Genomic DNA, 69,257 nt, shown 5'->3' on the forward strand with positions numbered 1-69,257 from the left:
AGCCATTAGATTTCTTTTACTGAAGACAAAATAAGAGGGAATAAAAAGTACCCGCTATAGGAGGGGCCGAGGTGAGACACTAGGAATGGTTTCCTGGTTCTAACGGAGTTCCGTACAGAGACGATGCAGTCCTGCCGGCTCTGGCAGATTCTGTCCGGAAAGCTTTAAGCGTAGAAGAAACTCCCACTGGCCAAGAGGCACCAGGAGGGAAGGCCACAGCGCTGGAGACAGATCAGGACCATCAAGTTAAGGGAACTGAGGGGAGGAATGGGGCTCCATGGCAACTCAGAGCAGACCTTGAACTTCTCCCCTCAAAGGCCGGAGCGCAGGGTGGGAGACTCTGGTCCCGGACCGGGTTCGGAGGGTGGTTGGCTGCCCTCAGCCACAGCACCCAGCTCCCCAGGGCGAAGTGGGGGAACTCATCCCCAACCCCTCCCTCACGCCAAGGGGCTACAGGCGGCTGGGCGCTCATGGATACACAAAGCCACAAGCACATCCACAGAAACTCAAAGCACAGAGCCGGGAACGCCCCCGGCCGCCCACGCAGAGGGCTGCGGCCGCCGGCTCTGCCTGCACTCTGTCGACACGCACTCGCGGCCCCCGCGCGGGGCACCCGCCGCCGCTCGTCCCGGGCGCCCGGCTGCGTGCGCTCGCCCTCGGCACCGCCGTCTACGCGTGCCCCCGGCTCCCTGTAGCTCCGCGGGGAGGGGGAGGAGGGGCCGCGAGGAGCGAGAGCCGAGCCGGCAGGCCAAGGAAGGCGGGAGCGCAGGGAGGGGGGCCGGCCGAGGGAGGAGGAAAGAGCAGAGGAGGCGGCCCCGGCAGCGCGCGGCGGCGGCGGCGGCGGCGGCGGCGGCGCGGAGAGCTCGGACTGGGAGCCAGAGCTCGGCTGGACAGCGCGAGAGCAAGAGCCGCAGGAACTGCAGCTCCGCCAGCTTGGGCCGAGCCTAGACACACCGGCCTGGCTGCTCCGCGCCAGCCGCAGGTGGGAAGGGGCTGGGGTGGGCGGGCGAGGGGCTCCTGGCTCCGGGCTGAGGCTGAGCCGCGGGGCCGTCCCCTCCCTTCATTCCGCAGACAGAGGGTGAGCATGGAGCTGTCCCCCCGCAGCCCTTCCGAGATGCTGGAGTCGGATTGCCCGTCACCCCTGGAGCTGAAGTCAGCCCCCAGCAAGAAGATGTGGATTAAGCTTCGGTCTCTGTGAGTCCCAGGCCGGGAGTGGGGGGAAGGGATCTCAGGGAGCCTGGAAGTGGTGGTGGTGGCGGCGGGGTGGGGGGGAAGTAGCCGGAGCCCGGCCAGTGGATTGTCTCCTGCACACATGTTGGCAGGTGCGAGGAAATAAGCTGCCTTGACACGCAGGGTCAGGCCACATGTGCAAGGCGTGTGCGGAGCAAGCCGGCTGGTTGGAGCGGGTTTACAGGAGTTGCAAAGCTAACGCTGTGCCAGTGCCCGTGGACCCCCCAGGTGACACACGCAGCGCGGACAGGAGGCACATTATGCGCGGTGTGGCAGGGCTGCAGACGGGCAGCATTCAGGAGGTGCCGGGCTGACTCACACGTATCCGTGTGTAGGGGTGTGCAGATGTGAGACACACATGACATGTGTGTGCGCGAGTGTCCGTGGGACACACAGATGTGTGTAGAGTGATCGCACACAGCTGCAGATCTAGTGCGCGGGGATACTTGTGCCAACCTGTGGGTCATATGTATCCCTGTTGGGATTGGTGGTTTCTGCCTCCTGCATCTTTTAGGGGGTGGGGATGGGGAGGGCGCTCCATACCTGAGCTGCTCGACACTGGGGGCCGGGAAACCCCTTGTGCACAGTAATGTTGGGGGCTGTAGCTGGGATCTGGGAGAGTTGGGGTGGAGCCCCTACCTGGGAGCTGGGGTGGTGGTGAAGAAAGATTGATTGACAAGGGCAAGGCAACTGTCAAATCTTTTTGTTGCTGTAGCGTCTCCCAAGGATCTCCAAGCACATTTAGGCATCTTTTCTTGTTGTGGCAGGAGGAGGGCATGGGGGTGGGGGCTGGATAAATAGGAAAACCAGGGACTTGGGTGTCCCTACTCCAGTCCCAGGAGAGAGAAGCAACTTTTCTTTCTGTTCTTCAGAGATGGAAAGGAGTGGGTCAAAGACAAACCAGGCAGCACCTTTATCTCCCAGTCAGCCATCATTGGGTAACCTCCGCAGTCTGTTGATTCTTGATCAGAGAATGAGGGAAGGTTCCCCTGTCCAGGATATGACTCCCAGTAGTCCCAGGAAAGACACTGTAGATGTTCAATGATGCAATGCAGGAACCATAGTCCTGAAACCCAGTTCCTTCCCATTATCCTCAATAGTGAGCCCTGAAGCTTTCCATTTCTGGGGTCCAGTGGAGGAAGAGATGGTGGTAGGAGATGGATAGATGCTAGCGATTGTTTTGTTTTTTAAAATACTTCACCTGTGGTAATAAGATGACACCTTGATATTGGGTGGGTGGGTCTGATTTATACTTTAGCTGCTTAGCGAGGCCTTAGGGAGAACTGAGGCCCAATGGGCAACAAGGCTTGGCATCCAAATGTGCTTCTCAGTTCCTGTCCTTTGCTGTCTTTAGCCAATGCAATTTGCTGGGCTCTGTGAAGCGCAGCCTTGGAATGAGTTCTGGGATGAAGAAATGGAAAACCGGATTGAATTGATTTTTGTTGGGAGGAGCACCGAGTGATTCTTGATAGAAAATGATGCTCTGTTACTGGTAACTAAGCTGGGGTGGTGGTGGTGGTGGTAGGTAAGGAAGTGGTGGAAAGGCAAAGAAGGGGGCTCAGGGTTTATAAATGAGAGAATTCAAGGTGTCCCAGGACAGCTTCCCCCCATCATATATTTTCCTTGCCTCCATTCCCGGTAATGAGTGGGCCATGCAAGAGGGCAGGTTTTCCCTGTTTCAATGTCTCCCATACCTTTCTAACCAAAAGTCTTCCTTGGAAGCAAATCACTATTTCTTCCTTCAGTATGAGAAGTGCTCAATGGTGAGAGAAGAGGATCCCCAGAGGAGGCATTGCAACCCAGGGAAAGAAGGGAGTAGAGGCAGCTGCCCCTACACAGTGCATTAGCTGAGATGTCCTTAAGGAGATCATGGTGGACAAGGAGCACTAATCTTATTGATTAAATTATTCCGGTCTTCACTTACTTCAGCAGTCTGGTCCTTAAGAGTGTTAGCTGCATGTAATAACTTAACCAGAAAAGGCCCATTTCCATATTGTTAATCACCAGGAATAGATTCTCACTTTCTTAAAGCAGAGAAAGATTTTGATATCAAGGTAGATCCCCACTTGATGGCTTACTGGATTTGGCCCTGTTTGAATACTGGTGAGGCTCTAATGAGAATAGGGGGATAGACACGATTATCTCATGGCTGTGTACTGAATAGAAATGAAGATATATAAGGCCTCCACACAACACGTCCTAACCCCCCACCCCCACTCCTCCAACTATCCTTTTAATTTCTAATCTAGGACATCTAGATTGTCTTCAGGGAGGCTGGGTTTGGTGTTTTTGCCTCCAGTTAAAAAGCTCATACTAATATAATTTTGCAGGGCAATTTCTTCTTGGGAAGGGCATCCAGGAATTCTGTTTCCCACAGCAGGTCTCTGCCAAAGATTAATTCAGAATCTGGAGCATCTGAGCTGAAGAGTCTCCAGCTATGGGATTTCACCTCTACCTAGCATGAAAATTTTCCTAACTAAGCAGACTCAGAAGTGAAGGCATTCGAGTGGCTGGAATAGGGAGTCTGGAGATGATGAGCTGACTGGGGTGAGCATTTCTGGCCCTAAGATGAAGGATTTGACTGGACTGCTTGCCTTTCTCTGAGACCAGAGGACCTTGAGAAGCCTAGAGGAGGCTCAGGAGCAAAGGGTTTCCTGTGTCTTTTGTGAGTCAAGAAAATCTGTGAAGGGAGATTGGTTTGGCATCCTTAGCTCATTCATTCATTCATTCAGCAACTATTAATTGAGTGCCTCCTGAGGGTCAGGTGATGTGCTGGAGACCGGGGTATGGTTATGGGCAAAGTAGACACAGACACAGTTGATAATCTGGTTCACATATCTCAGGGGGAGTTGCGAGTGGGTGAGGCACCCAGTTCCTCATTTTGCTACCCCCATCCAAATGCTAAGACTTTACCACTTTGGTTTCTGCCTGATCCTTTCCTTTGGACCAGGAGGGTGGGGGGTATGCTCACAAGAAAAGCATAGAAACAAATTCTTTCTCTTTCTCCCAGGACTGTACAAACATCACTTTCTTCTCTCTGCCCCAGTTTCTCCTGGAATTTTACAGATAGAACTTCCTTTTCCTTTGGGATACTATAAACACAATCCCTTTCTCTTCTCCTTTCTTCACATGGGACTCAGGACTCCCAAGGTCTAGGCTCTATGTCCTAGGCTGTGGTTCAAGGTCATTACAGCTGAGCGGGAACAAGGAGCCAGCTGGGGATTCTTTTTGCTCTTCTTTTGCTCTTTTCATCTGAGTCTAGTGTGGTACCTGAAACATAATAGGCACTCAAGAAATATTGTTAAATAAAGCAATGGACAAATGAATTAATGAGTATCCGTGTATATGTCATGGAGCCCAGTTCTGTCTGATTCTGTGGTGCGTGTGCTCCTGTGCGTGGGCGGGGGAGGGGATGGGGGAAGGAAAGGAGGTGGTGGTGTTTTGAGAGGGTGATGTTTAAAAGGTACAGGGTTTGAGGACCTCAGGACAGAGCCTGGAACTGAAGGAGTTACAGAGAGGCTATGGAAACGTTATTTGGACGTGTGAATGAGATGTTTCAGGATGAAATCGTGAATGCCTGACGTGTATACATATGTGTCTGGGTGAAGGTTGGCAGGCGGGTGGGGGACAGCTCATGGAGTCAGAGCTCCAAAATGATGTCTCTTTGTTTTCATGTTTATAAATGGCACATGTGATAATGAATAGGTTCAGAAGCTTTGCACTTACTCGAATACCTGAGATTGCCTTATATATGAATGAGATGATGCATGTGTGTGAGTGTGTGTGTATGTAGGTAATGGGATATTATGTACCTGTGATCTTGTGTATGTGTTTATGACACACCAACATTTTTTTATAATCCTGGGGAGATCAAATGGGCAGGAGGAGGAAGCTGAGGGACTGGACTGGGTGCCTTACCGGTTGATTTAGTCCACCTTTTGTCTTCATTTTCTGTATGCCCCATGGGGTGACCTTCTGTGGTTCTCACTGGTTTTGAAAGCTGTACAGTGGTTCCCCTTTTTCTGCATATGGTCATGGAGCTGCTGTGAACATAGCAAGGTAAACTGTGGCCCCCTGGGTCTCTGGAGCAAAAGGAGCACCATTTCTCCCAGGCATTGGCAGGGATGAGTTTTTGTGCCTCCCTCCGTGGAGCAGCCCTTCCTCTTTCATTTCCAGCCATGGCCAAGGGGATCTCTCCTCCCTGGGTTTTAGATCCCCTCTCCCATCAATGCCTTCTGTCTTCACATTTCTTTTATCAGCTGTGTCTTGAATGGGGCATCTCTGGATGGGAGAGGGTAAAAAATGCTTGCGGTAAGGTGAAGGGAGCTGCAGAGAGAGGGGACATCAATTTAGACCAAAGGAAGAATTTCACAAAGCTCTGGTCAGAAGAGGGGATTAGGGTCGCCGGGTGGTGGGAGGGGAAGAACAGAGGGAATGGTGGGAGACTTGAGTTTGAGTTCATGTTCCCATGCTGCGAATTACTAACTGCATGATCTTGAAGTCACATTGTCTCTCTGAATCTCAGTTCCTCGTTTGATATTATGCATATGAAAGTGGTTTTGAAATGATATAGTCTGGAGTTCTTTCAGCATTGGAGAGCTTGCTGTATGAAGAGGCGGGGGAATGGGAATGAATGGGGGACCATTGGCTTGGATGGGGAGAATGATAAAGATTCAAGAGGCAGGAATATGAATTACTTAATAGGTTTAAGTCCTGGTGTCTGGGGCATGATTCAGAAGAGGCTTGTTGATGAATGGTTGTCTGGAGGGGGCGAGACAGGTGTCTGAGCTGAGAGACTAGAAGCTTGAGTGGGGCAGTCTTACAAAGGATGTGGGCCACTGAAGTCAAAAGAAAAGGGAAGGACTTTACTCCTATCATCTCTTTTCCCAGTGGTTAGAGCAACTGTAGTTCTAAGATGTGGAGGGTGTGGGGAGCTCCAGGACTGCCGTTGGTGAGTTCTGTAAGCGTTGGAGAAACTCTCTAGCATTTATCCTGCATTTCTAGGCCTTGGGGGTAATATGATCAGGTATGCCACATCTTATTTTAGGGAATCCCTAAAGTCCCTGAGAACCCAAATATCACTTTGTTTGCCCAGAAGCCCCAGGAGGCCAGTTAGAAAGACTGAGAGGAAATTTGACAGTGGAAAGTTGCATTTGTCCCTTTTGCCAGGAGGAGAGTGAGGTAGGCCGGGGATGCTCTGGTTCTGGAAGGCCAGATGAGAGACCCAGGAGGGGAGGGGCCTGGACTTCTCTAGACCCCTTTCCACCTGCCTTCTGTCTAGGGAGCTTCTGAAGGCACTGAAATGAGCGGGTGTTTCCCATCTTCCCCTCTTTTTTTGGCCACTTCCATCTGACTGCGATGGAGGAGCAGGGAACCTTTTCCTCTCTTAAAGGAATCACCAAGGATTCGTTTCCAACCTCTCTGCTCCCTCTGCTTTCCTCTCTTTGATTCCTCTCGAATCCTGTCTCTCTGTCCCTTTCCTCCTTTGTTCCCATCTCTCTTTGCTGGGCTGCATTTTGCTCTTCTCTCTTGTCCCACTTCCTCTATCCCTATTCCTTTCGACTGGGCTTCTCTGGCCTTCAGTGCCTCTACCCCTTTCTCACCTTGGCTGGGAGCCAGGAAATCCCTGGGGGCTCCCTCCTCCACCCCCAGGTGTTGGGGGTGGTGGCTGTGCAGGGTGAGCCTGCTGTGGGAGGACCCTTTGGGACCACCTTAGGAGTCCAGCCTCAACTGCTGCATTCTGCAAGGCCTTTCTTTTGCCTTCTCAGGGACCTCATCCTCCCAGCTCCCCTGGGGAGGAAGCCAGTAATTGCCTTCCGCTCTCAGGGGGCTGATTTTCTCAGGTACGGAAGTTGAATAGCTATTTTCCAGCTCTCTTCAGGACAGCAGCAAAGAGGGACAAAACCAGGGCAGCAGGTGGGGTGCAGGTGAGCCCCCCTCCCCAGGGTCTGGAAATTGTTAGATAATGAGATTGTGCCCTAAGGGAGGAAGGCTTAATGGTCCTCCAGAATTGGTAGAGCATCCTGGGGCTTTGGAGTGGGGTAAAGACGGGAACTGAGGGGGAAGGAGAGCTTCTGAGAAGGGAAAAGGAGGAAAACAAGTTGTTGTCCATTCAGTGCTGGGAAGTCCCTAATGCCAGTGCTCTCGCCTCTCTGTCTTGAATATCCTGCCCCCCTCCACCCCACCACCTTCCTGCAGCTGCTTCTCTCTCTCCTCAGCTCCGGCTGCATCCATGTGGATCAGGGAAGTAAACATCAGGTTAGGATTCTACTTCAGCATCCCAGACCTGGCAGGAGTCCACTGAGTGATCTGGGATGGGGTTGTGGTGGAGAAGCAGGCTTGGTAGGGAAAGGACAGGGGAGATCCAGGTATAGGCTCAGGGGCATGGGGCTGGGAGAAGAGCTAGAAAGAAGGTGCTCCAGGGGGTGCTGTTGGATACAGCCAGGTTCCTGGGTTAGTGGGTTCCACAGCTGCAAAGAGAAGTCAGATTTGCAAATAATTATTGTGGCTGCAGTAGCATGATTTGGCTGCCAGCTGGTGTTGGCACCATTTAGTTTTGGGAAGGGAGCTTGGCTTCCAGGGGGCTTTGTGGTTCTTTGGCAGGCAAGACCTGGGGGCTGGAGAAGCTTCTCTCCTTGCTATTCCTTGGCTTCCCTCCTCCCCTGTTTGTCTGCTCTTGCAGATCTAATGTGGCAACATCTCCCTGGCTCTTGATGCCCACCATGTTTGGGAACTTTCTGGGGCCTGGGCTAAGGGAGCACACATGCCAGCAGTGTTGCCAACTGTATCTTTTCTAAGCAGTAGCTTTAGAAATTCCAGACTTAGAGAAATACTATAAATCAGATTGCACCAGATTCACCCAAAAGACTTCTTTGTCCTGCTTCTCCTCCTCCTATCTGTTCTTTTTTGGAACGCCAAGAAAATTTGTTGTTGTTTTGATTGCAAGATGGAATAAGCAAGATGGAATAAAGATAGATATGCGGGAGAACTTCCTGGAAACTTCATGGAGGTTAGAATGTGACCTTCCTGTAATAAAGAAGAAAGCCCTCCTCCTCCTTTTAGCATCAGGTTAGGGATGTGTTGGGGAAACAGTGAGTGAGTCAGAAAGGATGAACTTGAATCAGGGTATTGAGACCCAGGCATCCTATTTCCCTAGTGCCTCCAAGCCCAGCACTGAATCTGAGAACCATAAAATGGAACAGAGGAGGAAAGTGTTGCCTAGAGGTGGTTGGTAAGGTTTGGGGACAAGGGTTGGGACCAGACCCCAGTCGCACTGGTCCACACTCTTGTGCTGCTGCCATCATCCTGCAGTCAGTCCCTTGCCAAGCCTCCAACTCTGTTTCCCATCCCAGGCCGCCTTCCACATCTGCTAGGCCCCCTGGACACAGGGCATCTGCTGGAACATCTGCTGGGATGTGATTTGGAGGGCTGGTGGGGTGGTCCATGTGGAGGTGGTTAATGAGCAGAATTAAACAGTGCTGGGGGGTTAGGGGAGAAGAGGGTTGTACAAGAGAACCAGAGAGAGAGAGTGTTCTTCTGGCCTGGGTCCTGGGAGCCTCCTCTCTCCTTAGCCTTCCTTGGATTTTCTTGCCCCCTGCCCCCACTCTGCCCCCAAGTTCCTCCTTCTCTTCAGGGCTGAAGTCTGAGAGTGAGGTGACACTGGTGCATGCTGGGCTAGGAGCTGGGATATCTGGGGTCTTTTTAGTCTGGGCTAAGGCTCAAGCTGTTGAGAGTACCCTCTTCCTCATCTGATCTGAGCTGTGCTGGGCTGTTGCTAGGAACACCTGTTAGAAACAGCTTCTGGTCAGGAGGCAGAGGGGGAGTTGTTTTCAGACACAGCATGGGTGGGAGCCAATCCCCTGTTCTAACAGTTTCCCTCCCCGTCCACCCCCCCCCCCCCCCCCCCCTGCCCCCCCCCCCCCCCCCCGCCCCGCCACCGCCTCTGCTGCTGTGCTTCCCAGACCCTCTGCAGCATCTTTCAAATCTCTCTTCTTTTCCTCCCTACCCGCTTCATACCTCCTGCCCCCTCCTCTCCCTCCACTCTCTTGATTTCTGTTCTTCCCACACTACCCACCACCCCCATCCTCCGCTACCCTCCCTCTGCTCAGCTCCTCAGTCCAGTGCCTAGAGATCTCTTAGGACCGCTGCTGTGTCCACCCGGGGCCTGCCGCCTCCCAGAATGGCACCCCAGCTCTGCCACCAAGGGGGCTATTTTTATCTCCAGAGCCACCCCCGCCACCGTGCCCAGCCAGCTGCCAGAACCCAGGCTGCTCTATAGCAATGGGAAGCCAGTGGAGTGAGGGTAGCGCAGGGCTAGGGTAAGGTGGGGAGCCGGTTATTCTTGGTTTCTGGAGCTCTATGCTGTGCACATTCCCCTTTCTCCTTCCACTGCCTCATGGCCCCTGTGGAATAAGGAGCCAGGGAGAAGCCCTGGACATCTGGAATGGTAGCGGCAGGGTGACTAGGGCTTTTCTGCACCAGAGGGCCTGGATACAAGGGTGGGCATAGGAGACTTTTTTCATGGAGGATTCTTTTTTTTTTTTTTTTTTTTAAATATTTTATTTATTTATTTGACACACAGAGAGAGATTGCAAGCAGGCAGAGAGGTAGGCAGAGAGAGGAGAGCCCAATGCGGGGTTTGATCCCAGGACCCTGGGATCATGACCTGAGCCGAAGGCAGAGGCTTTAACCCACTGATCCACCCAGGCTCCCCTCATGGAGGATTCTTAATGAGCATTTGTGGAGCAAACTAAATGAAAGGTTGGGAGAAGGACTATTCTGTTGCATTCATGCATCACTTTATGGTCCCTAAGGTGCTCCCATGTGATCTCATTTGATCCTTGTGTGAATTCTGTGAAGCACATACTACTTACCCATTTTATAGACAAGGAAATGACCTCAGGGTGTCCTGCCCAAGGTCATGCCTAGTGATAAATTCTAGGCAAAAGTCTCCTGATTTCTTTTTAGTTAAAGATTTTATTTATTTGACAGAGAGAGACTTAGGAAGAAGAGGGAACACAAGGAGGGGGAGTCGGGGAAGGAGAGGGAGGCTTCCTACCAAGCAGGGAGCCGGATGTGGGGCTTGATCCCAGGACCCTGGGCTCATGACCTGAGGCCAAAGGAAGACACTTAATGACTGAGCCACCCAGGCAACCTTAGAAAGTCTCTCGATTTTTATTCATATCCTCTTTCCACTGGATTTAGGTGATTTCTTTGGTTTTTTCAATTTCTGAGATTTTGGAGCCTTGAGATCAGCTGGTTAATCCCTTCCCTAACACCCCCTACCTCCACCCCCACTCCTACCTACTCCCCCATCCCCACGCCCTCTCTGCTCCAACCAGAGTCAGGGTTTCTTATCCTTTGTTCATCCCCTATCCCAACTCCTATTCTTCAGGAAGGTGGGGAATACTGGGAATCAACTTGGGAGGGAGGTGTTATGATTGTGCTCCTTGCTATTTTTAAACTAAATTTAAAGACTAGAGGATGATCCATGATGGACTCTGCTAGGGCCATCATCTGTTTGCCCTGTCCCCCATTCAGGGAAGTCTCCCCAGCTCAGATAGGGGTGTGGTGTGTGTGTATATGCATGGGTGAGTGGATATGTGTGAGATCCCCAGGAAGGGCTGGTGGCTGGCCAATATCCTTTCCTGTTAGGAACAGTTAATCATAATACTAGACTGGGATGAGCAGGTGTGGGCTGCATGCTGGAACCGTGCAGCAGGTATGGGTGTGTGGGGAGGTGGTGAGCAGTCATTCGTCCAACCAGCTTTTCGTTGGGCAAGAGAGCAGAGGGATGGACAAGATATCCTCCGCAATGCTTTCCTAGACTAAGAAATCTCCACCTTGAGGTGGGTTGAGGTGAGTGCCAGCTTGAGGTGGCAGGGCCTAGAGTGAGGACCTGGAGTCAGGTGAGGGGCGGGAGCTGCCCTGGCTTGGTGTTTGTTGGGGTTTCAGGCTGTATGCAGCCAGCGTTCCTCCACTTCTGTCCTACCCTGGTCCATCCAAGCAGGCATGGCCACGGAACCGGGGAATCTTGTCCTTCATCCCCTGGGTGTCAGTTCTGGGTTTCTGATTCAGACTCTAGTTCTTTTCTTCCAAAAAACACGAACCCGTGCGTGTGTGTGTGTGTGTGTGTGTGCGCGCGCGCGCGCGCGCGTGCTGGGGGCGCAGAGAGAATGAGATGGACCCAGAGAGGGAGGGTTTCCTTTCTTCCAAAATCTGCAGCAGCCCTGCTTCATGGCTACCACGAGTTCACTGGAAAACAACTTGTAGATATTTAACTTCATCCCTCTGGTTGCTGTTGAAGCCCACTTCCACTTGTCCCAGCACTCACTGAAGCTGAGAAACAGCAGGATCCCAAACTTCATTTGTTTATAATCATTCAAGGCTTTGGCACAGTGACAAGCTTTTTAAATTTCTCTCTGCTTTTGTAGGATAGAGGCGGGGAGGAAGGCTTCCCGTCATAAAATTCTGGTGCTTGTTCTGTTTCTTCTCTTTTACCTTTCTCCTGTCATACTCATCCCCACGGGTCCACTTTCCTCATTTCCACATCATCCCCAGCCCTAGACTCTAGATGAAGGAGAAGGCGGTGGCGCTGAACTCTCCACTGGATGCGTTGTTCTTCACCCCGGGCTCTCCTCCTTAGCCCCGCCCAGCCTCTCAGCTGACCAATCGTGGCCCCGATGCGCTTGTATTGGTGACGTCATATCACAGCCAATCCGGAGGCGGGCAGGGGCTGTATGCGCACGTCCACTTAGCGCTGCAGAGGCTGGCTTCTGTCCCCCAACCTGAGCGAGGGCAAAGCCTGGAGGCGGAAGAGGGGGGGTCCTGGTCCCCAGGCTCGCCCTAGGCTGTCCCATCAATGAGAATTGGCCTGGGCTGGGTTGGCCTCTTCCCAGTTAATGCCCAGTATCCCCCAGTGCTCGTTTTCCAGATGAAAAAAAGGGGGCTGGGAGTGGGAAAGTAACTTGCCCAACGTCTTGGTTTGTTCAACGGAGCCATCCCGACTTTCATTCACTGCTTGGGCGGGGCCTTCCCTCCCTGTGAGCTGGTGTCTGGGTGAGGAGCCCTGGAACCCCAGCTTCAGTGAGCCCCTCCCATGTGGTTTCTGGTTCTTTTCCCCTCTTGGCTTCGGCCCTTTCAGGTGGGCTAAAGCTCCTTTTGAAAAATGGCTCCTGAAGAAGACTGTGGGAGGGAGCTGAATCTGCTTTAGTCCGTCCAGGGGGCTCTTGCGGGCCCCTTCCCCTTCAACGGTGGACCGTCCGCCCACAGAAGATTCAGGGTGGTTTCCTGTCCCTGCACCCTTAAGCCTTCTGCTAACCCCATCTCCCCTAAGAGGAGCCCCACCTACTCAGAGCAAGGGGCTGGACTGTGCTATTTCTGTCCTTTCTGGGATTCTTCTGAGAACAGATTCTTGTTTTCCGTCTGATTCAGATGTGAAACTTTTCCCGTGGCCTCTCACCCAGTTGCTGTGGGCTGCCGCTCTGTCTCATCACTCCCTTCTTCCTCCAGCCAGGCCCCTCCTGCTCCCTTCCCCAAAGCTTTTCTCTCTGGTCAGTAGCTCAGTTCTTCAGAGACCTGGAGGAGGAAGTTGGGCCCAGGAGGGAGTCATTCCCCGCGGGGGCCCTGGGGGGCCTGGGCGCGGCATTTCAATACTCTGAAGTAGGACACTGTGATTCCCATGGCAAAGCCTGTTCCTGTGCAGAGAAGTCACCTGCAGGGCCCCATCCTCAGGTAGGCAAGGGGGAGGCATGGAGAGGGGAGGAGGAGGACAAGTTGCTGTGGGGCCACCACTAGGAGTTTGGTGGAGGGGAGGGATCAAGGCTTGACAGTCCCCGTATGTTGTGTGTGCATGTGTGTCCACTTCTCCACCTTTTCCCTTGCCTATCTTGCCCTTTCTCTTATTCTCCTCCCGTTCCCATCTCCCTTTCCTTTGTAGTGCTTCCTCTTGCCTGTGGCAGGTGACTTAGCTGTGATTCCCCTCCTTTCTCTCCTTCCTCACACCAGCATCCTCAGGACTTCATATCCCTTGAAATCTCCCCATCTGATCTTAAGAACCCGAAAGGGAAATCCCATCCTTCTCCCAACTCCTAGCCCTTTGGCTTTTGGCTGCCCTGCACTAAGCGCCCTACTTAACAGTGATCTCTTAGGGTGCTGGAAGTAGGACAGGGGCTTTGGAAATTGCCAGATCATCAGCCATGATGGCCCAAAGAAACCAACTGGTGGGGAAGTTGAACTCTTCTGGGATTATTACTACCCTGAGCCTTCTCGTTCAGTGGGCTGCCTAGAGCTGGGAGAGGTGCTTTCCAGGGGTCAGGGTCTGAGGCTTTTCCTGGGGTGCAGGGGCCAAGGGTAGAGGAGAAAGCAGTGGGTGTGGTGAAACAGGACTGGGAGGGAGGTGGAAGTGATGAAGTTCTAGAACCTAGGTGAGGTTTGGTGGGCTGAGGTCCGGAGCCGATGACCAAGAAAGAATTCTTGAGACATCTTTGGTGCAAAATGGTGGTTTATTAGAGCACGGGGACAGGACCCGTGGGCAGGAAGAGCTGCTGCTGCCCCGGGTTGTGAGGGGTGGTTGGTTATATACGCAGGAGTTGGGTAGGTGAGGACAAAGGGGTATTCAGAAGGGCTATTGGGGCAAAGAATACTATCAGGATATTGAAGGCTTAGTTACTATCAAGTAAAGACAATTGAGAGTCTCCTGGTGGAATGTTACATTCCTGCCATCAAGCATCCTTGTTAATGAGATTTAGGTTTAGAAGAAATTTAACTTTATTTACTTTTCCTTCTACCTCCACCTCCTTCGGTTTTTATGGAGGGGAGGGTAACATTAGGCTTGAGGAACTGAGTTCTGTGTCTTTGGAAATTGGGCTATTGATAAGGTAACTTCTTTGTTTGTAAATCTCAAGGACATTTGCAAACCAAGGGAGACTCCTGTCTAGGATTGTGATCTTAGCAAGTTAACTATTTATCATTTTATGGCAGTCAGGGGTGCCTGAGGAATGCTACACCTATGGAGGGGAGCGGATGGAAGGGGGGGGTGCAAGGCGCCAGCTCTTGCTTTGTCCTCAGCCAGCCTCCTGCTCCCTCATCAGAAGGATTGTTGTAGAAGATTCCAGTTTTCCTTAGGCCTGGATGGGGACCTGTCAGTGGATGGGAAGTAGGACTTCCTGCAGGAGAATGCTGAGGGGAGGGCTGTGGGTGGGTCAGGGCAGGGGAGGGGGAGAGGATGGGGGATCCTAACTCCTATCCCAAGGCTCCAGCCACAGATTCTAAAGTCCTTATGACTTTAGAATCCGAGAGGCCAGTGCTGGGTCGGAGCGGCTGTGGGGGAGTTAGAGGAGGGTGACGTTCATTCAGCACTTGGATCCTTCTGGCTGCCGGAGTCCAGTTTCCCTTCTTAGACTCCCCATTTATCAAATTCATTCTTTAATCTTTCTTCCCCTTGATCTCCACTTCTGGTGTCTGGATCATGTCCACGTCAGATTTCAATAGGAACTCTGAAAGAGCAGGGTCTAGAGGTGGAGTCAGGAGGAACTTGGAGGAAAGGTTGTGTGGAGGGCCAGCTACAGCCGCCTCCTCCGCAGGCTCTCCATTAGAGTTTCTGAAACCTTGCCTCAGAGATCTCCATTGTGAGCTTTGGCAGATAGCCCCCCACCTGATTAGTCTGCCCCCTCTCCCTTTTATTTGTTTGTTTATTTATTTATTTATTTACTTATTTTTAAAGATTTTATTTATTGAGAGAGTGAGAGCATGTGAGAGACAAAGAGAGAGGAAGCGAGATAGTGTGAGCAGGGGGAGGGAGGAGGGGGAGTGAGAAGCAGACTTCCCACTGAACAGGGAGCCTGATGTGGGGCTTGATCCCAGGGCACCAAGACTTGAGCAGAAGGCAGACGCTTAACAGACTGAGCCATCCAGGCGCCCCCTCCCTTTTATTTAAGGAACATTCTCTGAGCACATACTGAGTGCTCCGAGTACAGCAGCAGGATAAACAAGTCACTGTCAGTCCCATCAAGACGCTCACAGTCTGCTATGAGCTGCCAGACACCAGAACTTTAGACCACAGATTGAGGAGCTGTGATGGAACAGGCCCCAGTCTCCCTCCAAGTGAATTACACGATCGAGCCCCTTCTGCCCAACACCTTTGGTGTACAGGGCACAGTTAGGCGCCAGCAGTGTGAGTCATAGGCTCGCGGGCCTGACTGAGATGGACAAGTTGTGTGACCTTGGGCCAGTTGCTTAACCTCCCTCCTCAGGTGGTTATGTGGCCCAAATGAGGTTTGTCATTATGAAGGAGAGATCGTGGCTACTTTTTCTCTGTTAGGGGGCTTCCCAGTCATCAGTCTCCATGCAAGCTAGACTAACTCTTCTCCACCTGGACTTGGGAGGGAGAAGGCAGGCACTTGTTGGTCTGGAGGCCACGAGGTGTGAGCTGGGTGGGGCCGGGGTGTTGTTGGTCAGTTCACTTGAATTCCTATCACATTTACATAGTCCCACTCTGTGTGTCAGGCCTGTTGCATACATTATTCTATTTATTAAATAAATTATAAAATAAATAATAATTCTTATTAACAGGCCCTTTGTAGGTGGTTTGTCATCATCTTCACTGTTTTACAGAGGAAGGAACAGGTCCTGAAAGAAAGGTCCTGAAAGCTTCATGTGCAGGAGAATCATCCTGGGTATTTGTTACACGTTTGCAGATCCTTGAATCCTACCCTCAGAAATTTTGTTTTAGTAGTAGGTGTGCCACGAGGTCTAGAATCTCAAATCTCGGTTTTTCGCAAGCATCCCAGGTAATTCAGATGCCAGTGATCTACAGGCCACCTTTTGAGAGGTGCTGATTGAGAATTAGTGACTTGCCCAAGGGCTCAGGGCCAGGAAGTGATACTTTTGAACCAGGATCCCTGCCTCCCAGAACTGTGGCCGGAGCCTTGGTTTCTGCACTGAAAATAGGAGTGGCAGTTTCTTCCCAACTCCCATCCTCTAGGCCCATTGTGAGGATAATCTGAGATAACGTAGGAGAAATCCCTTTTTAAAATGCAGAGCTGGCAGCATTGTTAAGGATTATGCGAATACATGCAAATGAACACCCGTGGGTTTGGCTGTTCACTTTGGGAGCCCGCGCTGGGATGTGTGTTTCAAGATGTGGGTCGAGAGAGAATGTGGAAGAACTTTGGTGAGTTTAGGTTTGGGTTTTATAAAGGGCTGACCGACGTGGAAGATGAGGGCCAGGGTAGGAATCTGGGAGACAGATGGGACCAGAGGCTTTTCTTTATTTTTGGATTGTGTGTTCCCTATATCCAAGGGTCTCTGGCCACAGGGACTGACCAGGAGAGAGAAGCCCTGGTTCGTACCTGGGCCCCAAAGGTGGAACTAACCTCTTTGTTCTGTGACCTCTAGGTCAGCACCCTGGGAGATGCTGGCTCAGTCCCCCTTCCCAGCTCATTGGCTGGGAAGCCTTTTATGTTGTCTGGCCTCTGTTCCACCTCCCTAATGAAGCCCTTGCTAGGCAGAGATTTACTGAAGTCGGCTTCTTTCTTGATGAACAACCGCTGTTTGCACTTGCTGCCGGTGCAGCAGGAAGGCCAGAAGTGGGGTTTGAAGATCACCCACTGAGGATGCTGCAGGGTCCCCCTCAGCTCCTTTCCTCCCATTTTCCCCTTTGCCCTTCTGCCCCCTTTGCATTCAGACCGTTCTGGGCGGGACTGCTGGCCCTGAGGTGAGAGCTGGCCTGCAACGCTTCCTGAGGCTGGCTGTTTCCGGCACCCCCACTCCAAAGCTGCTGAGACCCCGGGACTCTGGAGCTGCTTCTGTTCAGGAGTGCCATTGTTCTCCCTCCCTAGCATCCCTGGGAATTGATGCTAATTTCAGCCTCTGGTCCCTGACTCATTCTTTTTTCCTCCCTGACTCATAGGGTGACCTTGGATTTCTGAAGCCCCTCTCAGTGGGGAATTGTCCTGGCTGCCACTTCACCCTTACCCGGGTGTTAGGTGGGGCAGGGCAGGGCTGGGGGAAAGAGGGAGCAGGGAATGTTTAATTGCTTTCTTTAAAATCACCATCTAAAGTCAAGAGAGTTTTGTTTGCTTAGTGGCTGCCTGGGCCAGACTTCAGACTTCTAAGAAGTCTCCGGCTTCATCCCTGACCCCCAGCATTCCTGAGTGCAAAAGATGAGGGACTGTCCCCTCAGGCAGAACGTCCTGGAAGTGAGACCCCCTGGCCTCACCCCACCACTTGGGCTCTGGGGGAAGCCGCTGAGGGGCGGAGATAAGGGATGGGTACAGACACACATTGCCAGAGGTTCTCTTGGGCACCACATCAGAGAGGCAGGGGTTAATCCTGCTTTGTCCTGGTTGATGGATTCTGGAATCATAATCCATTAGCTCTGCCTGAATGGAGTGAGGCCAGGCGAAGAGCATTCAGTCAGATTGGTCTTTGTTCTGTATCTTCAACATCCCTGCCAGGGACAGAGAAGCTGTGGACATGTACCTCCCCCCAACCCTGCCCCCTTCCCGGCAATGACCAATGGATATAATGGAAGCATCTTGGGTGCTTTTTTGATTGCTGTTGACCCCACAGCTCACTTTGCTGGGGGAAATTGGCAGTCTCAGCTCTTGGTTATTCAGGCTATGAAACAGATCATCCCCAGAAAACCAACCCAGGGGCTGGTACCTGCCCCAGTCTGCTGGGCCCCGGGCAGTGTAAACAGGTTTTCTGGGAACTGGCCCAGGGGAGGTGTGGGGAGGTCAGAGGTAGGTCTCGATGGTGGTGTCAGAAAAAGGCCTGGGGTTAAACTTTGGGGGTATGTAAATTTAATACAGGCAGTGGCAAGAGCCCGGATGAAACACCCTAGCTGTGATCCCACCCCTGTTGGAGAGAATACCTGTCTCTGGAAGACTGAGGCACCTTATCCGAGGGTGTTCTGCTCTTGTGACCAGGTAGGGATGCCTAAGCAGACCGTCTGTGCCCACTCCCACAGGTTGCGCTACATGGTGAAGCAGCTGGAGAATGGGGAGGTAAACATTGAAGAGCTGAAGAAAAACTTGGAGTACACAGCTTCTCTGCTGGAGGCCGTCTATATAGATGAGACACGGTGAGAGACCTGCTCTTGCAGTAAGACACCCGGCAGACATAGTGATGGGGGTGGGTGGGAATAAGACAGAAGGCTGGAGATAGAGACCCTCGACAGGACCAGAGCAGGGAGGAAGAGCTGTAGATGGAAATACCACAGAGATAAAGGGGCAGAGGAACAGATAGGGGGTTGCAGAGACAGAGACAAACACAGGCGTCAAGGAGAGAAGACCGTTTCAGAGCTGGAAGGGACCAGAAGGCTCAGGTAGTCCTAACCCTCTGGCCAGTGGAGAATCCCTCGAGACCTCTGTGGCCCAGCATGGGAGCCACTGCTGAGCCCAAGGATGTGGCTGCTGAGCCCAAGGATGAACTGAGACGTGGATTTGTGGGTGACACGCACGCTGGATTTCAAAACCGAGAGAAAGGAATGTAAAATCTCTTTCTATATTTTGTATTGACTTCACATTGAAATTATACTATTTTGGGTGTATTTGGTTAAAGAAAACTTATCATTAAAATGAATTTCACCCATCTGTTTTTACTTTTTTAATGTGGCTCCTAACCAATTTAGAATTACTTCTACTTGGCTTGCATTTTATTTCTGTGGGACAGTGCTGCTCGTCTCAGCCTCCCTGACAGGTGGCATCTCTTCCCTTTGCTGCCTGAGCGCTTCTAGAGTTGTTGGGTCACTCAATACCTCACATAGTGGCCTGTTTCATTATGGGAGGCATCAGAGAGACAGAAATTAAAAACAACAACAACACCAACATGTAGTGAGAGAAAGGAAGGGGAAGGTCAGAGAAGGGAGAGACCTGGCCTGAGTGTTCCTGAGCTGTGGGGTGTGGCTGGGCCCAGCGTCCCTAGGTTGTGGAAGCACCTGCTGTGTTTCTTCTGTGACTCCCCTTCTGGGACCTCAGGCAAATCTTGGACACGGAGGATGAGCTGCAGGAGCTGCGGTCAGATGCCGTGCCTTCGGAGGTGCGGGACTGGCTGGCCTCGACCTTCACCCAGCAGGCCCGGGCCAAAGGCCGCCGCGCCGAGGAGAAGCCCAAGTTCCGGAGCATCGTGCACGCGGTGCAGGCTGGAATCTTCGTGGAACGGTGAGGCTTGCCCTTGCTCAGCTTCCATCTGCCTCTAGTTGCATTCCCCCTTTCCCAGACACTCGGGGCTTCTGGGATCCCACCAGAGCCCCAATGGTGTTCCCCCCACCCCCGTCCCCCAGAGCTCATCCCCATAGCTCCACCTGATCAGACCCCACTTCCCAGACCTTCATTGTGGGCTGCTTCTCGTTGTTTGCCCTTAGGATGTTCCGGAGAACATATACCTCTGTGAGCCCCACCTATTCCACTGTGGTTCTCAACTGTCTCAAGGTGAGTGCTGGGTGTTCGGGAAAGAGGAGAAGGTTGGGGGAAGGAATGGTCACTGGGACTTTCAGATTCTTTGTGGGGTGGTTTTTGCCTTCCCTTTTAACTGTCATCCCCCTATTCCTCAAAACAACATTTTGCCCCCTCCAGAGGCAAACTCCGGTCTTTTTGTCTCCCCTGCACTGGGACGGAAAAGGCCCACGCCAGCATTTCTTTGTTTTCCTTTTTCCCAGGTCTCTGTAAACACTGGGAAGTCCCCCTTGAAGTCTAACTGTAACCCTTGCTGCTGCTGGGAAGCTCCCCTTGGGAGTCTCACTGCCTAGTCTGTTGTTTCTCCACAGAACCTGGACCTCTGGTGCTTTGATGTTTTTTCCTTGAACCGGGCAGCAGATGACCACGCCCTGAGGACCATTGTTTTTGAGTTACTGACTCGGCATAACCTCATCAGCCGCTTTAAGGTTGGGCAGCATCCTACCCCTGTTTCTGGGCAGGGTTCTCCACTCCCATCACTCCTGTTCTACAAGATTGCCAGCAAGCAGGTTCCACAAGCTCCCTCACTCAGTCTCACTGTCAGGGAAGTTTCCCCCGTGCCCATCTGCCTAGTCTTTCTGTCACTTGTGCACCCCCAGCTTCTGACTTCATTTATTGCTTTCCAGAAGATTCTAGGTCTGTAATCCCCCAGCCTAGGATTCTGCTCTGTCCTGCTTTGCTTCTTCCCCATAACTTGTCTTCTTCAGGCTGGCTCGAAGTTCGCCTTCTGATTTCAGCTGTCCTGCCTCCCGCCTGTGGACACCCGAGGCCTAGAGTTCACATGCTGTCAGCCTGTGCCGTTGGGACTAGAATCTCTCCACTTGTTCTCTGGGATGGGGGGGTGGGAGCGGGGAGGAAGGGATAAAACTGGTCACTCTTCCCCTTCCCCTCCCTAGTGTCTGTCTGAGGAGTTTTATGGAGAGGATGGGCTCTTGGCAAGGCTGGATAGGACCGTATGAGGGGAGGCAAACTCCATTTGCTCTTCAGCTTGGCTGGCCATGAATATGGGATTAAAGTCCTCTCCAGATTCTATGCCAGGAGGGAGTGTCTTTTGGGAATAGGGACTGGAAAAAACCACTTCCATGTGGAAAAACCACACTTGGAAGTGGAGGGTGAAGGGGTTGAAGAGTCTCAGTGGGAATATTTGGTCAGCACTTAGATGGGGGGTGGACATAGATATTAGAGTAGAGGAAAACATATCTGTTCTGAGGGGGCTATGGGGGAAGTCAAGGGAGTCCAGTTGGAGGACCCTTTCTCAGAGGGCTTTGGAAGATCATGAAGCCATCCTCAGCCTCTACTTTATCATAATAGACTGTTGGTGCCTGTGAACTTTTCCTCAACCTTTGACTCCTCGTCTTACACCAACTCCCGAGAAGGTTTCCAGAACTTTCCCGAGATGCTCAGTTGTGATTTTTCCCTCAGTGCCTTCCTGAGGCCTCTCCTGCACTTCATTATCATCTTTCCAGTCCTGCCCTTTCCAGGACAGAGAACAGCAGCGTACACCTTTTCCTAAGACTTTTCCAGCTCATATTTCTTCAAAGTGGTTCTCAGACATTCTCCAGACACCAGCTTCTCTTAAACTCTGCTTCCTTACCTGGAAGGACTGGTTTTGGAGGACCCCGAGAGTGAAAGCATCAGGTTGGGTTTGGCCCAGCCCCAGTTCGCCCTGCTCTGAGGCAATTAGAGGGGGGGGAGCACTTCTTGCTTTGGTGTTTACTCATGGCAGGGATTCCTGTTGGAGCCACCCTTCTCAAGCTCCACATTCCCGTCTTGGGCACCCAGCCCCTCCCCTGTGTCCCTTCCCTTCCCTTCCCTCCGGGGATACCATGGCAACGCCAAAGCAAGGGCAGTTGTCATGGAAACAGTCCTTTAAAATTCCCTGAATTTGGGGCATAGCCCTTCGAGGTGGGGGTGGGAGATGTTAGGGTCTGACTGATCAGTGGTGTATCTTCTGTGTCTCATCACTACTGCTCATCTCTACAGAAGCTTCCCCAAGTCTTGCATGTTGCTCTCCTCACAGCCTCAGGAGATCCAGGGACTGGTGCAGGCACCAGCCCTGCCCTCTGGGAGCCTGAGCCTTTGAAAGAGGCAGGCAGACTGCAAGGGGGTAGAGAGAGACAACTGATAGGAGCTGGACAGAGCTCTGGCTCTTGGTGTCCCTCGGTGTGGTCTCTCTGTGTGTGTTGGTGTAGGTAGAGGGAAAGCCTTCTTAGAGGAGGGGATGACCCATGTCTGCCTGGAAGGATCCTCTCTAAGTCATCTTGCTCTTTCCCCTGCTTCTGAACCCCTTTTTATGGTACTGGATTGGGGATGGGAGGGGGTGATTGGAAGAAAGGAGGGAAGTTTGCTTTTCTTAAAAAGCTCCAGGCAAATAATTATAGCTACTCTTTAGAGAGCACTTACTAAGTGCCTTGTACTTACCTCATTAAATTCAAGGAGGTGGTGTTATCTTCATCCTGAGATTAAGTATCAGAGGCATAAGATTTAACCCAAGGTCACACAGCCAGCAGGTGGTGGAGCCAGGATGTGAGCCCAGGTCCACCTGACTGCAGCTGGTGCTTTCTACCCGCGTCATTCTACCTTCTAAAGAAAGGTGGCATCGCTGATTATCAGTCCTCGGCTGCCTGCCTTTCCTGCACATACCCCGTGTATCTCGATTTTCTCCCTCCCACTTCAGATTCCCACTGTGTTTTTGATGAGTTTCCTGGAGGCCCTGGAGACAGGCTATGGGAAGTATAAGAACCCTTACCACAACCAGATCCACGCAGCTGATGTGACCCAGACAGTCCATTGCTTCTTGCTCCGCACTGGGATGGTGGTAGGTGCCCAGAGATCATTCTGTGATTTAGGGTCTTCTGGCTGCAGGTCTGGGAAGTCTAGACTCTCCTCCCATTTCCCTTTGTCTCTCTTTGGTTCCTCTCCTTTGGTATTCCAGAGTCTTTACAGAGCCAAATTTTACTTACTCCAGAGAATTCCTGGGTGGACCGTAATGTCATGGGCAGTGCTGGGGGCGTGTTCTGGGATATAGTGGGAATGTGTCAGGTTGGGGTAAAGGGGCGTATTTCACCATTCTGGGAGCTGAAAAACCTGGCCATCTTAGCCTTGAAGAGCAGAAGGGATGGGCTGAGTCCTATAGCCTGGGGTGGAGGTCTTTGGGCAGTGATGGGCAGGGTGAAGCCCTTCTCTTCCCCCCCCTCTCTCTGCCAGCATTGCCTATCGGAGATCGAGGTCTTAGCCATCATCTTTGCTGCAGCCATCCATGACTACGAGCACACAGGCACTACCAACAGCTTCCACATCCAGACCAAGTGAGGGGTGCCAGTGTGGCAGGGGCAGGAGGGGTCCTGCGGGGGTGGGGAGGCTGCCAGAGCCCCCACTTGCAGGGGGCTGGATGCGATGACCCTTGGCTCTGCAGGTCAGAGTGTGCCATCCTGTACAATGACCGCTCAGTGCTGGAGAATCACCACATCAGCTCTGTCTTCCGAATGATGCAGGATGACGAGATGAACATCTTCATCAACCTCACCAAGGATGAGTTTGTGTGAGCTGAAGGCCGGAGTGGGCCTCCCGAAGAGACCTCCCTCCACTCCCCCTGACCCTCTCTTCTCATGCGCTGGACCTCCGGCCCATCAGCGCTGTGGTGGGGGCTGATTGCTGTCTGGTTCTGTCCATCCAGAGAGCTCCGGGCCCTGGTCATCGAGATGGTGTTGGCCACCGACATGTCCTGCCATTTCCAGCAAGTGAAGTGCATGAAGACAGCCTTGCAGCAGCTGGAGAGGTGGCATCTGGGGGGATGTGGCTGGGTCATGGCCAGAGTGGGGGCTGTGAGAATCGGGCGCACGTACGCGGGTAGCTGGTATGCCACGCTTTTACCTGGGTGGAGAAACTCTCCTGGTTCCAGGTGCCAGAGCCCATCTCCACAATGTGTGTGTGTGCGCGCGGGAGACGTGTGGGCACACGGGCCCAGATTTGCATCTGGGGCACTGTGGGAGGGCACATGGGGCCAGGGGTCTGAAATGCGCGGTTTCACTATGGGATAGCCTGACCCTGCAATGTTGGGAAAACCTTGCAACGTTTTTGGATTCGGTTCCTTATTGTGCCATGTGAGAATGAGAGGCCTCCCCACCACAGCTCGAAGCCACTTCCAACACCAGTAGGGCTAGCCTGAGAGTCACGTGAGGTTAGAGGAAAAAAGCACAGAGCAAATGCCTCGATGACATTGAATGTGGCTTAGAGATAGGTGGGAGAATATAACTGTGTAAGAGAGAGGAGACTATGTGTGGGGGGATCCCCAGGGTGTGTGTTCATGTCCAGTGTCTCTGGGGGACAGTATGCAGTGTGGCACCGTTGGGGAATAATGACAATACTTATGATGATGATGAGGATGATGGAGATTATAGATAACATCTTCTGTCAGCACTGTGGGCCAGACACTCTACTAAATACTGCTGTGTTGCGTGTCATTGAATTTTCAGAACAACGCTACGTGGCAGGTTCTGTTCCTATTTCCTGTTAGGATTGAGGAAAGTTCAATATGAACATTTTAAATAACTTGCTCTGTGTCACACAGCTAGTGTGTGATACGTACAGTGGGGATTTGAACCTGTGCCCCTTGATTCTCAGCGCTTGGCCTGGTTCCACCTCTATAGGTGTGTGTGTGTGTGTGTTTGCACATGTGTGCGTGCATGTTGCCCCAGAGGGTGGCTGAAATTCCCTGCAAGGATCCCAGGGCTTGTGATGGGAAGTTAGGAATGGTCCAGTTTTTCTTCTCCTAAAAAGATGAGTCTCCCTTCCCTTGCTGCCTGCACTGACCAGGATTGACAAGTCCAAGGCCCTGTCTCTGCTGCTCCATGCTGCCGACATCAGCCACCCAACCAAGCAGTGGTCGGTCCACAGCCGCTGGACCAAGGCCCTCATGGAGGAGTTCTTCCGTCAGGTAGCGGGGCATCTTCACCCATGCCTGCCCCCCTTCCCCTTGTTCTCCGGGCTCCCACTCCACTTCCAGATCTTCATTCAGCTCCCTGTAGCTTCTGACCTGATCCCGAAGCCCTGGGAACAGAGGTCATTTTCCTAAAAGCTTAACTGTGGTAGCATTGCATTTGCGTATCGTCCATTTCCAGGTCAAAGGCACCGAGATGCCTCTTCTCCCACAACAACCCCTGACCTCCCCCAGCTGCACCCCAGAGTGGGGGTGGTCTGAGGCAAGCCTCAGAGGAAAGCCTCCAGCTTTCCCACCTTGTCTTCTCCCCAGGGTGACAAAGAGGCAGAGCTGGGGCTGCCCTTTTCTCCGCTGTGTGATCGCACTTCCACTCTGGTGGCACAGTCGCAGATTGGTGAGTGGCCTCTCCTGTGGGGAGGAGAGTCCTGGCAAGGGGACAGGATGCTTTCTGGGCTGAGGCCAGGCCTCTCCAAGTTGCCATCCCTTAAAACCAGTCTTCCTGTGGAGTAAGCTTGTGCTGGGGCCTGGGGTCCTGGGTAGAAGGCCTGGGGGTGCAAAAGTGGGGTCACAAAGACATCGTTGCAAAGGCTTCCCCCTCTGGGAATTTCTCAGCCTGGGTCACCCTGTCTTACCCGCAGCCAGGCGTTCCAGCCACACGGGTGCCTCTGCCCAGCCCTCTGGGTGTGTGTGGGAACTCTCCATTGTGTTCTCCCTTTACTGCAGGTTTCATCGACTTCATCGTGGAGCCAACCTTCTCTGTGTTGACTGATGTGGCCGAGAAGAGCGTCCAGCCCCTGGCGGATGAGGACTCCAAGTCTAAGAGCCAGCCCAGGTGAGGGTGGCTGGGGCAGCTGTCTCTCCTGGTTCGGGGGGAGGGAAGAGGGACTCTCAGAGAGCACTGATCGCAGGGAGGAGGTACAGCCATGGCAGGCGAGTGGAGAAACTTGGCTACCCAAAACTTGAGACCCTCTGCTGCCTGTCACACAAAGGGGTGAGGGGGTGGGGCCAGAAGGCTGTGACCTGCACCTGTGGTCCCCTCCAGCCATTTTTGTTTGCTCTGTCTTTATTGCCCTTTTGCTAATGTTGTTTTTATTTTCCTTCTAGTAGTAGGGAAGGTGTGGAGAGGAAGGGGTGAAGCTATAGGAAAAGGGGCAGGGAATTGGGGGTACCCAGCAGTGGGAAAGGGGGAGGATAAGTCTCCCTAAGCTTCCTCCTGGTCTTCCATCCCTGCCGCTGAGGGATGGAAGGCAGTTCTGGAGTGGGCTGGTCTCACCTCTGGAGTCGGGGTGGGGGGCTGCTTTAGTTTCCAGTGGCGCCAACCCTCTCTGGATGTGGAAGTAGGAGACCCCAACCCTGATGTGGTCAGCTTCCGCTCTACCTGGACCAAATACATTCAGGAGAACAAGCAGAAATGGAAGGAACGGGCAGCAAGTGGTGGGTGCTGTTGGACCCAGGGGTTGAGGTGGGGTGAGGGTGAGGCCTTGTGGGGAGGGTGGCTGATGGAGCCAGAGCAGGTCTACTTTCTTTAAACCCCTGGAGCAACCCTTTGACTTCCAGAGTTGAGAATGGAGCTGATCAGACTAAAGATGATAGAAAAGAGTGTCAAGCTGATTGGCCTGGATTAGGGACAGGGACAGGAGACGGGGGACAGGAGAGAAGATAGGAACAGCCATATTCCACAGCCCAAAGGACCCCATGCATGTTGTGGTCTGTAAATGGTGGTCTGTGGTCTGTGGTCTGTAAAGTCACCCAGTAGATCTGGGTGACTTGGTGGCCTTGGCTGGGAAATCTCTTTTCTTTAGGTGTGAGTTGACGGTTATGAATTTTAGCAAGGCTGGGAAAGAATGCTGGGGAGGCTCTCCCTAAGTTGTCATGTGTTGAATGCAGCTCATCTTGAAGGCAGGAGGATGCATGAGAATCCTTTACTTTTCTCCACATGCTCCTGGCATTTTGGGGAAAAATGTTTCTTGTCTGGGTCCCAACTTCCTAAATGCCCCCCTGCAGGTGTCACCAACCAGATGTCCATTGATGAACTGTCCCCCTGTGAGGAAGAGGCCCTGCCCTCCCCCGCTGAGGATGAACACAACCAGAATGGGAATCTGGACTAGCCTGGGGCTGGCCCACGTGAGCCTGTGTGCTGGAGGGGGGAGGGTCTGGAGAGTCTGTAGGGAGTAGAGAGAGCTGGGTGTCCAACATGGAGTCTCTGAAGGGTCATGTCTGGGGTTCTGTGGATGCAAGGTTCTTCCTAGCTCTTCTGAGGGAGGAAAATGGAAGTGAACACATACTTGAGCCAGGGCCTGAGTGGGAAGCAGGGAAATCTTTCCACCCCTTCTATCCGGTCCCTGCAGGAAGGAGGTAGCTCCTCAGAACAGGGAGGGCCTGAGCAAGGCTACAGCACCTTTGTGAGGGTTCGGGAACAGGGCCCAGCCAGGGCGCAGGACTCTGAGAGGTCGGTTGGGTGTGGCTTTGAGAGCAGCCCCCTGCTCAAATGCTTGGGTGAGCACCCTGTGCAGGCATTGTTGGCACAACTGTGTGTGGGACTGGGGTGGGGGGTGGGTCTGGCGGGCCTTGGAGAAGGTAAATCAGGCTGGAGATAAGGCAAAGATCGGAGCATTGAGGCCTCTCCCTCTTTCCCAGGTCCTCAATGCGTCCAAAGTGTTCGATGTCATCAGCACCATTCATCGGGACCGGCTCCCCCATCTGCTCCAAGGGAGCATGGAGGTTGAGGAACAGACAACCCACCCAAAGGCCGAATGCCAGAGATTGTGGGGTTGGGGGAAGGGCCCCTCCCCACCTGACACCCATTGGGGCGCACTTTAATTTCCCAGCAGCAAGTCTGGGAAACTTCAGGCTCCCAATGGTCACTGTGCCCATTCCCCTGCCTCTGGACTCCCCCCCAACCCACTCTTATAGCCAGTTGGCTGGCTGGGAGAGGGGAGCTTCTTGGAGGCCTCCCAGGGCCCAGGGGGGAGGGTCAGAGATGCCAGCCCCTGGGCCCTCCCCCATCCTTTTTTGCCTCCAAGTTTCTAAGCAATACATTTTAGGGGGTTTCCTCAGCCCCCCCAGATCTTAGCTGGCAGGTCTGGGTCCCCCTTTTCCTCCCCTGGGAGGAGCTGGAATAGGATAGAAAGCTGGGGGTTTTCAGAGCCCTGTGTGTAGAGAGGGGAGGGGCTCCTTCAGGGCATGGGATCTTTCTAGGGCCTGGGAATGCAGGGGGTGTTCTCTTTACCCCAGACCTACACTGCTTCAGCACCATCCCCAGACCCTCTCCGCATCCCAATCTTCCTTCCCTCCCATTCTGAAATGTGGACTGGGGGAAGAGAGGAGGCCTTCCTGGGGTCCACAAGAACTTGGGATTGGTCTGGGCCTCTGGGGCCTGTCACCTACCCTGGCTGTCCTGAGCCCTTTGCCTCCTTCCTCTCCCCTCGGGCTGGGAGGCTCCCATCCGACCAATGTCTGTAAAGTGCTCTGAGGTCTCCCCAGCAAAGCACCTTCAGGATGCATTTTATGAGCAAAGGCAGGAGAGACCAGCTGGGTTGGGGCTAAGGGTGCACGGGGAGGGTGAGATGTTATCCAGGAAGCCTGTAGTGTTCTCAGAGGGTCACTCCCTGCCCTCCCCCTTCCAGCACCTGCCCAGCCACTGCTGATGGCACCAAAAGGCCCCTCCCCTGGGACAAGTTCGGAGTGGTGGGTAGAAGGCAGATGGAAGGGACTTGCGGCTGCTGCTGTTGTGCTTCCTGAAGAGAGCCTGCCAGGCCCTATGTCCCTTCTTCTCAGACTCTCTGAGCAGCCTTGTCCCAGGAAAGGCCTAAGTCCCGGTGACTGCCCTCCTCTTATCTTGTAAATACCAACCATGCATTTGTACAGTGGGCCCTGTTCCTGTGAAGTCCATATCCATGGTCTCTTAGACCTACCACCTTGACACTTGTCCCTCCTCCCCCACCCCAAGTGGGGCAGAGACGCATGTGACTCACCCCTGCCCTTGGTCTCCCAGAACCCTGCTATAGCCAGAGATCAATAAAGAAGGGAGACCAGGCCTGGTTGTGTTTCGTGTTCACTGGATGGAAGCATCTTCATGTATACTGTCTCTGTGAAGCTCGAAAAAATCCTGGTGTGGTGTTCTCCCTATTGTGTATGTGGGTGGGGATGCTGGGCCCCCCGGAGAGGTGAGGTCTTTCCTGAGGGCACATAGTAGGGACCCCTGAGACTCTCGCTGCCAAAGTGCTTCTGTAAGGAAGGGCGATTCTTGCCTTTCCTTCTCCCCTCCCCACTCCACCACCTGCAAAAATCAAAAGCAGTGGGCATGAGAGGCCTGGCTGACCAGGGAAGTTTCTTTCCCTGTTCTGGGTTTTTGTCTTTTGCCCTGGCCCCTCCGTGTCTTAGACCAGGGAGAGAGAGGCTCCCAGCCAGGGCCTCGTCATTAATAGCCACTGTGTTCTCAACCCAGCTTTGCTATCGGGTTGGAATAGGGGTGGTGGTCTCCTCATCTCTGGAGGAGGGACCACATCCTGAAGCCGGGAATCACTGAGGCTTGGAGAGCGAGCAGTCAAGGAGGCATCCACACAACTCAACAACCCCTTTCCCTTGGGCCAAGGGCCAGGATACAGTTCCCCCTTTTGCCCAGCAGACGGCGGCCACAGCACAGGCACAGCTGGATGGGCTGTAGAACCAAGTCTCAGCTTTGGGACAATCCTGCAGGGGGCTGGTATCTTTTCCTCAATTAAGGGAAGAGAACCCAGAACCCAAGCCTTTCCTTCCTTCTTGGTGCCCTGGAAGTTAGTCCTTACACCTGTCTGACTGCCCCCCCCCCCATCTCTCTTGCCACAGCAAGTAGGGGCAGGGCTGAGGGGAGAATTCTCTCCCCTCCCCCAAGGCTCCCGTCCAGCTTCTCTATTTCCTCTTTTCCAGAGGAGCTGGGCAGGAGAGGGGGCTGCAGAGAGGGCAGGACAAGAAGGGAGGGAAAGAGGATTCTCCATGCCGGGAAAGAAGGAAAATGCCAAGGACCTAACACCAAATTTATCACTTTTTAAAAACAAGAGATTTTTCCCAAAAGTGAAGAGTAAGAAACTGATCCAGTGTCCATGCATTCCCAACCGCAGTCTCCATTGCAGGATACCTCCTCCACTCTCAGACCTGTTGTGGGGGAGGGGCAGAAAGAGAGGGCGAGTGAGAGACCAGAGGGCCTACTGTCCCCACCCTTGCTGCTCTGCCCATCGTCAAGCATCTAACCTCCAATGTCTGACACCAGTCCCCCCAACTTGTCCAGCTTCATGCAGGGGAGGGAGGAACTGGAAAAATCAAAGCCCACAAGGCTCTCTCATCAATGCCTCCACTCCAGGCAGGACTACAGCTCACACAGCCTGGACATGAGGTTCTTCCTCTGGGTTCCAAATACTTTTTCTCAGAAAGCTGATGGCAGACTTCCATCACCCATTCTAGGAGCCAAACACCCTAGTACTGAGCCTAACCTCACTCCTTTGTCCTGTAGCTTAATCCCATTTCTCTTTGTCCATGGATACATAATACCCCCAAATCTTCTTGCCTGAGACAAGAGCTTTTCAGTGACTGAAGCTGGTCCTTTATTCCCCCTTTTCCTGATTCCAGATCTTCATCCTTGCCGTTATCTACGCAGCCTGCTTTCCTGCAGACGGGGGCGCCCAGTCCTGGGCTCTTACCGAGTTGGCTCCCTGGGAATCCAATGGTGGTATATGGGTTGTGGGTTCCTCTTTGCTGGGTTTCTCACTGCCCCTCTCCTGAGCTTTAGGGATGGGTTCTGCAGGCTCTAAGGAGGGAAAATGGGCGGTGGGAGGGAAAGGCAGTATTCATGAATTTTGGTAGAGGTTGCTGCTCCTCTTACCCCATCTGATACTCCAGTGACCCTTGAGAGGGGGGGCAATCAGATAAGACCCATGGTGTGTTCTCTGATCACAGCTATGACTATAGGACCATTTTTCTTTTTTTATTTGCCATCAGAAATTTAAAAAATAAAACAAAACAAAGGAAAGTTAAAACAAGTTTGGGTACAATTTGGCTAAACCTGACTTTGTATGGGACTACTGATGGTCTTCATTGATGTCATTTAGTGAGACCATTCAGTTCACTGCAGAACTATTACCGTGTTTGATTACAGGGTGCTCTGCTAGGTAGTATGTAATACACAGTACATGTATGATGTCACCTTCGGGTAACTGGAAGAACTCTGGATTCTAGAATCCACGTGGGATAAGGGACTGCAGACACGTGTTAACAGCACTTCCATTTACTGCAAGCTTTGTATGTGTCAGCTCCTGGGCTAAGAACGGGTCTCATTCCATTTCCACAAACAACCCAAGGCCAGAGGCGTTGTCATTATCATTTTACAGACCGAGGGCAGTGAAAAACAAACAAACAAACAAAACAAAACTGCTGGTGGAATGACAGAGCCCAGCTTCCAGCCTGTGAGTGTGGGTCCCTTGTTGGTGGGCTCGCACCACCCAGCAGGGAGCACCACCCCCCAACTCCATCCAAGCAGGGAGGGGCTGGGATCATTCAGTGAGGCAACGTGAACAGAGGCAAACACGTGTGGTCCATAGAAATGGATCCATATTCTCAGGGCAGTTTCTGGCTATGATGAGACCCCTCCCCATGATGGGTAAGGTCTGCCTCCTCCTGGGCCAGTCCCTCCCCAGCCTGAACGTACTTTGTGCTCTCCCAGACGAGCCCAGCCTTAACTCCGCTTCTGTGTCTTTCATCCCAGGCGGGCAGGACTCCTGGGCCCCTGTGCTCTCAGCTGCTCCCTCGGGTTCCTCTCCCTGCTGCTGTTGCCCCAGGTGATGTTCAACCATCATCTGGAGCTCTGGGGGCACAGAGAAAGGGAGGGATGTGATAGCTCAGAGTCTCCTCTGTGGACTGTCCTATTCCACAGCCCCATGGAAGGGCCAGTGGATCCTGTGTGACTTTTCCACCCTCTGAGACCTGAATGGGGTGGGGGTAGGGGATATTTGCTGGGCACCAGGGAGGGCCTAAAGGTATACAATAAAACACATTTCCTTCGAAAGTAAGGGAGGGGAGGGGCAGGGCCTTCAGGAACCATAGATCTTCCTAACTCTCTGAGATACTTGATCTCCCGTGGGGGGAAAGAGTAAAGACTCCATTTAGATTCAAGAAATACTTGAGAACCTTCCGTGTGGTGAGCACTCATTGTCTCTTTAGCTGCCATAGTGAGGTGGTGCTCAGGGCTCAGTGGGTGAAGCAGGTTCTCCCAGGCCTCCCAGCTAGTCGGAGGCAGAGCTGGAACCCAGCCCAGACTGTCTAGCAGCAATTCGATTATAATAAAGGCGGGTTTAAGGACTTCCCAAGGATTCCCTCCAAAAAGGGGTCATTAGGTCTACTGCTCAGTCTTAGGCACAGAGGGGAAGAAAGGGATGGGAAGGTGGGGGGGTCTTCCTAACCTTTCATTGTGGGTGTGGTCCTTGTCACCTTCTTCCGTTGTCGTGGAGACATGGCCAACGTGGACTGTGAAGGACACAGAGCATAGGTGGGGGGGCCAGCCCTTCTCCCCTGCCTTCTGTGCCTTGCCATGCTTTTGGATTGGAGATTGGGGGTCAGCTATGGTCTTCAGAAAGTGAGGGGAGAAATATCCTGCTTCCCAGGGTGCTCCCCTCCCCCACACAGTGGTGAGCAAGGAGACTGGGTATGGGGGATATGGTGTGTGTATGTGTATGTGTGTGTCCGCTCATATTCACTTGGAGGCAGAGGAGAGGGAGTCAAAAGGCCTTACAGATTGGGGAGGGGGTGGTCTTAGGAATAATCCTCTGAAGAAACTCTGGGTTCTCTGGGCTGGGCTGAGCGAGAGGGACCGGCTCACCTTGAGAAGCGGGTTGGGGATCCGGTCTTCATCTATCTCTGAGGGGAACAGGGAAAGGATAATGTGAAGAGGACTGAAAACCGAGGGGTCCCTATGGAGCTGACTTCCCAAGGGGAGAAGCCTCAGCAGTCACCAGCTTTCCGATCTGTCCCTCACATCTGCCCTAGGAAGCTGGCCCTGATGGCTGCCCCAGGCCCGCTCCCTTTGGCTCCCTCCTGCCCTGCTTTCTTCCCTGCGCGGAGTCCTGTTCTTGACTCTGTGGTCAGTCTGTGTCTACATCCTTGCCTTGGACCTGGAGGTTCCTGAAGTAGAATCCATGGTCCTTTGGCTCTTTCCCTCCATCTCCTCCCAACCATTGTCCCCCTACCCTGCGCAGCATTCAGGAACTGAATCCTGCGCGGGAGGGAAGACGGGATAAAGGAGAGCAAGTTTCCCCTGGGCAGGGAGGTACAACAACCCTTTTTGGTAGTTGGGTGCAGGCTGGAGATTCCAGCCTTTTGAACTCCAGGCTCACTTATGAGCACGACCGCCTTTCTGCCACTGTCCTGGCAAGCTCCCCTGATATTCTCAAACACCTGGTTCTCTCTCCAGACCTTGCTGGGCACATGGGTGACCGGAATGCCAGCTGCTCCCTGAGCTGTGTCTAACCTTCCCCTTCCCCTCTGGGGGCCGGGAAGATGGCTGATGGAGGCGGTCCCTCCCCCTCACAGCTGTCACTGCCTCTGGGGGTGGGGGGCCTGCAGCATCTCCGTTGCTGGAGAAATCTGGAAAGCTGTTGCCGCAGCAACCAGCACTCAGTTGACCACCCCAATTCCTGGGGGGCTTAGGAGCCAGGTGCTTTCCCTCCCCTTCCCCAGAACTGCTCCATCTTGCCAAAGCAAAGGAAATGCTCCTGCTAATACAGCCACCACTTTCCCGACTCTGATCCCCGGGGGGCTGCGGAGCTAGCTCTCTGAATCCTTGGATCTGCACTTGTTCTCGCTAGTGCCCGCCTGCTCTCACTGGACCTGGCTGTCCGCAGCAGCACCCATGCCCTTCAACGACCCATCCCTGGGGTTACCTGGGGAGGACTGGTCACTGGTCAGCACGAGGGTGGCAGGGGTGGGGCGGCGCCTCCGAATCTGAGGGAAGAGGTCAAGTGCACGTGGAAGCATCGAAGCCCCACCCAATACCACTCAGCAACATAATCCAGGCTCCTGGCTTAATACATCTCAAAAAATGCCACATTACACTGAACCTACACATTCTTGGGCCCACCCCTCTCCCTTGGGGACCCAAAAGACCCCCAACCCCTTTCTGTTTTTGCATCTCCCTCATAATCCATCTTAGCAGCTTTATCTGCTCTCATGCATTGATCTCTGGCTGCCTGTCCTTCCGTTCATCCTGATCAATGGTCAGAAATAACCCTGGAGGTCCAAGGCTCTTCCCTCAGTGTTCCAGCCCACAGCCCCAGACAGACATTAACCTTTAGTGCCCTGGCATCAATGGAGAGCACCCTGTGGTCCCCGCCCAGGCTGGGGGAATGGCACAGGGAAGGTAGGGATGAAGGTGCCTTCTCCCGGCCAACGCCCATGCCTTGGCTCATTCTCCAAAGTCCTCCCTATCCTTGGGTACACTGCCTTTCTAATTTGTCAGGAAATGCGGTCTGGGGAAATCCTTGTCATGGTAAATAAAATACTAGCAGGAGCCATAGGCAGGAGTCTAATCAGGGCCTAAAGTTACCTGAAAAATCTTATCCTGGGCTCCAGGGTCCCGTTCTAAGAAATTAACATATAAAAGCAGACTGCGGGCAGGGTGGCTGCTGTTCCTTTGCCATGCTGCCAATAAAGTTGATTGTTGTTGAAGTCAGTCCAAGGACTCCTGGGACGTGTGGGTTTTTTCCCTTTCTCTGGAGGGTATAGAGGCTTAGAAGCGAGGGGTCTCGTGGGGCTGGAGTCCCCGTAGCTCCCTCCAGGGCAGGAGAGAGGAGGGAAGTCTAAAGGGGTTGGGAAAGGGGCTAAAATTATCCAGGGCTGAGGGCAGTAGGGTGAGGATACTGAAGGATCAACTTCCTATCTTCTGTGTCCATTATGTAGCTTCACTACCATTGGGGGTGGGGTAAGACGCCTGCCCTTCTCTATGCCCAGAAATGGATTTCAGCCCTCACAAGAGGTTAGTCTGAGAGGGGGACTCTCCCCAAAGAAATGGGATGCATCCAATGGGGGCATTGTGGGGGTAGGTCACTGTTTCTCTGGAGATTCCAGCAACATCTGTTTGGGGTGACCTTTCAAGGTCCCTGGCAGTACCAGTCTTCTGTGTGTGTGTGTGTGTGCGTGCGCACGTGTGTGTGCACACACACGCGCGCATGCACATGCACATGCACATACACATAGGCACTACACAAACATCTGCTGTGAGTCTGACTGGCCGTTCCTGAGGCAGAGGGGCTGGGCGCCAGCAGGTTGGCATGTGGGCTTCACATCTGTGGGGTGAGGGGAATCCCTTCCTGGGGAGGACTCCTCTTTATGTCTTTCTTGCTGTGGGTGGAGGGGGGATGCTGGCTGTGGAGGAGTCAGAGACACAGGGAGAGGATGGGGATGTTAGTGGAAGGTGGGAGGCTGAGAAGGGACCACAAGGAGGACAGAAAGGGCCTTTGAGAGGGCAGCAGGGCTCTGCGATGTTGGACAGGCCCCTTCCTTAGCCCATTTCCTTGCCTTGGATAAGATTTCTAGGCACTCAAGAGTCTTTGAGAATTTCGATATCATATAGTTGAAGGGAGTCAAATCAGCCTTCCCAAAGCACCTTCCAGGCACCTGAACTACTAGGTAGCAAATAGATGGTCTCTCTTCTTTCTCTTGCACCTATCTTCAATCCCAGTGTTCAAGGACACCTGGTGCCTTTGCCTCTGATTTGCTGCCAAACCAGTCATGCCAAAGACCTGGTAGCTGTGGGCACCCCTCCACCCGCTGCCATTCTGTGCTCCATAACTCACAGCTTCTAACCTCTTTTGCTATCCCATGCCAGTCTGGATTAGGAGCTCCTGCCACGCCTGGAGCTTCTGGATTGGGTAACACACTTGGGTGACCCAGCTAGAGGGGCCGAGTTAGACTGCAGGTAGAATTTCAGGTCTAGTGGACACCAATTTCAGAATATTAGAGAAAAGCAGGTGGAAGTCCCAGTTCTTTTTTCCCTCTGGCGCCTTACCACTGTCTTCTCCTCCTCTGTTTCCCCGACCCCTGAACAAGCTGGCCTACCCCCTCCTCCTCCCAACACACACTGACACCTGCCTTCTCCAACACCAAACAGATGCAGGTGTCAGGCTGTGAGACCTGTCTATGCTGGTGGAAGGCAGTCCTTCTTGGCACCTCACCCTTAACCCCACCAGCCCACAGTCATGGGCCCTTTTTTGAGTCTGAGGTTATCTTAGCCAGCCCCCTGCCTCCAGGTGTAACAGCCTTGCCCTTGACTCTGGGGAAACACTCCCCACGCTCAGGCTCTCCACCCTCCTCATCCTCACCAGGCCTGAGGTCTCCCCACAGTCCCTCCTACTGTCACCCCTTCCAGGTCTGGAGAAGCGGCTTACCCCAGGCCAGGGCGGGGGGCAGGTGCAGGTTCTCACCCCTACCCACACTTTGGGAAGCTGAAGTCACAGGGAGAGTGTGTGTCCCGACCCTTCCCTTCACACCTTGACCTTATTCCACCAAACAGCTGGAGCAAGCCCAGAGGACACTCTCTCCATCCCATCCCAAGAGGCTACAGAGTTTTTTCAGGTGGGGAGGCCCAGCCAGGGTCCTGGGAGCCATTTGGGGGAAATGGAGAACTGACCTTGTGGCCAATGGATATTCCTTAGGAACGGGGATGTCCAGGGAAATGGACAGAGAACACAAAAAAAGATGGAGCAATGAGCAAAAGAACAAATATTTCGTAAACGGGCGGTAGTAGTGATCATGGGGGGGTCACCGTCTCCACACAAATGCTCACTCTCCCTGAGACACACACTTGCTCACACACTCTCATCCACTGCCGCCTCTGCCAGGCGGCTCTGAGCTAAAAATAGACCAGGCCCTGAGCTGGGCCAGGGCCTTGGACTCCCACCCCTTGAGCCAAGGCCAGCACAGGACTGCTCCCCTGCCCATGGGGTTCCTTGCACCCAGCCCCCAGAAAGCCCCTGCCTCTGGCTTCCCTGGGCCCATCTCTCCATGCCATCCCCACTCCCTGTGCTCCAAAGGGCAGGAGTTGGGAATAGGGACCCACGTGTCCAGACTTACAGAAGAGGGGACCCTCAGCCTGTGGACCCGACCACCCTTTCCCCAAAGCCCCAGCCCTTTCAGTTTTCCTGAGCTCCTTCTTGTTCTCACTCTCTGGAGTCAGGCAAGGTGGCCTTTGGTTAGGGGAGGAACCCGGAGGGCTATTTCTCTTCTTTCAACTCCTTTGACAGCACCAGGCTCCCCTCCATTACCTACCTTTTCCCCGAACCCCTCCCGCAAGGCTGCCGGTACCCTTCGGCGCCCCCACCGAGCTCAGAAACTCTGGCGGGGGCTGACTGGGTGGGGGATGCAAGACTGGCGAAGGGGGGGGGAGGGGTCGTGTCCTCATGCAGGCCCCCTCCCCCAGGGCTGGGGAGGCAGAGAGCGACCCTCTGCAGGGACAGGCTTCGAGGGGAGGCGCTCGCCCTAGCATAGACAGGGGGATGTGGCTCCAGCGGTGGGGGAGGGGAGAGAAGCCCCCCAAACTGAGCGCGGTCGCCCTCACAGGGGCGCATTGCCAAGGGCAGACGAAGAAGGTTTCTCAGCCCAGGGGTCCCTCGTCCTTTGCTGGGCGAGTCCCCGGCCACCCCACCCTGCTCCGCACCTGCTCCGCCGCCTCGGGGTCAAGGTGCGGCTCCAGCAGCGGGACGGTGAACTGGATCTTCCGCGGGCTGTTGTCTTGCTCCATGGCTGGGGCGGCGGCCGCTGAGCCCGCGATGCGGCGGGAGGGCAGGCGGCGGGACTCGGGGCTGGGGCGGGCGCGCTCCCTCTCTGCTCCGCTCCACTCGGGCCCCGGCCCCAGCCCGGCGCGCTCAGCTCCCGGCTCCCGGCACAGCGCTCCCGGCTATCGGCCCCGGGGACTCTGCGGCCGCCGATTGGCTCCGCACCCGCCCCTCCCGGCCCCCTCCCCCTCCCCCAGCCCGGAACTTTAACCCCGTCGTGGCTGCTCCGCCGGCTGCGGGGGTCCCCACCCCGCGGGCGGGCGAGCCGGGTGTGGCTGGGTCCGGGTCGTGGTCGGCGGCCCCTGCCGGCATCCAGGTGTCCTCAGAGATCCGGGCAGGGAGTGGGGGTGGGGAGCGGGACGGAGAACTTCTTCAGGCTGGGACAGGTTTTATGAGTGGGAAGGTAGAGAGGGGCGCTGCCAAGAGGAGGCGGCAAACGCGAGAGGAAGATTTCATTTATGATCTTAAAACGGGTTGTCTCATGGAGCGAGGAAGGAAAGGGGATTTAGGCATGCAGCAGGAGGGATGAAGACTAGATACGGAGAGGGACTTTCCTTGGAGAGGAAAACACTAGGACGAAGGTGAAAACTTGGAGGGGAGGGGTGCGGTCCGGGCGCTGGCAGTTCCCTCGGCCGACCGGGAGGGAGAACTGAAGACCTTAAAGGGTCTCCAGAGGCCAGAGCCTCCCTCTCTTGAAGTGCCGATGGGAGTGGGTGGAGGGCTCGGGGAGAAAGGACCATCTGGGAATCAGCAGAGGGAGCGTTGGGGGTGGGGAGCCGATAATGCTTGTGAAATAGATTTCTCTTTCTGCTTGCTAAACTGTGGGGCTGGGAAAGCAGGTGAAAGGCCTGCAAGGGGAGAAGGCTGGGGGATGGAGGGGGGAGCTCCTGGTGGGGTGGCTTGTTTACAGCTGGGGTTGGTTTCTGATTCCGCTACTGGCAGGGTGATGAAAATGATCTGCTGTAACTGAAGGGATGGAGGTTAGACTCCCTGAAGAACTTACTACGTTGGTATATGACCAGAAGTCAGTCAATACCTGTGAGTGAGGCAGATAGGTTATTCCTAGGATCTGGTGGGTACCATGCCAGGGTCTGGGGGCAATAGGATAGAGGGAGGAGAGGTGCTGTGGCCCTGAGGGGGGTGCAGGGCTGGGTGCATCACTGGGGGAGGAGAAGGACTGGAGGTAGGGAGAAGGGACAGGGAGTTCTGGGGGAGGGGCTGGGCCAGGGCCAGGGCCAGAGATCTGTTTCTTTAGCCTTCAGACCAGCAACTGGCAAGCTCCACACAGATTATGCTTGGTTCTCTGGGGTCCCTAGGATCACCCTCTCCTCTGAGGGCTCAGCCTTACTTCCTAGTTGCCTCCTCCCTTGAGCAGCCCTTCCCTGACCTGGATATCAAGGCCCCTTCCCCTTTTACCTCTCAAAATAGCCTCCCCTGTCCTCCCCCCTAGCCATATCTCTTTACACACATCAGGCCCAGCTCAGTTTTCTCAGGGCAGGCCTGGGGTTATAGGGACTCAGTGGGCCAGCCAGACCTCCATTTGCTTGTTAACCGACCCCATTTTGCTGGGTGTCAGTCACCTGACTCTAGGTCTGTCACCTGAACTCTAGAAATGACCCCCTACACTCAATCTGCACTTGTAGGGTCCCTCTGATTTTTTTAAAAAACTTTTCCTCTCCGGTTTTATTGAAAAACAAGCAACATACATCACTGTATAAATTGAAGGCACACAGCACCAGTTTGACTGACATATATTGTGACATGAAGACCACAATAAGTTCAGCAACACTCATCTTCTCATAAGATACAGTAACAAAGAAAAAAAAAAGAAGAGAAAAAAAGGGGGAAAAATTCTTTGGGATGAGAACTCAGGAGTTAACTCTGTAGCAACATTCCTGTGTAACACACATTGGTGTTAGTTTCCGTCATCATGCTGTACAGTACACCCCAGCACCCATTCATCTTAGATCTGGAGTTTGTACCCTTTGACTACCTTCCTTCATTTTTCCCTCCACCTCCCCTCTGCCTCTGATAACTGCAAATCTGATCTTTTCTAGCAGTTTGACTTTTGCTTTAGATTCCACATACAAGTGAGATCATACAGGATTTGTCTTTATCTGGTTTATTTTGCTTAGCATAATCCTTTCAAGGTCCATCCACATTATAGGATTTCCTCATTTTTTAAGGCCAAATAATATTCCATTGTATATACACATACATCTCTATAGCTATGTCTTTATCTGTGTCTATCACAACTGTCTCCATTCATCTGTTCATCCCTCAGCGGACACTTAGGTTGTTTCCATGCCTTGGCTATTGTCAAGAATGCTGCCAGGAGCATGGGGGTGCAGATAGATATCTTTTTGCCTTTACTCTTTATTTGATGTAGCAAGGCCAGGCAGGAAAACAACTGGTTGTATTTCCCAGCCCCTCCCCTGAAGCTGCTCCCCAGCACTGCCCCCCCAACCAGAAGTGACCGAGGAGGGAGGGGGTATGAAGACACTGAAGCCAAGGGGAGGCAGATGGGGAGGGGAACGCAGGGTCCATTAGCATGCAGGCGCTTGCTCTGGCTCTGCCCCACTTGCCTACCTCCTAACCACACATACACAGGAAAGGGTCCCAAATATCTTCCAAATAGGTGACTTGTCCATCCCTTACCCCATTCCACCAGGACCGTGGAGCTTAAAGTCAGGATGCTCACACCCTGCATCTCTGGGGCCTCAGAATTCCCTCACTGAGCCTCATTTGTAAAATGGGAGAAGAGACCCTGCCTGATAGGGTTGAGTCTCATATGAGTTAAGGTACCTGGCACATAGAAGACCCTTGATCAATCCGTGCCTGCTATTGTTACTGTCTTGTCATCTCCCAGCAGGGCAGCCGTGAGGGGAGTCGTCTCTCTAGACTCTCATCAGGAGAACCTTCACGGACCCCCACAAAGCCAGTTTGCCTGGGCCTCTTTCATATTCCTTTTTTCCCCCTCAGACTGTGGTCTGGCCATGGAGATGCCTCTCAAAGTCCTACACCCACCCTTCATGTTGCTTCCTTAAGCTCCAGGTTCTCCAAACCCCTTTCCCCAAAAGCTACAGGAAAGGAGAGGGGCCCAGGTTGCTCAGGCTTTGGAGAGATGGCTGATGAGGGCTGTGTGGGGAGAAGGGTCCCAGGAGCAGCCGGTGCTGGGGCGGAGGCAGAGGAGGAGAGAGCAGGGAGAGGGAGGAGACAGCTCTGCGTATGGGCTTGGCTTCAAGAGATGGAGGCTGGGTGCAGGTGGGCGAAGTGTTTGTGGGTAGCGGGGAGGTGGAGTGTGGCTGGCTCTCGCCTATGGGGCTAGGGTCTCTGCATGGGCTAGAATGGGGCTGTCTGGGTATCCTGTTTTGACCTTCATTCATGCCCAGAGCTGGGTGGTGGCTGTGAGTGTATGTTGAGCTTGTGGGTGGAAGAAGGCATGGGTTGCTCACACACAGGGCTGGCGAGGCGTGGAGGGCCCACTACTTGCTCTTGGAGCCCCCTGGTTGGAGGTGGAGCCTGCCTTGCCCGAATCCCTTCCCCGGCTTGCAGGTGCCTGCTGGGAGGTGGGCACGCAGGTGCAAATGTTGCCATTGCTGCTGCAGTTACAGCCCTGGCTGGAGGAGAAGCAGCTGTTCCGCGCAGGGCACTTCTGGTTCCATGAAATATTTAAGGCCACGGGGATGTGACTTGGTGACGCAGTCACTTCATCTCTGCTCTCCCCAGCCCCCTCCCCACCCCCAGCCCTGTCTTAGAGCTGGACTCTGGGTTGATGGGTCTGTTCTTTTCGTTCTCAGGACGTCCTGCTTTTATTTAGCTGTCCTCTTTACCTCCACAAATCTTCTCATGCATTAATTCACTAAACCTCACAACCGACCTGGAGGGAGGCTTGTGTTAGATCTTGATTTTACTTCTTATGGGTGAGGTCACAGAGCGAGCTGATGCTGGAATGGGTCACTAGGTTAGAAGGTTAGAGCGTCAATTCCTGCCTCTGCTACCAACTCTCTGGGCCACAGTGGTGGGGCAGTGACCTCCTCCCTACACCGAATGCATCCTGGTCTCTGTTTAATCATCTGTAAAATGAGGGCGACTAGGCGGTGGCGTGGGTTTCTTCCCATTCTAAAATGTTGTCATCCTGAGTTAGGGGTGCTCCAACCACATCCTGGGAAGTCTCAGACCCAGGCTTGGAATCAGAGGCAGGGATCATATGTCTGTCTTTGCATTTCTCCCCACCTGGCTGTTGTGGTGGGGGTGAACTTCTGCTTGTTGGATACATGACGCACTCATACTTTTTCACACACTTGGCTCTGACAAGGTGAGGCTTGAGACTGATTTATCCACCCAAAGGAGCAACGACCCCATCCAAGTGGTCCCCCCAGGAAACCATATGTTCACACCAATTTGCTGTAGTTTCTCAAACATTTCTGGAAACTCTTTTGGAAGCATCTCAGAGCCTGTGGCATATGCTCTGAAAATCCTCACTGTGGAGTGACTCTTTGTCCTTTGGAGTGGCTTTACTCTGGTGGAAACGACTGGGGGGTCATGCCTTGTGATGAAGGAGGGAAGCCAGCTGGGGAGCAGAACTTGACCAGGAATTGAGGTGTGGGTACCCTGTAGTGAGGCCTGTGTCCCTTGCAGCTCCAACACCTATCTAGAAGACCTCTCCGCGAGAGAAGTTTCCAGAGCTTCTTGTGGGCATGAGCAGCACCACTGGAGTAGATGTTGGCCTCTCAGGGGATGACTTGAAAGCCTCCGCCACCCTTCACTGTGTATGTCCTGGTTTGCCTGTGAAAAAGCCCATCGTTGCCACTCTGCCAGGCATAGGGACACACCCCCCCTGCAGCTGGCACTCTTGGGAACGGGGCCAACACTGGTGATTCAAACACAGGGGCTGCTCATTTCCAAAGTGCTTTGTGTCTTCTGAAACCACACACTGGCAGGGGTGGAAGAAACTTGAAGATCAATCCATCCCCCTTGAACTAGAGAGGAGAAACTGAGGCCCAGAGAGAGGAAGCAGCTCTTCTCAGGACTAGAACCCATGCCAGCACTTTTCCTGAGAATCCAGATTTGGTGGTTTTGGCAGGGCGATGGCTGAGCCTGAAATAGGAGTGTGGACCAGATGACCTCTTGAGATGTATTTTAACCCTATGATCATCATCGGTCCAGAAGAACCAACCCGTAGCTAGCCTCTTCTACCACAACTCTAACAGTTGGGTTGGATTCATTCTTCCAATCAGTATCTATTGGGGGCCAAACATTATGCTAAGTGCTGGGGATATAGCAGAGAACAAAACAGGTAGTCTCTGTCCATGGGCATAGCAGAGGTCAGGGTGGTGGTGGGCTGACCTAGGAATCACAAACGATAACTATTACAAAGGGGGAAATACAAGAAAGGAAGAAGGTCAACATAATCTCTGACTGCTGAGAGCCCCCACCCCCACATATGAGCTCCTTCCAGCATGGTGGTTAAACACCCAGTTCCTGCAGCAATCCGCCCGGTTCAAGTTCTGCCACCTGATAGCTCTGTGACCTTGGGCAAGCTGTATGACCTCTCTGAGGCTCAGGTTTCCCACCTGTAAATCACAGCGATCCCTATTGTTATAGAGAGGGCTTTATTGTTAGAAAGAGCCTAGCTCGGTGCCTGGCACCCGTCAGGCATTTGAGAAATGGACAAGAGTAGGTAGGAGTTCATCTCAGCAAATGTTTTCTCTGTTGGCTCTGGAAAAACAGGGAAGAAAAATGGGGATTTCAAAGCTTTCAGAATTAGGGGTTGGGTATCTGCGGGCTATCCCTTGCCCCTTTTCAGCCCGATCCTTCTCCTCCCTACCTTGTCTGATCAGATGTCCTCCTGTGTCCTCATCTGCATGGGTGATTACCCTGCCCTGCTAATTAACACCAGTCCTGTTAATGATTAAATCTAATGACTTTGACTTGGGGATGTGATGGAAAATTCCCCAGCCATAGGACAGGATGAAGGTAGGTTACCAAGAGTAGGAGTTAAGGGCCCCCCTGAGATCTGGACATGTTGTTGAGGGTTGGTGGCTGGGGATGGGTGTGGCTGGGGAACAGATGCCTGGGTTTTTTCTCAGGGCTGCTCAGCAGGGGAGTGTGGAGGGAGGGGGTCATTTGAAAGTTATAGTCAGCCCTCCTCCCCCATTCCTCTTCCCAGCCTTGGCAGAGCACGCTGGGCCCCAGCCCAAGCCTTGGCATTCCTCTTGCTAGGGGTTGGTTGATTGCAGCTAGAGCAAGGACAGGCAGGAGATGGTGTATCAGTGTCCCAGGACTGCCAGAACAAAGGGCCACTAAGTGGCAGGAACTTACTTTGTCCCAGTTCTGGAGGCTAGGAGGGTGAGATCAAGGTGTCAGCAGGGCCAGGCTCCCTCTGAGGGCTCTAGGGAAGAATCCCTTCTTGCCTCTCTCAGCTTCTGATGGCCCCCAGTATCCTTTGGCTTGTGGCAGTGTCACCTCGATGTCTGTGGCTGTCTTCACGTGGCCACCTTCCCGCGGCACCTCTCTGTGTGGTGTCTTCTTCTTACAAAGACTTCAGTCCTTGGATTGGGGCTCCACCCTATATCCAGGATAATTTCATCACAAGCTCCTTAATGAATTACATCTGCAAGGACGCTGTTTCCAAATAAGGTCACATCTGAGGTTCCGCAGGGACATGAGGTTTTTGGAGACGTTCTTGGCCCCATGGCAGATAGTGAGAGTGCCTGGTAGGCAGGGAGCCTGTGCTTACCGCCCCCACCCCCCAACTATCCTGTGCTGGGGCCCCCGCCTACCTCTCCCTCTCCCCAAATAGAGCGAATGCTCAGGAACTCTGGGAGGCCTAGAAAGGGGGGATATTAGTGGAAAGAGGTGAAGGGATGGGAGCAGGGGTGTTCTAGATTGGAGAAAAGAAGACTGCAGGGCCTTTGAAGGGAAAATCCTGGGTTCCTAGAGTTTAGTACTATTGGAGGGGAGAGTGTAACCCACATTATATTGTGTATCGCACAAATTATGTGCTATTATACATATTATATAGTATACTATATTCTATGGTATTTGACAACCACAACATGTCATGTGATTAAAAAAAATAAAGTTGCAGTTTGATTTCCTGGTGAGTTTGATTCATGACACAATCCTTTCTATTTTATTGGGCTGCTGAGCAGGGGTAATTTTTTCCCTTGCTCTTGAGTAAAAACCCAGGAATGGCTCTTAACTTTTTTGGTTGTGCTCAAATAAGAGACAGGCATTGAGCATTGATCAGAAACTAGAACAACCAGGCCGGTGCAAGATTCAAGACTCACAACTATTTACTGTCACTCCTGGACAGCCTGTTGGGCCCTGCTTTAGTTGTACCCTGGGAAAGGGGCGAGTGTCTAGCTTTTGCCTGTCTCTCTGTCATGTTTTCTCTTGCCCCTTCCAGGCCAGACCCCCCACCACCTCTCACCCCCCCCACCCCACTCTCATTGTATGCCATTTCTCAGTAGGGTGAAGTGTGCTGGGGAGGATTTGGAGGTGGTGTGGGGCAGACCTGAAGGGGTGATTCTCAGCCTCCTCCTCCATCAGCTGGTACTGTCCTGGCGCCTTTCTCTCTGGTCTTCTGTGGTGACTGTTCTCTTGTGGGCCTTTTCCTGGACCCTCAGAGCTTTGCTGTCAGACCCATTCACCTGTGTTCCCTTACTTCAGGAACTTAAGCCTCCTTCCTCAGCTGTTGGCAGCCTTCTGCCCCTTGAGGGGGCACTACTGGACAGCACCCAAAAGGGATGCATGGGGATATGCTTGCTTCTCTCCCAGGACCCAGAGCCGATCAGTTCTTTCTCAGGCAAATGAACCCAGGGCATCCCAGAGCACCAGCCCTGTTAGCCCGCCCACATGGAAGTTCCTTGGTCCTTCACTCTCCTTCTAAACTTCTGGGGTGGCACCCAGGCTCCAGGACACTCTGCTCTCAGCTCTAGGGGCCACATACTCAGCTCTTGGGGTAACCCACTTAGCATCCACTGGGTTTGCTCTAAGGTACGTAGCTTCTTTCCTTTTCCTTGAGAGGGGGGAGAAGGGCTTCATAGTATAGCTTTATCCATACATTGCCTCCCCAAAAGATCCTCCCTTCTCTCTATACTATGATTTTTTTTCTTTTCTTTCCTTTTTTTTTTTTTTTTTTTCAAATCTTTGATCTGGCCGAGGCAGTCAGAAAGTAATTCTTAAAGTTTTCCTTTGAAATTTGTCATATGATGATTTGGCCTTCACTTTAAAATGTCATCTATTGGGGTGCGTGGGTGGCTCAGTAGATTAAGCAGCTGCCTTAGCTCAAGTTGTGATCCCAGGGTCCTGGGATTGAGCCCTGTGTCGGGCTCCCTGCTCAGAGGAGAGCCTGCTTCTTCCTCTCTGCCTGCCTCTCTGCCTACTTGTGTTCTCTATCTCTCTGTCAAATAAATGAAAACCTTAAAAAAAAAATAAAAAGATGTCATCTATTGGGGGTGCCTGGGTGGCTCAGTAGGTTAAGCATCCAGCTCTTGATTCCAGCTCAGGTCATGATCTCATAGGTGAGGGGCTGGAGATCCCCGCATCCACCCCAACTCCCAGGTCAGGTCAGGCTCTGTGCTTGAGTCAGCTTGAGGATTCTCTTCCTCTGACACCTCAACCCCTCCCCACCATGCTCGCTTGCTCGCTCTTTCTCTCTCTCTCTCTCAAATAAATAAATATTTCATCTATTGTATCTTGGTGCTTACTTGAAATTCCAATTTTAACATCTTGCTGCAAAAGCACCCGGGACAGTTAAGATTGTCCCAGGAGAGTGGGGCATCAGTTCCAAAATCCACAGGGGCTACTTGTCTATGTCGGGCAAGGGGGGAAGGTGAGGATACCAAACAAATGGCCTGGAGGCCGATTGGCCACCAGAGGGCAGCAGATCCTACTTCAAACTCGGCTTCTTCCTCCTACTGGCTGGAATTACTTTCTCCTTCAGTTCCTGGAGGCCAGGTAGTGCCCAGTGGTCTGCCACGTGGAGGGGCTCAGCTTTCCTGGTATCTCAACTGGTTCCCCAGAGGTGGCCCTGCCTTCTGACTTTCTACCGTCTAACCACTCTTCTTCTGCCTGAAGTATCAAAAATGTCAGTCGACACTGAGCAGGAACAGCCATTCATTAAACACCTGCATTGTAATGGGCCTGAATATTGGGCCATACTCTCTGCCCCAGAGAAGCGCAGCCAGGAAGGGAGAACCCAGAACAGGCACGATGAGCTGCAGAACAGCAAATGTTGTTGGGGAGGCAGAAATTAGGGCTTTGTACTGAACACAGATGTGGGCGTTGCCAGGGAACAGGGCTGGGGGGAACGGGGACAGGTGGTCAAAGGTACAAGCTTTCCATTATGAAGGATGAGTAAGTTCTGGGGATATTGTATATTTGGAAGTAGCTAAGAGGGTAGTTTTGTTTTTGTTTTTGTTTTTGTTTTTTAAGATTTTGTTTATTTATTTGGTGGAGAGAGAGACAGAGAGAGGGAACACAAGCAGGGGGAGTGAAAGAGGGAGAAGAGGGCTTCCTGTGGAGCAGGGAGCCTGATGTGGATACCAGGACCCCGGGATCATGACCTGAGCCAAAGGCAGATGCTTAATGACTGAGCCATCCAGGCACCCCCAAGAGGGTGAATCTTAAAAGTTCTTATCACACACACACACAGGCACACACATACACAGTTGTAACTGTGAGGTAATGGGTGTGCTAACTACATTAACTTTGGAGACTGGTTCCCAGTGCATGCCTATATCAAATCATCATACTGAACACCTTGAGCATACATAATGCTAAATGTTGATTATATATCAATAAAGCCGGGAGGAAAAGAAATAAGGACTTTGGGAGCACTGAGGAAGGACCAGGAGCTGGAGAAGGCTTCTTGGAGGAGGGGAATTGGGGCTGGGTTGGGTTTTTTTTTTTTTTTAAAGATTTTATTTATTTAATTGACAGAGAGAGAGATCACAAGTAGGCAGAGAGGCAGGCAGAGAGAGATGGGGAAGCAGGCTCCCTGATGAGCAGAGAGCCCGATGCAGGGCTCGATCCCAGGACCCTGAGATCATGACCCGAGCTTAAGGCAGAGGCTTAACCCACTGAGCCACCCAGGCACCCCTTGGGTTGGGTTTTTTTTCCCCCCAAGGATGAATAAGACTTTGGGGAAGAAGAGGTGAGAATAGGGACAGGTAGCTAGACAAATCTTGGGGGACAAGTGAGTTGAGAGGTGACAAGGGAGGTGGAGGATAGCAGGAGGTGGTGGGGCTGTCTGGAGTATAGGGAGGGACCTTTGGGAAAATTCCATTTCTTTCTTTCTTTCTTTCTTTTTTTTTTTTTTTAAAGATTTCATTTATTTGACAGAGAGAGATCACAAATAGGCAGAGAGGCAGGCAGAGAGGCAGGCAGAGAGAGAAAAGGGAGGAAGCAGGCTCCCTGCAGAGCAGAGAGCCCGACTCGGGGCTCGATTCCAGAACCCTGGGATCGTGACCTGAGCAGAAGGCAGAGGTTTTAACCCACTGAGCCATCCAGGCGCCCCAAGGGAAAATTCCATTTCTGATACTGGCAGAAGCAGACCTTCCTTTCCCGCTCCCCAGTCTCCAGGAAGCTGGCCTGAGGCTGCATAGTGGCAGGATTTTAGTGAACATGGAGGATTGGAGAAAAAGGGGAGGATGGGTGCTTTGAGCTTCTCAGAGAAAAAAAAAATGTTTGAAGGAATTCATGTGGTTTAGCTGCAATTAAAGAAGACTCAGGGGTGTGGTGATTTTGGTATAACGGGAGAGGTGAGGGCATGGGCTTGGGAAGGAGTCAGATGGGTGCTGGAACGAATCCTGGTTCTCCCAATAGCCGAGTGACCCGGGGCTGATTGCTTTACATCTCAAGCTTATATCCTAATCTGTGGAATGGGAATAATAACCCCTGCATGCTAGGGGTACTGCAAGTATGGATTGAGATAATATACATAAAATGCTTAGCACAGTGCCCCGGTAAGCATTGGCTAAATGGTAGCATTTATTACTGGGGTGGTAATTACCTTCAGTTGTCACATGGAAACAAGCAACTTATTTGTGCTAGTTCAGCCAAGCAAGCGAAAGGGAGACAGACTTGGGCTGGCTGGGAGGAAGGGTGTTCTCGGCATCAGAGCCACTCAAGCCTGGAAGGGGCTGTGTGTAAGGAGTTACGTGTGGCTGGAAGTACCCAAGAGACTGTCCGGGGTATCCTCCCTTGGGGGCCAAAGTCTGACATGTATGGGCTCTTTCCAATTCGATTCTTTGGGATTATAGGTTGTTCTGAAACTGTGCATTGGAGGCTATGAATGGAAGATTCTGTGATTCACTCTGAAGGGCCCCAGGGACAGGGGAGATGGAGCTGGCAGTGGAGAGAATCAGTGACTCTCCTGGGCTGGGGCCAGATTACCCAAGGCCTTAGCTATCCTTTCTCCTCAGGTGAGGGGAGGGCATGTGGGAGTCTCTGTGAAGATTGTCCAGTCCCTCATACTGCCTCCATGTGATAGAACTCCATTTTCTGTATTGGAAGTTTGGGAGTGGGGAGACATTTTTTTTAAGACCCTTCCCCGACTTCCAGTAAAAAAGTCCCCATTCTGGAGATCCCCTGCCTGGGCATGCATTGAGAAGCCCTTCCTGCGACATAATCTCATGCTTCCTCATGGCAGTGTCCGGACCTCTGATATGTACCATGTTTTCTGTGAAGGTGGTCTTCTCCTTGCCTCTGCATTAATCCCACAGATTCTGGGGAAGGGAGCCCTGGGCCTTTGAGCAAGAGCTGCCCAGGACTTTTTCTTCCCAACCACTCTGAGGACTGGAGCCCCATCTGCCACCACTTCCCCATGCCCCTGTCTGTTGGAGGAGAGGACTTTGTTCCCTTCTTCACAAGGGGGTGAATGTGGCAGTGAGTGCTTCAAGACTCTCTGTTCCTAACTTGTTCCTCCTAGGAAAGGAGCAGCTAATTTATTTCCTTCCTTCCTTCCTTTCTTCCTTCCTTCCATCTATTCACTCATAATTTCAATTCGGATTTATTCACTGAACTCCACTTGCCCAGTAATTGCTGTTCAGGATTCTAGAGAGAAATGATGAATACTAACTAATAATTGACACATTCCCAGGCTTCATAGAGTTTACATTTTTGTGACATAGAAAGTATATAAACAGGTCAACAAATGTGTAAATAAGATGCTTTCAGGACGTGGTAAGTGCAGTGAGGGAATAAACAGGGTGAGGTGGCAGGAGTGACTGATGAGGGTAGGGTGTTGAGTGGGTGGCCAGGGGAATGCTCTCTGAGAAGGTGCCATTTCTGCAGAGTCCTGAAGGATAAAAGGGAGTCACCTAAGTAAAGAGCAAGAGGAGCCAGGTTCTAAGGAGAGGGAACAGCAAGGATTAAAATCCTGAGCTGGGAAATGCTGGTGTGTCCCAGGATCATGGGGGATGCCTGCATGGCCATGAGGTATTGAGCAGGAGAGTGGAATGAGACGAGCTTGGAGGAATAGGTGGGAAGCAGACCAAGCCGGACCTTTAGGCCTTGGTAAAGAGTTAAGATTTTAGGGGTGTCTGGGTGGCTCAGTGGGTTAAAGCCTCTGCCTTTGGCTCAGGTCATGATCCCAGGGTCCTGGGATCAAGCCCCGCATCGAGCCCCACATCGAGGCTGCTTCCCTTCCTCTCTCTCTGGCTGCCTCTCTGCCTACCTGTGATCTCTGTCTGTCATATAAATAAATAAAATCTTAAAAAAAAAAAGAGTTAAGATTTTATTTAATGTGCAACTGAAAAACACCTAAGACTTTTTCAGCAGCAAACGGACCGACGCAATTTGATATACTTTAAAAGATCACTTGTCTAAATGCTGAATGGGTTGGGAGGCGTGAGGGTGGAAGCAGAGAGGTTAGTCCGGAGGCTATTACAGAGGTCTAAGTGATAGATTGTTCTGGTGAAACTTGGGTGGTGGTATAGAGATGGAGGGAGGGGGATGAAGTCATGGTATATTTTGGAGAGAGAGTCTAAGACTCTGTTGATGTGGGGACTGAGGGAAAGGCAGAAATCAAGATTGGCTTTTAATTGAGTATATGAGGTCATACTTAATGAAACAGGAAGATGAGATGGATGAGTATATTAAGATACTAGTTCAGGTGCCAGTAATAAGGTCTTGATACCATGACTTAAATGGGAATTAAACAGCAGTGGTACGGTGGCTTCACAATATTCGAGACTCAGGTTCTTTCTATCTTGTAACTCTTTCTTTTCAAGATGGGGCTTCCATTTAGTGGCCTATGATGGCTGCTCCAGCTCCCACCTCTTCATCTCATTCTAGTTGGTAGGGAGGAGGGAGAAGAGCAGGGGAGGACACCACGCATAACTTGCCCTTATTGTATTAGCGTTGTTACCACTGGACTTCTAGAGTAAAGGAGATGGGAGGTCAGGAGGTTGTAGACAAGATGGGATTCTTGAATTGGAGATTTTGGCGGTTACTGTGGCAAAGTGTAAGTGGAGGTACAAAGGTCAAGGACTGAGAAGCCAGGGTATTGGAGAGGTCATCTGTGTGGATGTGGAACATCCTCAGGAATGTTGGGGTGGGGGGAAGCAGGGGCTGAGGTTACCAGTGAATGGGGCTAAGAGGAGGGGTAGCCTGTGTTCAGAGCTTCCAAGGAGGGGAGGTTTAGAAGTTAAAAGGAGGAGCAGTGGTACAGAAGCAACCTCCCCTTCCCACGTTCTGGCTCTGAGGTAATTGGTGGTAAGAGGGAAAGCAGCTCCCACTTGAGAGCCTTGTAGAGGTTGTGGGATTCTCAGGAACTCTCTAAATTTAAGACTAGCCAATAGAGAGAACACTCAAAACAAGACATTGTCACTACCAAGGAGTTTGCTGATCATATGCCAGGAATTCTAGAAGGCACACTAAAAGGTTCTGGGAGAGAGGCTGAGTAGAGAATTAGTTTGGGTTAGGGAGATGGGAGTCTGGATAACTGGGTCCTGGAGGCTTTGGCTTGGCCTTGGCGATGATTGAGGAAGACAGACCAGCTGTGGCAGGAGGGATTTGGTTGCCCATCTTCTTCTGAGAACAGTGGGGACAGAGTATAGACCTTAGTACCTAACTGGATGGTTTGTGGTCTCTGGCAACCGATTCCTGTGATACCAAGGCCTAAGGGGGTATGGGTGGCAGCTGATCCCATGGGAGTAGGGTATGTACATTAGCAAAATAATAGCCCCAAAGATGTCCTAGTCCCCAGAACCTGTGAATATGTTGGCTTTCATGGTAAAGGGGAAATAAGGTTTGGGATGGGATTAAGGTTGCTAATTAGCTGAGCTTATCCTAGATTCTCTGGATGGGTCTAGTGTAATCATGAGGAATCTTAAATATGGAAGAGGGATACAGGAGAGAGTACCAGATGGATGGCAAAGTGAGAAGAGCTTGGCTGGTTGTGGCTGGCTCCGAAAACAGGGGAATGGGACCGAGAGCCGTAGAATGTGGATGGCCTCTAGAAGCTGGAAGGAGCACAGAACTGGTTCTCCCCCGAGCCTCCACAAAAGAATATGGCCCTCTGGACACCTTGATTTTAGCCTCATGAGACTCATCTCGGATTTCTGACCCCTAGAACTACAAGATGATAAATCTGTGTTGTTTTTAGCCAGAAAATTTGAGTAATTTGTATTTAGAAATCATAATCTGGAAACTACTACAAGTTGAGAGGGTCTTCTCTTCCAGGCAGCCGGTCCCTCTTGCATGGTGGGGTGGTATGGCAGCTGGGGAGACAGAACACTTATTGGATGCATTTCGCCAGGGAGTGCTGTTCATGTGTTAACGGGAACGTTCCTGAATAGCACCACTCCAGTCTCTGCCGTCCTCCCATGATGCAAACACACAAATTTGTGCAAGGCTTCCTTGCCCTGTCCTCCCCTGGGGCATGTCTATTCTTTCCCTATCTGTTTAGTGGCTCAGGCAGAGAGGAAGTAGAGGGGCCCCTTTTGGACTTGTGTCTCGATTGCATTCTTTAGTTTGGTTTGCCAGAGAGGTGAGAGTGCTATGGGTTGTCTGGCCAGTAATAACATTGGTATCTTCTCTCCCTTTTGCTCCTGTTCTTGGGGGCACCTTCTACATTGGCCTGATTCAGAGGGGCAAAGGGTTGACATGCTAGTGGGCCTTGGCACTGAAATCAAGGCCTGGCCTAGGGGCATTCCAGTGCAGTGGATTTTAACAGGCAAAAGGTTTGAAGGTAACTTTGACCTGCAGCTTTATAGGTGCAGCTGAAGTGGGAATGAAATTGCCCCGATTTCATGGGGGCACAGAACACGAGACAGTTAAATTTTGGCTTCAGATTATTTGTGCTAATCTTTGGTGAGCAATGCTCACTTGGCTGTCCCACATCTTGATTGTCTACTTTGTTTTAAACTATGGTTAGGACCATAGAGGGAAGCATGGAGCGATTTTATTTATGGCCTGCCAACAAGATCCTGAAATTATTTCCTACCACACAGTCTCAAGTTGGCTCTGGATTGTACATTTGTTAAGTCGACCCTGACCTCTGACCTCAGGGCCCACTGTGGGATTAACCACATGAATGTGGTGGACTTCATGCAGGTAAAAAGGACCAGAACCCCTTATGTGGAGGAAACACCAATGTGGATGAAAAAAAAAAAAAATCTATGAAATTATTACAAACCGGAAGGATAGGAGAAAAATGAGCAAATCTTGTACCTGGAACACTGTGTCTCTAGACATCAGACTTAGGGAATGAAGGAGACATGGGGTGCATGTGAGATACAAGTTTTAGTTTGAGAGTGAGAAAAATCAGCATGAAAGGGAAAGAAAAGAGAAGGATGTTCTGCTGACTGAGTTGGAGAAAAAAGGATAGGATTTTCTTGGAAAAGAGGTTGAATTCGTAGGGGCCATACCTGAGGTATATTAAAATAAAAAGGAAACGTCTCCCCATCTAAGTGCTTTTAAAAACCGAACTAGAACAGACAGAATATTTATTCATTTCTGGATCAGGGAGGATGACTGGGGGTGAGTTGGATTTAATAAGGATGCAAAGCGGAGTGCGGCCGCTAGAGGGCGCGCCGATCTGGAAACTAGCGCGAAGCGCGGCTGGCGCGGGTGGGGGTGTGTGTGTGGGAGGGAGTGTGTGTGTTAGTGTCGAGCGACTTTTGTTAGTTTAGTTTCAAAGCGGCACAGTTATTCAGGGGTGAGGGCTGGAGGAGGTACTGCCCATGCCCTGAAGGTACATGGCCAGCAATCCGTGATCAGGACCCTCCTCCCCCACACGTAGTTACTGAAAAGATGAAAACACACACTAAAGCGGGTTCATGCAGAAAAGTAATCCATCTCGCTACATCTGAGTCAAATTAGGATGACTGGGAGCACTATTTTAAATTTTTAAATATCACAAGATGACAGAAAGTATTAACCACCCCGCTTTGACAAAAGAAGCAGTAGTCATGCTCCTCACGTCTAGAAAACAATGTATGAATTAACCTCTCCATGGGATGGGACATGTAGGACGTGGGAGGCTGCTGGGGCTGAGGGGCCCTCTTCCATATTGTCTTCTCTTGAACTTTGAATCCTCATTAAAGGTCCCTCCCCCTCCCCCCCAAAACCCACAGGGTTTTTGTGCACTGGGTTCTGGGCACCTAATTGCCCTGTGGCCTGACCATATGCTTTTGTTTTAAGTTTTGTTGGTGTGGAGCTGGTGCCATAGTATTAGTCTGTGTCCCCGTCACTCTGAGTTTGGAGCTGCTGGAGGAACTGCTTATAGGTCAGGGGAAGCCAGGCTAGCCCCCTGCCTCCACACATCACAGCCTTGCCCTTGACTCTGGGGAAACACTCACCAAGCTCAGGCTCACCACCTTCCTCATCCTCACCAGGCCTGAGATCTTCCCACAGTCCCTCCTACTGTCCATCCCTTCCAGGTCTGGAGAAAGGCTCCCCCTAAGGCCAGACAGGGGGGGAGGTGCAGGTTCTCACCCCTACCCACACTTTGGGAAGCTGAAATCACAGGGAGAGTGTGTGTACCGACCCTTCCCTTCACACCCTGACCTTATTCCACCAAACAGCTGGCTTCAAGGGACACCCTTTCCATCCCATCCCAAGAGGCCACAGAACTTTTTCAGGTGGGGAGGCCCAGCCAGAGCACAGGAGGCATCTGGGGGAAATGGAGAACTGACCTGGTGGCCAGTGGATAGTCTTTAAGGATGAAGATGGCCAGGCAAATGAACAAAGCTAAGTTCCTTTGGGGTAAGACCTCCTGGCTAAGAATGAGCAGAATAGACATTGGAAAGGGAAAATTTTGGACTTTTCATTTTCTTGCATTTTCATGTAAAAGAAAGTATATTTAAATTTTGCTCTTTGTTACTTTTGATATTAGGATGGGGAGTAGGTTCAAATTTAGTGCAGTTTTTGTCTGCTGGAACTGAATTATTTGATATTTTATGGTGCCAGCTCATGTTTGTTTAGTCCTCAGCAGGCAGCCAGAGGGAGGAAATGGAGTTTTAGGGCACAGAACGGTCCTGGAGTCCATCTCTGACCTTTCTGGATCCCATTGAGAGGCCTTGGAGGGCAAGAGTATTCTGGTCACCCCACCGATTCCAGGAGGATATACACAGAATAGTGGTGAGAAACTGTTACTTGATTTCTTCATCTGAAAATGTAGATAACATTTTTTCTTTTTGTTTTGTCTTTTGCAAGGATTAAGTGGGTAGGTTTTCGGGAAGCACTTAGAAACTTCTTTCTTCATTTCCTGTTTGGAAATGTATTCCCTGCCACAGTGGGGGCTATAAGAATCAGTGGATCATGTGATGTAGCCACTTTGTAGGTCACAAATGGCCAAATATCTGTGATTGGGAGACTGCTCTGATGCACAGCTGGTCTGACCCATCCCCCACCCCCTGCCTCCCACGCCTCCAGGCACACCTGTGTTTGGTTGCAGATTGTAGGCCCACCTGTTAAACCTCAAAGGTTGAGAGAAGAGATGGCTACTCCGTGTTGAGGGCTTTCCCTCTTAGATGTCCCCTCCCCACAAGAGGAGCAAGTTGGAGGGAATATTTCACAGCCCATTTTCTCATTTGTTGCTTACTTTCCTTTGGTGATAGAGTAGATGATTTTATGGGTGAGAACCCCTGAATAGCTTCTCCAGCTCTGCCTCTTGTTCGGTCTGTGAATTGGGAGTGGGGTGAGGTGGGATGGGGTGAGAGTGGGAGGTTGGGGTCAGAGTAGAAGGCCCCTTTGGCCTGGGATCTCCTATCCAGTTTTTTTTTTTTTTTTTTTTTAAAGGTTATTTATTTGACAGAGAGAGAGAGAGAGAGAGATCACAAGCAGGCAGAGAGGCAGGCAGAGGGAGAGGGGGAAGCAGTCTCCCTGCCAAGCAGAGAGCCCCATGTGGGGCTTGATCCCAGGACCCTGAGACCACGACCCAAGCAGAGGCCCAACCCACTGAGCCACCCAGGTGCCTCTCTCCTATCCAGTTTTAACAGAGAGCCCTGCGTTATGGGTTTATAGAACATTTGTCCAGCCATTAGTAAGGGGGATACTTTCTTTGATCCCCATTACATCATGACCTTCATTTCATTTTTTGTATTGGTCTGAGGCTGGAGGGTCAGAAGGATGAGTCTGGGGCTTTTAATCTCCAATACACTTCCATTTTCCTAATCTAATCTTCTCAGGAAACTTCTCCTCCCAAATCCTTTCTAAACAGCATAATCTCTCATCTCCCTCCGCTGTTATTTTGGCAAGAATTTATGTCTTATCTCAAGCTATAGCTTGTGAGAGGCCCATCATAGAACTTCCCATCTAGGTTGGGAGATGTTCTTGGTGGAGCTGTGAATGTGTCTTTGTACTGGAGGGGAGGGTAGGTAAACTAGGGAAAACAGGCAGGTGGAAACTTTCTGTGTCAGAAGAAAGCAAAGGAAGGAAGGAGATCATTTTATCTACTCCACCTCCAGATTCCCCTGGGCTGGGGCAGCCCCAGGCCTGCATTGCAATATATCAGTCACTCTTTGGGTCTTTGGAGTACGTCTTTCTCTATGCTCTGGGGGTAGGACAATAGACCTCAGAGGTGCCTCCAGAATTGGAAAAACTCAGTCATGCCCCTGTCTTTCTTTATTCACACTCAGGGTTTTGAAGCTTTGTGCCAAGAAGGGGGGAGCAGAGACCATTATATCTATATTCTGTTATCTCTCCGTTTCCTTTCTGCCACCCTATCTTCTCTTGAATGGGCAGTCTTTCTTCCATTTGCAAGATGGGAAGATATTCTTCTTTTCCCATTCTCTTTTCTCCCCATTGCGTCCTATATGCCTTTACAGTGAACACTGGCCAGGGTTGGGGGGAGTTTGGCAAGTATTGGGTAGGCGAGGATAGCATGTGGTAGATAGACACTTGGTGGATGTTTGGTGAGTGTGTCAGTGGGAGCCACGCACTGACAGATGGGGATGATGGGGATGTAGAGGAAGGACGGCGGAGAGAAGACAAGGGGGCACAGGATAGGAGCATAGAGCACACAGTCAGGAAATGTGCCAGAAAGGAAGGTGAGGGGGCTCAGAGAACCAATCAAGTGCAGCACATTGGAAGTCAGCGAGGAGAAAATTTCTAGAAAGTGTAACTGTGTCCAGTTCTGCAGAGGTAGCCAGGAGAGTAGGGACTGGAAGTAGCCACCAGGCTTGTTGCTGTCGGTGATTTGGGGCTGGCAGGTGTGAAAAGGGAGATGGCAGGGGGACAAGGAGGGCAGAAGGGGGAGGGAGCATGGAGGCGGGAGCACGGGGAGGAGGAGGGGCAGTTTGAGGCCAGTCAAGACCTCACGGAGGATATTTTGGGATATGAAGACCTGAACGGGTTTGTAAGCTGAGGAGAGGTTTAAAATTAGAGTGACGGGGTAACTCAGGAAGAATCCTAGGAGAGTGCAAGCCTCCAGCCTTGCTTCCTGCCCAACAGAGCCACCACAGAGCCAAGCTTGGGATGCAAAGCTTTAATGAGGAGTGTGAGGGGCTGAGAGCTGGCAGTCAGGGTGAGTGGAGTGTGGGTGCTGCAGACACTGGCTTTCGCCCAGCCTGGGATTGGGCCTCCTTATCACTAGGGCCTTGTGACTTCATAGGAATGAGGGAGTAGTCTTTTCGGGTAGGTTATGGTCTCTTTCATGGTTTTGACCAGGTTCTTCCCAATATTATGGCTGAGCTTGGCCAGTTTTCCCTCTGGGGTGGTTGCTGGGAAATATTGGGAAAGAAATGTTGAGTTGAGGCCAGTGACCCTGTGTCTCCTCCATGTACAAGTCACGGCCTTCCACGGTGCCATCATAGGCAGTCAGTGGATCCTTTGAGTCTCATTTACCTTTAATTCTTGTTCCCCTGAAGCTTCCTTATTCTTCCTAACCCCAACTCCCCCGCCCCGCCAAGGCACTGTTGGGCCCCGGCCTTTTCCGGTTAATTGGCCTCCCTCCCAGCTTCTTCCCTCCGCCCAGGCTCCTACCAGCCCTCCGAGTGAATTCCGTAGTTTCTTCTGACTGAGGGGCAGCATTTCTGAAACTGGCCTCCTGGGGGATGGGGTGAAGCAGCTCGAGCTTTTGATTTGTTAGTCTCCTCGTAGATCTGATCACACCTTCCCCTTTGAAACCCAGCTCTTCGCTGGAGATGGGAGTTTCCTTAGAAGGGTTTTCAAGGAAGACATGGTGCCTTTTAGGGATCAGCTGGGCAGCGGGGACCGAGGAGATAGAGGGAGTGAGGGGCAGAGAGAGAGCTCATGTAAGGAACAGCCAGCTGGCACTGTGCCATATCCCTTAACACACAGAGCAGGTCACGGTAGAGCCATTGCCCAGTCAGTATAGACCAGAATTGATGTCCCACACCTGCATCCAAATCTATGAGCACCTGAAAGGCACATCACTGATTCTGAATGGCATTGAATAGGAATTCCACTTCTAGCAAATTCACCAGCTTCCTCATCTCAGGGTGAGCTGACACTCTCCACCTGCTAACATTTGGGTATGAGTGGTTCCTACACCCATCTTCAATGACTGCACAGCATGAATTGCTGTTCATATTGTTCCTGGCCCCTAGATGCTGGCTAATTAATGCAGTGGAAAGGATTAGGGTCCAACACTAGGAGGGATGGCCTTTGCTCCACTTCTTCCTCATGGGGAGAATTCATTATTTGCTGGGCAGCCTTTTACTACCACAACTTACTGTACAGTTTGCCAACATGAGACTTACAGGCATCCATGGGCTGAGCCTCCAAGTGGATTTCATCTTCTGGCTCTGAAAAAGAGGTTAGACTCCAGGGGTCTTAAGACATTTAACATGGGAGATGCTTCTATGAACCCCCTCCTACCTCAGCATGTCCACCTTCCTCATCCTGGTCTAGGTCTTAACATTTTCTAACGCACTATGCAATCTAATATGCTAATTATTTGTTTCTTTCTCCTGGGAGAAAATCTCAATGATGACTGAGGTCTTTGAGTTTTGTTTGTGTAGCCCAAGTGCCTAGAGTTGTGTGTCTGGCATGTAGTATGTGTTCAATAAATAGCAGCTAAATGAATGTGTGCATATGTCTTGCCCTCATTGTTACAGAGGGAGGCAGGGAGAAACAGTGGCTCTGCCTGAGGCGTCCAGCATCCTCAGAGGTTGGATATAATCTGAATCTCTGTTGAGACATAGTCCACCTTGATTTGGGTCCAGGTGGTTCCTTGGGCCCCAGCCCCAGGCTTTCTAGTGTACAGGATTTCTGGGGTCATGTGTCCTAGTTCCCTGCCTTCCTATCTCAGTCATCCCAGGTATAAACTTTTTTTTTTTTTTTTTAAAGATCTTATTTCTTTATTTGAGAGAGAGAGAGAAGACAGAGAGAACGCAGGAGGGAGAAGCAGACTCTATGCTGAACAGGGAGCCCAATGCAGGGCTCGATCCCAGGATCCCAAGATCATGACCTGAGCCAAAGGCAGACATCCTACCCACTGGGCCACCAGGAGTGCACTTTTGGTTATGCATCTCCGAACCTCTCCACACAACACGTTACAAGGATTAAGGAGAGCTCGCCCTAGAGCTGAGGGTGCTCCAGCTGACAGCCCGATGACCTCTGAGGGACAAAGAAGAGTGTGACTGGAGCCAGACTCACCATTAAGGATGGCAAGAGAGGTGGGGACTGAGCTGGCCAGCAGCAGGAATGTGAAGCAGTTCATGGTGGAGCAGGGTCTGTCTGCCCTGGGGAGACGTTGTGGAGGGGAGTAGCCTAGTGGTTCTTTATTTATCTTGGGGGTGGGGAGGGGCTTTGGGGAGCCCGGTTCAGGATTGGATCTGGGGGCATTCCAGGTCTCCCCTCCCAAGTTCCCTATTCTGAATACATTTGTTTTTGGGAACTGGGGCTTCTGGGAGACCAGTTAACAGGAAAGTGAGGCCCCTAACCTTCCCCTGGCTTGGGCCATGCCAAAGGTGTGCCAGCCCCAGGCTCCATCTTGGGAAGTTCTTGGAGTAACTAAATGGGTGTGAGTTTCTCTCCTTCATGGTACTCATTATTGGTATAATTTTATTTTTATTTGTGTGATCACTTAATGAACATCTACCTACCCCAGGAGAATGGAACTTCCGTGATGGGATTAGGTTTTTGCTTGCCACTGTTTTCCCAGCACCTAGAAAGGAGCCCGCACATAGTAGGTGCCCAGAATATAGTAGCAGGGTGAATGAACAAAGAAAGGGCTAGCAGTTTCAGGCATGCTGACCACATGCCAGGTGCTGTCCTGAGTTTGCTCATGTGGGATATTTTATTTAACTCATCACGGTCATGAGGTATGTGTTATTTACCAAGCCAAGAAAGTGTATTCACAAAGGTGAGGTGACTTGCACAGGATCACATATCTGGGTGGATTTGAACCTAGGTTAGTCTGACTCCAAACTCTATGCCTGGCAGAAGCAGGGTCTGGTGGCTCTGGAAGTGGGGGAGATGGAGCAGCGAGTTGCCCACAGAGGCATAAGGGAGGTGGTGGGGGATGAACCCAGGACTTGGGGCTGGTTCCAGACCTCTGGCTGAAGTAGTTGATCTCCTGTATCCCCCTCAGGTTGGAATTTTTTTTTTTAGTTTTTCTTTAAGTTCCCGTTAGTTATCTTACTGTGTAATATGTGTTTCAAGTGTACAGTATAGTGATTCAATACTTCCATATGTCTCCTGGTGCTCATCACAAGTGCCCTCCTTAATTCCCATCCCCTATTTCACCCACCCCCCACTCTCCATCACTCTGATAACCCGGCAGTTTGTTCTCTATAGTTCAGAGGTGGTTTCTTGGGGAGCATCCGGGTGGCTTATTTGGGTAAGCACTGGACTCCTGACTTGGGCTCAGGTCATGATCTCAGCCCAGCCTCAGGCTCCGTGCTCAGCTGGGGGTCTGCTTTTCTCCTTCTCCCTCTCCCACTACCACTCCCCTTGCTTGCACGCAAGCTCTCTCTCTCAAATAAATAAAATACATTAAGGAAAAAAAGTCTTTCTTGGTTTGCCTCTCTCTCTCTTCCCCCTTTGTTTGTTTTGTTTCTTAAATTCCACATAAGAGTAAAATCATATAGTATTTGTCTTTCTCTGACTGACTTATTTCACGTAGCATAATACACTCTAGCTCCATCCACGTTGTTGCATACGGCAAGATTTCATTCCTTTCGGTGGCTGGGTAATATTCCATGGTAGATATACACCACATCTTCTTCATCCATTCATCAGCGGGGGGACACTTGAGTTGTTTCCCTAACTGGGGTGTTGTTGATAATGCTGTTGTAAACACCAGGGTGCACGTCTCCCTTTGAATTAGTATTTTTGTGTTCTTTGGGTAAATACTGGGTTGGAATTTTTGATGATCTCCCTGGGACATGCTTTGGGGTCATCTCCAGGAAGGAGGGGGCTGCTGCACCCCGAGACTGAACCTCCTGTCCTCAGCAGGGAGCGCATCTTGCTGGGCATGGTAGTGGGGTGGGGGGTCCCACTGAAGGTGAGAGCCCACCTGTAGTCCACAGACAGCTCCACACTCTGTCAGCCAAAGGAAGCCTTTTCCCTCGGGCAGCAGCCGGAGGGAAGAGCCTAGAGGCTCCCTTCTCTCTCCTAAGGCAAGCCTGCGAAGGGAAGGAAGTTTGTTTTGGGTTGCCTCCACCTCCCCTTCCTCTCCAATTCCCCCTCTCAGTGGCAGCCTCCCCTCCCATGGCCCAGGGCACTTAGGAACAGGACAGGGGATAGATGGGGACATTCACAGCGAGTCCCTGAGGATGTGGTCTAGCCCTGCAGGCTTATTTCCCAATACCCCCAATAACCCCCAAGTTCCGGCCTCTGTCCATTTGCATACGAGACTCCTTCAGTAGTTTCACACTGGACTCAGCCTTCAGTGTGTCTCCACCGCCACCGCTGTCCACCCTTCATGTTAATGCTGGGGGATCTCCTGACATGCAGGCCACGGCTTTCTTCAAAAAGTCTTTATGGACCGTCCTTTACCCCCAGGATAAATTTCAACCCCCTTGGCCATGTGTTCCAGGCCTTTCACCTTTCCGACCTCATCTCTAGCCCCGTGAGTGACTCCCTGCTCCCCGAAGTATTCTGTGTGTTCATGCTGCTCCTGGCTCAGAAAGGCTCTTCCCTCTCTGCTGTCTTCCTGAAATCTCAAGATCCACATCTGCTCTTACCCCCTCCCTGGAGTGAACCCAACCTGCTCACCCTTGCGCCTCCCTCAGTGGCCACCTCTCCTCTGTGGCCCCAGAGTACACTGTTCCCATATCCACCTTTTCATTTTCCCATTCCACTCACATTCGCCTGCCAGGATGCAGGTTTTGAAGATAAAATGGTGAGCCAAGTCACCTGGCACAGGCCTTCCACTGTCATTGTCCAGCATGTATCATACTCTGTGTAATTCTCTGTTCAGGTCTGTTGCTCCTACTGGTTAATTACCATTTTGAGGACAAGACTGATAGGTTATTTATCTCTGTATTCCATTTATTTAGCACAGATCTTAATGCTAGCTAATTGCTCCAGTCTAGTAAATTGAATGAGTCAATTTACGTGTTCAAAGCTGGCCCCTGGGGGATATATTTACCTTGAGTGGGGAGGGAGGGACTGCTGAGAGGCCTTCTTCAGCAATGAAATATTTCAAAAGAATATATTGAATGTCTACCAAATGCCAGGCATGAATTAGGTCCTGGAGCTCAACACTGGGCAAAACAGACATCGTCCCTGCTCTCGCAGGTGGCATTATCAGATAAAAATGTAAGCCACTCAGTTACATGTGATTTTCAGATAAGCAGTCAATATTTTTTTTAGTGTAAGTATATCTCAAATATCGCATGGTACATACTTATACCAATTGCTTCTTGTTTATCTGAAATTCACATTTAACTGGTGTTCTGTATTTTATTTGCTAGATGAGGCAATCCTACTCCAGGGCTCCAGACCAGCCTCCAACCTCTACCATCTGTCCCTCCAAGAGCCCAGCCTCATCCTCTGTTCTCAGTTAAGAATTCTGGCTTAGGGGAAAGATGGATGACAAAGGTGTGCAAAGGCTATGCGTGTAGCTCCCTTCTGAGAAAGAGAGGTCACAGTGGTTCTCTGCACTCAAGTTCCAGACTTTGGTCAGATTACTCCTGTTACTCTGGCCTCTCCTATTTGGTGAGGAAGTCAAGGGTTTTTCTGGAGGTAATTCACCAACAGGCTGGGCATGGGAAGCACAGTGGTTTCTGTGGAGGCCTGGGTGAGAGACCTATTCATTTCCGGTCCTCCCCATTGGATGGTTCCAAACAAGTCGATGAGATCCCTCTCAGTGAATTCTGAATGCGAGGCCAAGAGAAGGAAAACTCACCAAGATGTAAAAACAATAGAGGAGGAGAGGAAGACAGAGATTCCAGAGGCAGAGAGATGTCACTGCTCATGCTGGGGGCCTGAAGTTATGGCAAGATGGCTGCTGGTGGAGCAGCTGGAGGGGCTCGCGGCCCAGGTTGGCCCCTGCCTAGCACCCCATGAGGCCTGCTGAGATGTTTTCCTGATCTTCGTTTCTCCCCCACTCCTGTCACTGGATGTAATCTGAATGACTCTTAAAAACCTGAAAAAACCCGGGGTGCCTGGGTGGCTCGGTGGGTTAAGCCGCTGCCTTCAGCTCAGGTCATGATCTCAGGGTCCTGGGATCGAGTTCCGCATCGGGCTCTCTGCTCAGCAGGGAGCCTGCTTCCTCCTCTCTCCTCTGCCTGCCTCTCTGCCTGCCTCTCTGCCTACTTGTAATCTCTCTCTGTCAAATAAATAAAATCTTTAAAAAAAAAAAACCTGAAAAAACCCATTTTATTAAAAAAACCATTATTTTTTAGTGAGAACACCTGCACCTAAGTTCCAATCTGCCATCACCTGACTGTGTGGGCCTTGAGCGCTGCTCTGCTGCTCTCTGGGCCTCATTCTCCTCCTCGACAAAGAGAGGAAATGCCCGCAGGGATGTCTGAGGACTGCTAGGATTCCTGTTAACAGGATCTAACACTCCTCAGGGCAGGTGTAGAAGATCCTGTGGAGATTATCATTAACAGAGGGAGGTCAGCATCAGGGTGGTTAGTCTTGAACCTCAGGGTACCCCAGAAGCTGCTGGGGAAACTTCCTCCCTCTCCACTTAGCAGGTCTGGGATACAGCCGGGAATCCTCCCTTTGGCTAAGAGAATGGCTTCTAGCACCATTTAATAAAATGGTGCTGGGAAAACTGGGCAGCTATATGTAGAAGAATGAAACTTGACCATTTTCTTACACCGTATACAAAGATAAACTCAAAATGGATAAAAGACCTCAACGTGAGACAGAAATCCATCAGAATCCTAGAGGAGAACATAGGCAGTAATCTCTTCGATATCAGCCACAGCAACTTCTTTCAAGATATGTCTCCAAAGGCAAAGGAAACAAAAGCGAAAATAAACTTTTGGGACTTCATCAAAATCAAAAGCTTATGCACATCAAAGGAAACAGTCAAGAAAACAAAGAGGCAACCCACAGAATGGGAGAAGATATTTGCAAATGACAGTACAGACAAAAGGTTGATATCCAGGATCTATAAAGAACTCCTCAAACTCAACACATACAAAACAGACAATCATATCAAAAAAGGGGCAGAAGATATGAACAGACACTTCTCCAATGAAGACATACAAATGGCTATCAGACACATGAAAACATGTTCATCATCACTAGTCATCAGGGAGATTCAAATTAAAACCCCATTGAGATATCACCTTACACCAGTTAGAATGGTCAAAATTAGCAAGACAGGAAACACCATGTGTTGGAGGGGATGTGGAAAAAGGGGAACCCTCTTCCACTGTTGGTGGAAATGCAAGTTGGTGCAGCCTCTTTGGAGAACAGTGTGGAGATTCCTCAAGAAATTAAAAATAGAACTTGCCTATGACCCTGCCATTGCACTACTGGGTATTTACCCCAAAGATACAGATGTAGTGAAAAGAAGGGCCATCTGTACCCCAATGTTTATAGCGGCAATGGCCACGGTTGCCAAACTGTGGAAAGAACCAAGATGCCCTTCAACGGACAAATGGATAAGGAATATGTGGTCCATATACACTATGGAGTATTATGCCTCCATCAGAAAGGACGAATACCCAACTTTTGTAGCAACATGGACGGGACTGGAAGAGATGATGCTGAGTGAAATAAGTCAAGCAGAGAGAGTCAATTATCATATGGTTTCACTTATTTATGGAGCATAACAGAAAGCATGGAGGACATGGGGAGTTAGAGAGGAGAAGGGGGTTGGGGTAAATTGGAAGGGGAGGTGAACCATGAGAGACCATGGACTCTGAAAAACAATCTGAGGGTTTTGAAGGGGCGGGGGGTGGGAGGTTGGGATACCAGGTGGTGGGTATTATAGAGGGCACGGATTGCATGGAACACTGGGTGTGGTGCAAAAATAATGAATACTGTTATCCTGAAAATAAATAAAAAATAAATTAAAAAAAAAGAGAATGGCTTCTAGACAAAGGCACATTTTTTTTTTTTTTCCTGAGAGGGATTGTGGGAGGCGGAGTCTTGTTTTGAGTGTGTGTGTGCGTGCGTGTGTGTGTGTGTGTGTGTGTGTGTGAGAGAGAGAGAGATTACTACTGTGGCTGCTGGGTGGAATGTTGTGGGTTGGTGAGAAGGAGGAGGAGACTCACATTTTGCGAGATCTGACCTTGAGCCAGACAGATGATGAATTTAATTCTGTTTGTGCAGGTTTGTATTGATGGCAGACTGGGATCCTGAGGCTCAGAGAGGTTAAGTAGATTAGCAAGGTGATACAGACGGCACGTGGCATGACTGGGATTGGTATCTGGATCCGTCTGGCTCTGATGTCCATGCTCTTCCCACCATGGCTCACCGCCTCCACAAAGCATCACAGGACAGCAACCACCAACCCTAGCTTTCCCGATGGGGCTCCATTTTATGTTTTCTGTGCTGTTTCTCATACATCCATGACTATCCTGGAAAATCAATATTTCTTGCCCATAAGCACCTCCCAGGCTGCATCTCATCCCCAGGGCAGCAGGGACAGAGAGGAAAATAAGGCCATTGCCAGGGTTGCTCAGAGGGTAACAGAGCTGGAGGGTGAGGTCTACAATGGAGGTGGAAAAGGAGGGGGTTCAGGAGGGAACCAGGGGGTGCCTGGGTGGCTCAGTCATTAAGTGGCTGCCTTCGGCTCTGGACATGATCCTAGAGTCTTGGGATCGAGCCCTGCCTTGGGTTCCCTGCTCTACAGGGAGCCTGCTTCTCCATCTCCCACTGCCCCTTGCTTGTGTTCCATCTCTCACTGCATCTCTCTCTGTCAAATAAATAAATAAAATCTTACCAAAAAAAGGAGAGAGAGAATCAGCAAGAGACAGCTAAGTGCAGAAAGATCCCACTTCCAGGGGCCCCTGGAGCACACGCGGAGGGAGAGCAGTGTCTCTGCTTCTCAGTTAGACTCCAGCTTCCTCCTGAGTGAGTCCATTGTTTCCGTCTTCAGGATCCAGTTTCTCTGCAGGAAGGTCTGAGACTGCCTGGGCAGTCTGTGGAAAACCTCTCCATCTGGGAGACTGGGCCTTGAGAATGTTGCCTCCATGCACAAGCAGCTCAATGCTCCCCCCTCCCCTGAGAAGGCATGGTGTGCTGGGCTGGGGGTCTGGGAGAGCTGGGGGATTGGCTACCCTGAAAGTGGCAGTTACTGGGATGTATCCTGGGCATCCCCCACCCATGGGGATCTGGGCATGCTTCCTCTTCCCCTCTTAAGACCCTAACCCACCTCCCTCCAACTACCCACACAATATCCACTATACTCTTGATGCCTTATTGCCGTCTGATTCACAGGCCCCCTTTCAATGTTGCCAGTTGTCCCAGTAATGTCCCAGTAATGACCCCAGGATCCAATCCAAGATTATGTATAGAATGTCATTGTCACAGTTCTTTAGGCTTTCCTTGACTTTCATGGCTTTTCCACTTCTCCACGTTAGAGGCCACTTGTGTAGAATGTCCCCTACTTTGGGTTCATTTGCTCTTTCTTCACAATTAGATTGAGCTTCTGCATTTTAAGCAAGAATATCGGGAATCCATACCATATTTTCCATATTATATGCTATCAGGTGGTTCATAATTTTGATTCGTCCCATTTTTGTGATGTTAACTTTGCTTGATCATCACTGATTAATGGGATGTCTGACAGTTTTCTTCACTGTGAATTACTCTTTTCCCTCTTTTTTTTTTTTAAAACGATTTCATTTATTTATTTGAGAGAGAGAGAGAGAGAGAGAGCGAGCTCGAGCAGTGGGGAGAGGCAGAGGGAGAGGGAGAAGCAGATGCCCCCCAAGCTGGGTGCCTGACACAGGGCTCATTCCCGGGACCCCGGGATCATGACCTGAGCAGAAGGCAGATGCCTAGCCAAAGAACCATCCACCCTTTCCCCTCTTTATAATTAATATATATTTTGTTGGAAGGTACTTTGAGGCTATGTAAATATCCTGCTCTTCATCAAACTTTTACCAATGAGTTTTAGCCCTCATTCAAGCTTCCTGGCTGAATTATTGATTCCTACCATGGCTGCCTAATAGTTATTTTCTAGTTCAGTCATTCCCCCTATCTTTGACATTCTGCTGTTAGGAAAATCTTTCTTACTTCCCCATTTCTTCATTCATTTATTTCTATCAATATGGACTCATGGCTTCCTCTTTATTTTTTTATTTTAAAATTTTTTTATAAACATAAACATATAATGTATTATTAGCTCCAGGGGTACAGGTCCATGGCTTCCTCTTTAGTTATTGCATTGTAATTTTGTTATTATCATTGCCATTATTATTATAATCATTTATAATTTTTTTTTTTGTCTCCATGGAATGTGGTTAGTCTGAGATAAGCTGGCAGTAGTGGGAGTAAGCTAGGCTTCTGGTTAGCCCCTGTAGTCTTTCGTCGTGTGTCCATCATTCTTGGAGTGTTTTTCCCCTTTCTGGCACAACAAGGCATTCCAGACTCATCATGTACTTTGCTCTGGCCCTGCCTGGTATCAGCCATTTCTCCAACGACCTCTGCTCTCTTAACTGGTATTTAGAAATAAAGATATGTGCTCATTGTTCTTGAGATGCCACTGTTTCCAGACCCTTCCATGGTCACAGCTGGCAGTGTATGTATGTATATATGTACACATGTATGTGTATTTGTACAAATAAAAACACATGCGCATTTACATCTAGACGTAGTTCTACATCTATTTATATATACTGAAAACCGAGAGTTATTTATTTTTATTTATTTATTTTTTTAAAAGATTTTATTTATTTGACAGAGAGGGATACAGTGAGAGATGGAACACAAGCAGGGGGAGTGGGAGAGGGAAAAGCAGGCTCCCTGCAGAGCAGAGAGCCTGATGCGGGGCTCAATCCCAGCATCCTGGGATCATGACCCGAGTCGAAGGCAGATGCTTAATGACTGAGCCACCCTGGTGCCCCCTGAGAGTTCTTTAAAAAAAAAAAAAAAAAAAAAAAGATTTTATTTATTTATTTGTCAGAGAGAAAGAGAGAGCACAAGCAGGCAGAACGGCAGGCAGAGTCAGAAAAGAGAAGCAGGCTCCCACCTGAGCAAGGAGTCTGATGATGTGGGACTCAATCCCAGGACCCTAGGATCATGACCTGAGCCAAAGGCAGCAGCTTAACTGAGCCACCAAGGCATCCCTCGAGAGTTCTTTTTTATTAAAAATTTATTTGAGAAAGAGAGAGAGAGAGAGAGCATGCACATGAGTGGGAGGAGGGGCAGAAGGAAGGAATCCCAAGCAGACTTGCCACTGAGCTTGGCGCCTGCTGCGGAGCTCCATCTCATGACCCAGTAGATCGTGACCTGTGCCAAAACTGAGTCCGAGGTTCAGCCAACTGAGCCACCCAGGTGCCCCTGAAAAACAGGAGTTACATCCCATTTCAAGGTCTGGCACCACAGAGTTCAGGCCCACTCACCCTGCAATGTGTAGATCCCCTCCCTACCCTGCTTGGGCTCTGATACCCCATGCCAGGTGCTACATTCCCTCTTGCCCCACTTCCCCTGGGTAGTCACCCTCCTCATCTCTCTACACTTCCAATACTCAGCTCCAGCTTTCCATCAATCCCCCATCCCATGCCCTGCCCCTGCAAACACCTGCCCTGCTGGGTTTTGCCTACTGGCTTTCCTACTGAATTATTCAGGGAGGAAGTCAGCAATGGGGACAGGCTGAGAGGAAGACAAAAATGAAGCAATTACTTTGTTATTGATCTATCTTTTTAATTCATTATTTATGGTTTAGTTTTGTTTTGTGGTCCAATCTGAGAATCTTTTCCTTTTAATGCATGAATTTATGCTATTTTTATTTATTCATATGATAGGTACGTTTGGTACTATTTTTATCTT

General features: G+C 51.3%; 2 protein-coding genes and 1 long non-coding RNA gene across 4 annotated transcripts; 1 reads left to right on the forward strand and 2 right to left on the reverse strand.

Moving 5' to 3' along the window:
- Positions 1 to 822: 822 nt before the first annotated feature.
- Positions 823 to 29,559, forward strand: PDE1B (phosphodiesterase 1B). Of its 2 annotated transcripts, XM_059403330.1 has the most exons (16): positions 823 to 982; positions 1,072 to 1,194; positions 18,203 to 18,316; positions 19,212 to 19,394; positions 19,598 to 19,664; positions 20,000 to 20,116; positions 22,366 to 22,506; positions 22,896 to 22,996; positions 23,104 to 23,229; positions 23,365 to 23,466; positions 24,504 to 24,624; positions 24,940 to 25,021; positions 25,351 to 25,459; positions 25,931 to 26,061; positions 26,632 to 26,751; positions 27,265 to 29,559. In XM_059403330.1, exons 2-15 carry the CDS (start codon positions 1,085 to 1,087, stop codon positions 26,733 to 26,735), a joined length of 1,608 nt encoding a protein of 535 aa, XP_059259313.1. In that variant the 5' UTR covers positions 823 to 982; positions 1,072 to 1,084; the 3' UTR covers positions 26,736 to 26,751; positions 27,265 to 29,559. The 2 variants fall into 2 exon arrangements, with proteins under 2 accessions (XP_059259313.1, XP_059259314.1); XM_059403331.1 differs by lacking the exons at positions 823 to 982; positions 1,072 to 1,194 and adding an exon at positions 12,680 to 12,963.
- LOC132019761 (uncharacterized) lies at positions 25,082 to 26,000 on the reverse strand. Its single transcript, XR_009404847.1, has 3 exons — positions 25,901 to 26,000; positions 25,260 to 25,487; positions 25,082 to 25,172 (listed from the first exon to the last, which is right to left on the reverse strand). It is a non-coding gene; the product is annotated as an uncharacterized LOC132019761 (long non-coding RNA).
- Positions 29,560 to 29,628: 69 nt separating the features above from the next.
- Positions 29,629 to 37,580, reverse strand: PPP1R1A (protein phosphatase 1 regulatory inhibitor subunit 1A). Its single transcript, XM_059403332.1, has 7 exons — positions 37,304 to 37,580; positions 33,534 to 33,594; positions 32,474 to 32,511; positions 32,058 to 32,121; positions 31,307 to 31,462; positions 30,303 to 30,409; positions 29,629 to 29,760 (listed from the first exon to the last, which is right to left on the reverse strand). The coding sequence occupies exons 1-7, from the start codon at positions 37,385 to 37,387 to the stop codon at positions 29,755 to 29,757; spliced, it is 516 nt and encodes a 171-aa protein (XP_059259315.1). The 5' UTR covers positions 37,388 to 37,580; the 3' UTR covers positions 29,629 to 29,754.
- Between the last annotated feature and the right edge of the window lie 31,677 nt (positions 37,581 to 69,257).

Source organism: Mustela nigripes, chromosome 6 (genome assembly GCF_022355385.1).
Source record: "Mustela nigripes isolate SB6536 chromosome 6, MUSNIG.SB6536, whole genome shotgun sequence".
Taxonomy (NCBI): domain Eukaryota; kingdom Metazoa; phylum Chordata; class Mammalia; order Carnivora; family Mustelidae; genus Mustela; species Mustela nigripes.

Excerpts from the sequence above, each read along its gene's own strand:
- PPP1R1A (XM_059403332.1), bottom strand. The coding sequence starts at position 37,387 with ATGGAGCAAGACAACAGCCCGCGGAAGATCCAGTTCACCGTCCCGCTG. Across the intron at positions 32,512-33,533 it reads CAGTGACCAGTCCTCCCCAG|AGATAGATGAAGACCGGATC; the intron begins GTAACCCCAGGG and ends TGTTCCCCTCAG. Across the intron at positions 31,463-32,057 it reads GACCACACCCACAATGAAAG|AGCTCCAGATGATGGTTGAA; the intron begins GTTAGGAAGACC and ends CTGTGCCCCCAG.
- PDE1B (XM_059403330.1), top strand. The coding sequence starts at position 1,085 with ATGGAGCTGTCCCCCCGCAGCCCTTCCGAGATGCTGGAGTCGGATTGC. Across the intron at positions 19,395-19,597 it reads GCTGGAATCTTCGTGGAACG|GATGTTCCGGAGAACATATA; the intron begins GTGAGGCTTGCC and ends GTTTGCCCTTAG. Across the intron at positions 25,460-25,930 it reads AAGTCTAAGAGCCAGCCCAG|TTTCCAGTGGCGCCAACCCT; the intron begins GTGAGGGTGGCT and ends GGGCTGCTTTAG.